The 69,851-nt window shown below is 51.9% G+C and overlaps 2 protein-coding genes across 6 annotated transcripts; one reads left to right on the plus strand and one right to left on the minus strand.

Annotated features, from left to right (window-relative positions):
- Window positions 1-7,145: 7,145 nt before the first annotated feature.
- On the plus strand, window positions 7,146-30,386 carry CYS1 (cystin 1). Its single transcript, XM_054474415.2, has 3 exons — window positions 7,146-7,650; window positions 21,365-21,417; window positions 28,366-30,386. The coding sequence occupies exons 1-3, from the start codon at window positions 7,333-7,335 to the stop codon at window positions 28,469-28,471; spliced, it is 477 nt and encodes a 158-aa protein (XP_054330390.1). The 5' UTR covers window positions 7,146-7,332; the 3' UTR covers window positions 28,472-30,386.
- A 2,107-nt stretch (window positions 30,387-32,493) lies between these two features.
- Window positions 32,494-56,866, minus strand: KLF11 (KLF transcription factor 11). Of its 5 annotated transcripts, none has more exons than XM_054474413.2 (4): window positions 56,662-56,866; window positions 40,904-41,173; window positions 38,716-39,661; window positions 32,494-35,096 (listed from the first exon to the last, which is right to left on the minus strand). In XM_054474413.2, the coding sequence occupies exons 2-4, from the start codon at window positions 41,162-41,164 to the stop codon at window positions 34,816-34,818; spliced, it is 1,488 nt and encodes a 495-aa protein (XP_054330388.1). In that variant the 5' UTR covers window positions 41,165-41,173; window positions 56,662-56,866; the 3' UTR covers window positions 32,494-34,815. The 5 variants fall into 5 exon arrangements, with proteins under 5 accessions (XP_054330388.1, XP_054330384.1, XP_054330389.1 ...); XM_054474409.2 differs by lacking the exon at window positions 56,662-56,866 and adding an exon at window positions 43,553-43,778; XM_054474414.2 differs by lacking the exon at window positions 56,662-56,866 and adding an exon at window positions 43,424-43,481.
- Between the last annotated feature and the right edge of the window lie 12,985 nt (window positions 56,867-69,851).

Genomic DNA, 69,851 nt, shown 5'->3' on the forward strand with positions numbered 1-69,851 from the left:
AGCTGCCACCATATCGAGCGGTACCAGTTGCTGCAGCCAAGAGAAGGAGAATTTGGATGGGATCTTTCACCAGGATTGAATGCTCCAGGCCAGAAGTGACACCTGATTACACGGGGAGCGGGGGAGTGCCTTCCTGCTGTGTATCCAGGAGGAGATGTTTGGAGAACAGCATTCAGGGCTATCAGGCATGGCATTTTGGATCTCTCCTATTTCTCCAGCCTCATTTCCCACGACTTGAACAGTTTATAAGAATGTGATTAGGAATGTGTGTGTGTGTTTAGGGGAGAGGGAGAAATTTCCTGGCAAGAGAGAGGTTGGTTTACAATGAGATCATTACCCAAATCACTGAGCTGCTCAAACTTCTGGGTTCATAGTGTCAGAGGGACTAGTAGGGCCTTAGCTAGCCCATATTGTACCTTCCTCTAGGGGGATACAGCCCTGCTCCATGAGGACAGCTTGGTGAATGCAACATGGCTGGCTTGCAGCCTCTATTTGCTTCTTGGTCAGGCACTCTTGTTTAGTGAACAACCTGTACAACCCTACATGTAGGGTGACCAACTAATCTGGTTGACCACCATGACCTGGGAATATTCTCAGTTCTGGGGAAACAGAAATAGGTGGTCACTGTATTAGTCTGTTCTCACATTGCTATAAAGAACTACCTGACTTTGGGAGGTGAAGGAAGGCAGATCATGAGGTCAAGAGATCGAGACCACCCTGGCTAACATGGTGAAACCCCATCTCTACTAAAAATACAAAAAAATTAGCCAGGCATGGTGGTGGGTGCCTGTAGTCCCAGCTACTCGGGAGGCTGAGGCAGGAGAATGGCGTGAATCTGGGGGGCGGAGCTTGCAGTGAGCTGAGATCGCACCACTGCACTCCAGCCTGGGGGACAGAGCGAGACGCCATCTCAAAAAGAAAAAAAAAAAAAGAACTACCAGAGACTGGGTAATTTATAAAGAAAAGAAGTTTAATTGGCTCACGGTCCTGCAGGCTGTACAGGAAGCATGGCTGCAGTGGCCTCAGGAAACTTAGAACCATGGCAGAAGGTAAAGCGGAAGCCAGCACATCCTACATGGCTAGAGCAGGAAGCAGTAGGCAGGGGGACACACTTTTAAACAACCAGATCTCACGAGAACTCACTCACTATCACGAGAACACCAAGGGGATGTCCACCTCCATGATCCAATCACCTCCCACCAGGTCTCTCCTCCAACACTGGGGGGAATACACTTCAACATGAGATTTGGGCAGGGACACAAATCCAAACCATATCAGTCACCTCACCTACATGGTGGCCCTGGGTAACGGTAATAGTTCCATATATTCAGAGCTTGGCTGGTCTATTCTGCTAGATTTGTCATTTATTTGGGTACAGATAGCATAATGAAAGAACCATGGGGTCTGGAGAGACAGTGGCTTGAGTCCCAGCTCTGGCTGTCACTGGCTTCGAGACCTTAGGCCAGCTCCCCACTCTTCGGAGCCTCAGTTTTGCCATCTGTAAAATAGAGGCAGAAAATATCTATCTTACAAGATTGCTGTGAGGCACATTTAACGAGCCACAGTCGGTAAAGGGTCAGGGCAGGGCCTCTCGAAGTGTCAGCTGTCCCCGTTGGGTGGAGGTTGACTGTGCGGTGAAGGAAAGTTGCACTCCAGAGGACAGGCGATCGTGCAGCCAGGGGGACTTGTACAAATGTGCACAGGCATTAATCAGTAATCGCCATGAGCAGGCTGGGACTTCAACTCCACTTACCAAGTTAAACAGCTACAAATTAAAGAGCTAAAAGACGCTTTTAATATTTAACCTGGGCCTTGACTACAGCACTCTAGTCCTTTGAGCTGATTAATTGACTGGTTGGTTCCCAGCTCTCTGATGAGAAGAAAGAACTTAAGCGTCTTCCCAGGTGTCTGGGACCATGGGATGCATATGTGCAGAGATGGCCACCCCCACAGGGCCGCTTCCACATTAGAGAAGTTGATATTCACAGTGCGGGGTTTGAGCTTTAAAGTTGGACGTTTTGTGTTTGTTGCACACTCTTTTTAGCCAACAGCATTTAAAGGTTAACCTCTGTAATAAATATTACATGTTAATGGCCAAATTTACACAGACTCAATTCTCTTTCCCAGCACTGCCCTCCCTCTCCCCTCACACCTTGTCCTCAGGATGATAAATGACCCCAACAAAGCCTAGGGTCCGAGTATGTTTTGAGTGGCCTCCAAATCTCACGCTCAAAACTGTGGGTTCATGGACAGGGGAGTCAGCCCACGGATCACTTTGTGTAGCAGATTTGCAAGGAGAAGGAAGCTTACGTTCACTGAGGCCAGCGGCTGTCGACACTGTACTGGACCTTTCTCAGCTGCTGTGTGCACAGCCCCTGGAAACAGGACAGTCCTGCCACACAAACATCATCCTACTCAGTGGGCCAGGGATGGGCACCTGAACCTCGAGTAGCTCCAGTTCAAGGCGGCCAGCTTCCTGCCTGCTCAGCTAATCAAAGCCTGTCCACCCCACCCCACCCCACAAACCCACCACCCCCCGCCTCCCGGTCTAAATTCCTAGTTGGAGTAAAAATCCAATGGGAAAAGAGTCTTACACACACGGCAGCAGAGTGAAACCACATCAGCTACCTGGTCATTTTTTTTTTTCTTAAATATAAGCAGGAGTCAGTGGGGGATGATGCCCTTGTCCCATGTAAAGATCTTAATCGCTCCTTAGGTCCGATGCCCACTTCTCACTCCCACCTCCTTTTATACCCGCTGACCGTGTCCCGGAGTCTCATCTGTCAGTCCGTTGACCCCGTTTCCTCTCCAGCGTCTGTCGTCATGGCATAGACTGCAATTGCTCAGCCTGTGTCATCTGGCAGCTCTCTACTGTCAGCTTTCCATCTTTCAGAAATGCATTGAAACCTCTCCTTTGTGATTTTCCCTCCTTCTTACAACTCCTCCTCTATCCCTTTTTCTTTTACCTTAATTCCAGCAAAGTCGCAAGTACCAAGAGAAGACAACTCTGCACCCAATCTGCTGTTTTGAGCCAGAAGCCATGAGATGCCTCTAAACGAGAACTGCTCTAGTCATGGAAAGTATGCATCATAAATTCCAGTGGAAAAGGTGGAAACCTTTTGTTTAGATGGGGTACAAGTCATTGTCATTTTACTGTCAGAATTTTTTACAGTGTTATAGAACGGGCCAAATCAGCCATGACCTGGACCTGCCAACCCTGAGGACCTCACATATCTTATTTCTGAGTAAATATTGAAAGGAGTTCTGTAACTCATTAATTGTCCTTAATGACCAATGGTGATTTGCCCTTATATTTTGTTTTCCCCTCTTGATGCCGAAACCATGAAACCAAATGCAAAAGCTTGGACACTTTGGTAAAAGACAATAGCAATTATGTGGGCTGCTGCTGTCCAAACATATCAGCATTAGTTAATAGCACTGTGGCTCTCTCAAGTTACCGACTAAGCATGAAAAATAGAAACATGGCTTGCTTATATTTCAAATGCCGTCTCATTTATCACCCAAATGCAAATACTATCTGTCTGCATATTCATAAGAACCAGCAACTGCACAACACATCTTTCTTACGTAACGGCTTGGGAGTGCCATGAACGGTGGGAAACTGCAGGATACCTGAGCAGGGAGAGTAGATCTGCGAGTCCTGAAGCAGGGGCCCTGGAGTGGGGTTTTGAAAGGTGGGTTGGTTTGGCAGGCCATTGTAATGACTGGTCCACAAGTCGTGGTGGGAGGAACTGGCTTCATCTGCAGACAGATGCCTGGCTACTCCTGAAGCCAAGGAAAACATCATTCAGGTGCCCGAGTCCTTCCGAAAAGTATCACCAACTGCAGTCCTCTTCCAAGGTTTAATTTGTTTAAGGAAAGGAAGTTCTATTTTCCCAGAGTTAAGCCGAGAGTTCTCAAACTGGGCTTTACCTCCCACCCACCATCACCAGCACCCACGAGCACTATCACCTCGTAAAAGAGTCCTTCAGCTGCAGGTTCGGCTGCCAGATATTTTCTTAAGAAGGATTACACCCCATTTCAGTTCTCCAATATTCCTGAGACGTTGCTAACTCTTTCAGACAAAAATTCTTATTTATTTCTAGAGACGATCTTAGGGGCATTAGTCATGTGGAAAGCTTTTAGGTTGTTTGCTTATTATGGGAAGCTTCTGATAAAATCAATCTGGGTTTTCAGCATATTTGATGGAAGCCAGGTCTACAAATGTAGCAGATTTTAAAATGTTCTCTCAAAGTGGAAAGAATGCTGGCTCTGGCATTCCTCCCGCTGAAGCGGAGCTAATGACAAGTTTTGGGAAACAGTGTTGGAATCAAGAGTGGCCAGAAAAATTGGTTGCCCTGGGAGGTGAACGCAGGGAGCTGTGGATGTATTTAAACGTGAGTCACATGACTAGCTTCTATTTAGGCAGAAGCAAAACATGTTTTCCTTTAAATGATTAAACTGAGTGAACTCAAGAAAAATCTTGTTTGCCTTTAAATGTTGTTGTTCTTTGGGGTTTAAAGAGTTTCAAGATGAGATTTGTTTTCTTAAAAACATATCAATAGCTTCCAAACGAGACACATCTGTGGACTTAGCGCACCCAAATGACATCTGTGTTTGGCCCCACGTCCTACACCTGGATGGTTAAGACGGCACATCAAAAAAAAAAAGGGGGGAGAGGCCAGGCACGGTAGCTTACGCCTGTAATCCCAGCACTTAGGGAGGCCAAGGCAGGTGGATTACCTGAGGTCAGGAGTTCAAAACCAGCCTGGCGAACATGGTGAAACCCTGTCTCTACTAAAAATACAAAAATTTGCTGGACGTGGTGGCGCGCACCTGTAATCCCAGCTGCTCAGGAGCCTGAAGCAGAAGAATCACTTGAACCCGGGAGGCAGAGGTTGCAGTGAGCAGAGATCGGGCCACTGCACTCCAGCCTGTGCAACAGAGCGAGACTCCGTCTCAAAAAAAAGGCAGGAGGGATCATAAATACTTTCTTTTTTAAATTTGTTTTTTCTTTTCTTTTCTTTTCGCTTTGTCTTTGTTTTTTTGTTGTTGTTGTTTTGTGTTTTTTTTTGTTTGTTTGTTTTGAGACGCAGTCTCTTTGGTTGCCAGGCTGGAGTACAGTGGTGCGATCTCGGCTCACTGCAACCTCCGCCTACCGGGTTCAAGTGACTCTCCTGCCTCAGGCTCCCGAGCAGCTAGGACTACAGGTGCCCTTCACCATGCCTGGCTAATTTTTGTATTTGTAGTAGAGACAGGGTTTCATCATATTGGCCAGGCTGGTCTCCAACTCCTGACCTGAAGTGATCCGCTCGTATCAACCTCCCAAAGTGCTGGGATTACAGCCTCATTTTTTTCTCTTCTTTTTCTTTTCTCTCTCTCTCTTTCCTCTCTTCTCTCTCTCTTTTTCTTTTCTTTTCTTTTTTTTCTTTTTTTTTTGAGACAGAGTCCAGCTCTGTTGCCCAGGCTGGAGTGCAGTGGCGTGACCTCGGCTCACTGCAGCCTCCACCTCCTGGGTTCAAGTGAGCATGCCCGGCTAATTTTTGTATTTTTAGTAGAGACAGTTTCACCATGTTGGCCAGGCTGGTCTCAAACGCCTCACCTAAAGTGATCTGCTTGCCTCAACCTCTCAAAGTGTTGGGATTACAGGCATGAGCCACCACGTCCAGCTAGATTATAAATACTTTCTTGTTCTTCTATTTTTTTTTTTTTTTTTTGGAGACGAGCCTCACTCTGTCACCCAGGCTGGAGTGCAGAGTGGCACGATCTCGGCTCACTGCAACCTCCACCTCCCGGGTTCATGCCATTCTCCTGCCTCAGCCTCCCGAATAGCTGGGACTACAGGCACCCGCCACCACGCCCGGCTAATTTTTTGTATTTTTAGTAGAGACAGTGTTTCACCATGTTAGCCAGGATGGTCTCGATCTCTTGACGTAGTGATCCACCTGCCTTCGCCTCCCAAAGTGCTGGGATTACGGGTGTGAGCCACCGCGCCCGGCCTCTTGTTCTCTCTTAATAATAAAAATAAATGGATGTGAATTTGAGTCCCATTTTTATTCCATTTTCTTAGGCATATGTTTTTTAATGTCTACTCCTGAAGTGATAAAATAGTAAAATTTCAAGTCTGTGGTTGGGAAAGTTTAGCTGAAATTCCATTTTCACAATTATTCTGGAATCCAATCAATCAGGATAAAAGTTAATGTCAAGTCAAGATAGGTGAGTTAATCCCAGGACTTTTGAATTGCCCTGTCTTGGAAAGGCTGGAATTTAAAGTTGCGGGAGGTTGGCAAGGGAAGGAAGTAATCACATCTAAGTAAAACACAGGACCAACCAACAGGAAGGCTCGCTGGGTTTGAATTCGGCAGCTTTGGAGCGTTTTCTACTCTGGGTTGTGGTTAGTTCACTTAAAAAGAAAAGCGGTTAAGGAAAAAAAAATCCAAGACCAAAAGCTAGATTTATGACCATCACCTAGGTTTTTCCTCTTCCTTCTTTCCTGGGGCGGGGGCGGGGTGGGGGTTGCTTTGCCTTTCTCCCTCATTTTTAAAGTTTTTCTTTCCCAAAAGTAGTGACTATTTGGGGGTTTTGATGAGGCTCAACCTTCACACATCCAGTCTCCGCTGGGGCAAAAGAGGGAAGGAGAAGGCCGGAGGAGGCTATTGGTGCCTGGAGGATCGCCCCTTCCCTCCCGGGGCGTCTTGGGCCTGGCGGACACTGAAAGGTCGGGGCGCACTGACGGCCGGACCTCGCGAACGCAGCGCGCGCAGCCCTCAGGGTCTTCCCCCGCCCGCCCGCCCCGCGCATCGCTAGGGGGCTGAGGCGCTGGGAAGTCTCCCCACGCTCCCTCCGCCTCCCACCGGCCCGGCTAGCGTCGTCTGGGGAGCGTTTCCATAAATGAACAAACCCAGCCGGGGCCCCCGCGTGTTCAGCAATTCCAGGCGGCCGGGACAGGGCTGACCCGACGGCGGGAAGCGAGGGGGCCCGTGGGCGGGAGTGGGGGGACTGTAGGGGGGTACCCGGGAGGGGAGGCCGCGCCCGCACCCGGTGCTCCTCGCCGGGGTCTCGGGCCCGCCCCTCCCTAGGGCCGGTGTGCGCCCCCTCGGGACGCCCATGCAGCCCCTGCCTCGCCCGCCCGTCCCCAGGCTCCAGCTCGCACCCCCGCCCTCGGGCCGCGACCCCAGCCCGGGCGCCGTAGCCCCGGGCCGCGGCCGCTTCCCGGGCCTCGCCCCGCGCCTCCCTCTGCAGCCCGCCCCGGCCGCACCCCCGAGTGTCCCCGCCCCCGGCCGCGCCCCTCACGGGGACCCGCTCGGCGGTCCCGGAGGCGGCGGGCGCGCCATGGGCAGTGGCAGCAGCCGGAGCGGCCGGACTCTGAGGCAGCGGCGCAGCCCCAAGAGCCTCCCCGCGGTGCCCGGAGCGGCAGCCCTGGAGGGCGGGACCGGGCGGCGGGTGCCGGTGGCGACGGCTGAGGCCCCGGGGACAGCCGCGGAGGAGGCGCCCGGCCGCGACCCCAGCCCCGTGGCGCCCCCCGACGGCAGGGACGAGACGCTGCGCCTGCTAGACGAGCTGCTGGCCGAGTCGGCGGCCTGGGGTCCCCCGGAGCCCGCCCCGCGCCGCCCAGCCCGGCCCCGACCCACCGCGGTCGCTGGGAGCGCGGTGAGTGTGGGAGCCGCAGGGCCTCGGGGGACGGCGGGGACCCCACTCACCGGCCGCGCGTCCCCCCCCCAACCCTGGGCGCCGGTCGCGCTGCGCCACCTTCCAGCCTCCGACCTGCGTGCTCCCCGCTGCCCTGGCCTTCCCGCCCCTGGGCCCCCGGGTTTCCTCCCTCTCTGCCCCGACTCCGGGTCTGTGTCCAGGCCTGGGGGCGATCGCGCTGGGAGCGGCCGAGGAAGGACACCCCTAGGTGGAGCGCGCCGGGCTCCCGGCTCCCCTCGGGCCCGCGCCCCCGCCTGGCCTTCCCGGGCCGCCCTGGAGCGGGGCGCCGGGGGTGGTGGCACAGCCGCCAGACGGTGGCTCAGAAGCGCCCTGCCGCGCCCACCGGTCGGGATCCTTGCTTTGCTGGGCAGGCAATTCTCATGTTACTGCTATTTTTTAAGATGCTGCGGAATCTCTTTTGCACTTCCTATTCTCTGTCCCTGAATACTCATAATAACAGTCCTGCTGTTCTAAAAAAACAATAAAACGAGCACTCTGGTTTGGCAACCGTCTTCGCTCCAGCAGAGCTGAATGAACAAGATCTTTAACATCCGCTCCCGGGCTCAGGGAGGATGCCTCTGGCCCTGGTTCCCTGCTACTCTCCCTTACGGTCTTTAAAAAGGAAAAGCGAGCTGCAGTGAGTAGGGCTGAATTATATAACAAGATTCCTTTAATACCACATCAGCCTGCAGTTATATAACACTGACTGGACAAATAGCTGAGAAATTTGGGAGGAATTCACACATAGCAAGGAGGCAGTTAATTTTAGTGTTCATTTTCAAGTGCTTTGGAAACTCGGAGGTGAAAATGAGAGGCAAATAGCAAGAGTGAATGTTGTGCCCTCTGATTTGCTGATTTTATTCATCATGGTGACTGCTCGCTCTTTAAGTCATTTTCCAGCTATCCTTTGAGCACCGGTCCCGCTGTGAGTGCTAGGGATGAGGCCACACGGCATAGCCCTTGCCCTAAAGAAGTCTGCAGCTCGATGGGGGAAAGTAGAAAGCAGGGCGATGAGAGATCCGTATCAAAAGGCCACAGGAGAAAGCGGCTAATCCCAAGGGTGGCAGGTAGACATTTCCGAAGAGATGAATTTGGAAGTTGTCCTGAATCTGGAGGGTCTGTGGACGTGATCCAGGCAGCAAGTTCTGTGCAGAGAGAACCTCATGCCTAAAGTCACTGGTGGCTGGGGCAGCTGGTGCCCAGGGCATGGGTCAGAGAGGTCTTAAGAGAGTATGCCAGGCTGCAGTGCGCCATGCCAAGGGTATTCCACGTTAGTGAGTTTGGATTACTATGAAAGCTCTGGGTATCTGAAAGGTAAGGATTGTGACAATTTGTATTTTAGGAAGGTCACACCGATAACTGTGGGGAGGATGAACTGGACAGAGTCAGACTAGGAATAACATGACCACCTGTGTGAGCGGGTGGGGGAGTCTGCAGTGGTCCAGGTGGCCGAGTCCTGAACCCAGGCAGTGGCGGTGAGAGGCTTGCAGAGGAGATGGTTTCAGGAATTGAGGAGGTCAGCCAGCTGCAGTTGCCCTTCTGGGTGTGAATTGTGTGTATCTTTTTTTTTTCTTTTTTTTTTTTTGAAATGGAGTTTCACTCTGTTGCCCAGGCTAGAGTCCAGTGGTGTGATCCCGGCTCACTGCAACCTGTACCTCCCAGGTTCAAGCAGTTCTCTTGCCTCAGCCTCCTGAGTATCTGGGATTACAGGTGCCCACCACCACGCCCAATTTTTATATTTTTAGAAGAGACGGGGTTTTGCCATGATGGCCAGGCTGGTTTCAAACTCCTGACCTCAGGTGACCCGCCCACCTTGGTCTCCGAAAGTGCTGAGATTATAGGCGTGAGCCACCTCACCCAGCCAACTGTATGTATTTTCTGCACCATAAATGTTTCTTGAATAAATGAATGAATCCTAGAATCACAGATTATTCGAGGTGTAAAGGAGCCCTTGGGTCCAATTCATTATTTTCAGATAATGCCTACATACTACAGATGTGCACCACCATGCCCAGCTAATTTTTGTATTTTTAGCAGAAACGGGGTTTTGTCATGTTGGCCAGGCTGGTCTTGAACTCCTGACCTCAGGTGATTCACCCGCCTTGGCCTCCCAAAGTGCTGGGATTACAGGTGTGAGCCACTGCACCCGGCCAATAACACTACTTTTAGTTTCTTTAGGAAGAAAGGAGGAAAGGAAACCTTTTATAGCTTCATAACTATCTAGCATTTTGGAGGAGAGACATATTCTTCATAAGAGAACATCAAACTTGAGTGAAAGTTATTCTTTTAAACACTCACATTTAAAAATTTTAACCACTGTTGACTGGGAATGTCTTAGAGACTGTCTGTTTATCCCTGAATCATCATTCTGAATATTATATTTTGTTTTTGTTTTTGTTTTTGTTTTGTGAGACAGAGTCTCACTGGAGTGAAGAAAGGGGCAGTGAGGTGGCAGGCACAGAAGCTGGGGTTGTGCTGGGGGAGGGGAGCTTCTGCAGTCATCCAAGTGAGATGTGGGGTCGTTTGGACCAGGTTGGCGGGCGGTGGTGAGGGGCGGTTGGCTTATGGACTCACTAGTGGGGTGACTGGGATGTGTGAGGAAGAAAGGAATCAAAGGTGAACCAGGAGTTCTTGGCCGGAGCAGCTGGAGGGATGCAGCTGCCATGAACAGACACAGAAAATGTGGAAGGGGCAGGTTTGGGGTGTCATTAACCAGGAAGTTGGTTTTCAGTATGTTAAATTTGAGATGCCTGTCAGACATCCAAACAGAACGTCAAGTGAGTAGATCTTTGTGAGAGTTCGGCATTCAGGCGAGAGGTCAGGTTTGGAGTTCGTTTAGGAACCATTAGAACATGGGAAGATTTAAACCCATGAGATTAGATGGAATCACCAGTGACGATGCTGCCAGCGTGTGCTTAGGAAGCATGGATGGGCACCGGGCTCTGTGCTGGGAGCTTCGTGTATGTGAACTAACATGGGACGAGGCCAGGGGTTGAGCACGCTGTTCAAAGGTGGAGGAGATAGGGGCATCCTAAAGAACAGCCAGGAAAAGGGAGAAAACCAAGAGAACATCTGGAAGCCAAGGGAGGAAGGTGCCTAGGAAGGAGGGCGTGCTCAGCTGCAGAAGTGCTGCTTGGTGGGATATATGCGGGAAGCCTGAGAGCTGGTGGTCGAATTGAGCCACTCGGAGGTCTCAAGGTCCTTGATGAGAGATGGGTCAGAGGGTGGTGGGAGGCGCTTTGGGCTGGAGTTCATGGAGAATAGGACACAAGGAGTGCGGGGCAGTCAGCTCTTGTAGGAAGGCTCTTTTTACAGCGCAGCGGTAGTGGATGGCGGTAGGGATGGTGCTGCTGGACATGGAATTCACCAGAAAATCTTAGTCCCAGAATGGGCTGGATAATAGGAGGTTTTGAGCATTAGATGCCCTTGTGAAATTTGAAGGAACCCTTGGAGAATAAATTTTGGTTTAATCAAGTAGACATAGATTCAGTATTTTAATTTTAATTTAATTTAATTTTTGAAATGGAGTCTTGCTCTGTCACCCAGGCTGGAGTGCAGTGGCACAATCTCAGCTCACTGCAACCTCTGCCTCCCGGGTTCAAGCAAGTCTCCTGTCTCAGCATCCCGAGTAGCTGGGACTACAGGAGCATGCCACCACGCCCGGCTAATTTTTTTGGTATTTTTAGTAGAGACGGGGTTTCACTATATTGGTCAGGCTGTTCTCGAACTCCTGACCTCAGGTGGTCCCCCTGCCTTGGCCTCCCAAAGTGCCGGGATTACAAGCGTGAGTCACTGTGCCTGGCCAGATTCAGTATTTTTACTAGCAGGTAGTAATTCGGACTGTTTTCCTCCCTCTGCCTATAAATCTGGGTCACTCAAGGTCAAGGGAAGTATGTTATCTGAGAATTTTTCTGTTTTGCAAGAAAGTCTCAGGCAATAGTGTCCTCTCCTTAGGCTGAGGGACTCTGTCATCCACCATTTTTGGAAAGGTTCCATTTGCTGTAGCCATGGAGCATCCGGATAATTCTTTCTTGCCTGTTACCCCAGCCAGGACTTTCCAGTAATCCTGGCATGCAGCTGCTATGGAGCTCACAGTGTAAAGAGAGCAGTCACAGTGAGTGCCTGGCGGGACAGCAGCTCCACAGAAGGACGTCAAGGTGACGGGTAACTTAATGGACTTGCAACAAAACAAAGTCACTGTCCTGAAGACGGTGACTCTCTGCCTGCGTCCAAGTCTGTAGCAAAGAACACAGATTTAAATGGCAATGAGTGATATTTCGATTGATCCAGGGGACAAGAAGAAAGGATGGTGCGGACCCCCAAAAAGCTCATAACCGTGTTGGGAAGGGGTGTGTAAATGAGTGTTTGCAAGTTCCCGTGGAAGCATGTTGTAAAGGCATGCTCCAGTGCGTCTGCACACGCGGAGGCGTGGGAATCCCACCCGAGGCAGAAGTCTTCCAGTGGATCTGGTGTCTGAGTTGGTTCTAAAGGATCACTAATGTGTTCCAGCAGTTGACAAAGGGTGGAGGTTTCCATAAAGAGGGAACAATGTGTAGAAAACTCCAGAGGTCCAGAAGCGATTTTTTTTTTTTTTGAGATGGAGTCTCACTCTGTCTTGCCCAGGCTGGAGTGCAGTGGCGCAGTCTCAGCTCACTGCGGCCTCCGCCTCCTGGGTTCAAGCAATTCTCCTGTCTCAGCCTCCTGAGTAACTGGGACTACAGGCGTGTGCCACCACGCCCGGGTAATTTTTGTATTTTTAGTAGAGACGGGGTTTCGCCATGTTGGCCAGGCTGGTCTTGAACTTCTGACCTCAAGTGATCCACCCGCCTCAGCCTCCCAAAGTGCTGGGATTACAGGCATGAGCGACCGCACCCGGCCCAGAAGCGCTTTTGAACAGCCTGGAGTTTATGTGCCATTCAGCCAGGCGATGTCAGAGAGCAGAAACCAATGAGACGGGTTTGGGTCACATTTTCACAGGATTCCAGGCTAAGAGGTTGAACTGTCCTGTAGGCAGTGGGGAGCTAGGTGAAGTTTTCTGTGTTTCATTATTTTTAAATGTTTATTTTAAAAATTAGAAGAGGTAATACACAGGCACACGAGTGGACATTGAAAACGTGCATTGCAAAGAAAATTTCCCTTCCTCCCAACTCTTTCCCCAGCTCCCCTCTCCAGAGATAAGCAGCTTCTCAGTTTCTTGTGTGTCTTCCCAGCCTGTGCAATGGAAGGATCCACAGTGGCTGGGGAGGTTGTATTGGGGGAGACTGCATGGGGGCAGGAGCCCAGGTAAGGGAGGAATCCAGGTAAGAGGTGGAGGAGGAGGTGAGGTGAGCCACTGAGTATGACAAGCAAGGGAGAGCAAGTTTCTAGAAAGACTCCAAGATTCCCTGCTTGTGTAGTTGAGAAGATCAGAATGTCATTAATGAGATGGGCCTAGTTTTATACAAGTTGAGTTTTGAGTCCTAGGTGGACAATTTCCGTGGGCTGTCCAAAATTCCTGTCAACTGCAAAAAGTGGTTGGAGCTGGAGCTGTCATTTCGCGGACATCAGCATTTGGAGAGTGGCTGATGCCATACCAGAGCACAGTTGCTGAAGGAGAGGGTGTGGATGGGTGGGGGAGGATGCCAAGCCTGGAACATGACCGTCAAAAACTGAGGGAAGAATTGTCCTCTCTGGAGTTCTATAAAAAGAGTAGGACTAAAAGATGTTAGAAGCCCAGTGCCTCGACCTGGGGGAGGAGCAGGCAGCCTCAGAGGCTGTCTCCCTTCATAGTCCCTGGCTGCTGGCTGCTGTAGGTGATTAGAAGCCTGGCTGCATCACGGTCAGGGGTACAGCCTCACGTTTCCTGCCCTGCTGAGAGGCCGTGGTGGCTGCTGCTGAGTACTGGGCACGGCAGGGTGTAGAAATGCCGTGGAAAGGACGATGCCGGCTCATGCACTCTTTGAGAGATGCTGACCAAGAGCTCTTAGCCTTGGAGCTTTGAGTCCCATAGGGCTGGGGCAGACCCTAACTAGACTCTGGGGAGGAGGGTCAGAGCAGTGATTTGTGCACAACAGAGGCCCTTCTGCCCCTAAATGTCGTGAGCCCATTACCCAGCAGGGGAAGCAGCCCCCTGCCCAAGGCCACCATTCCGATTCCCACCAAGCTCTGTTTCTTGATAGTAAACGGCCAGACCGCTGTCATTTCTTTATATTGCTGAAATCCGAGATGACTTGAGCTTAAGGGACCTCACAGATGGTTTAGTCCCACCTTCTTATTTACATCGGAGGACTTTGGGGCCCAGCAAGGAGTGGGAGGGTGCCTGTTTGGAGGTCAGGCCAACCGCAATCCACACCCTGCTAGCACGGACAAGTCTCTCAGACCCTGAGTCCAGTGACAGCCTCTCTGGGTCTCCCTTGCCTTTTTCCCTGTGGCTTTGGAAACACCTCCTTCAAGGCAAGGCCTTCCCAGTGGAGACGGGCCCAGGACTGGCAGCCCACAGCCAGGGGGTTTCCCAGAGCCCCTTGTCACGTCCTTGTCATGTTAGCCATGCAAGACAGGTGTCATCGCAGAGCCCACCTGCACCGCTGACCCCCAGAGCCCACCTGCACCACTCCCACACAGCCAGCCTGCAGCGCCCCCCCATGCAGAGCCCACCTGCACTGCTCGCACACATCTGCACCGCTCCCACACATCTGCACTGCTCCCCCGCGCAGACCCCACCTGCGCCATCCCCCCCTACGCAGAGCCCACCCGCACCACTCTCCCACTCACAGCCTGCCTGCACCGCTCCCCCACCTCTCCCCGACCGCTCCCCCACCGCTCCCCCACCGCTCCCCCACCGCTCTCCCACCGCTCCTCCACCTGCACTGCTCAGCTTCTGCTGCCTGCAAAGCCCTGCAGTGGAGCCTCCCGAGGGCACTGGGATCTTGGCCTCTGTGTGGGGAGAACAGTGCCCTCTGGTGGTGAGCAACGGAACGAGACTAGCAAAATTGTGAAAGCTGGGTCAGGTCCAGGAGAGCCGTTGTAGGAGTTTCTCTACTGTACATTTTCAAGTTTCCTTAAAAAAACAGAAAAGCCAAACAAACCAAACCTGGGCTTCAAAGAAGGATAATTCTTAAAGAGGAAGGGGGAAGTGTATCCATACGATGGAATAAAAGGAATGGAATTGTTCTGTCAATTACACATGTAACTGGTATGTGTACATACATACATAGTCAGCTGCTAAAAATTAAGAGTTAATGGAAGAACTCTTTCAGGAGAAGAAATACACTGCATATTTTATTTTTGGTAAATATGCAGTGGATTTTCTAAAAAGTAACCTTTGGGCCAGGTGCGGTGGCTTATGCCTGTAATCCCAGCACTTTGGGAGACGAGGCAGGCGGATCACCTGAGGTCAGGAGTTCAAGACGAACCTGGCCAACATGGTGAAACCCCAGCTCTACTAAAAATACAAAAATTCGCCAGGTGTGGTGGCGGATGCCTGTAATCCCAGCTACTCGGGAGGCTGAGGCAGGAGAATCACTTGAACCCAGGAGCAGAGGTTGCAGTGAGCTGAGATCGCACCATTGCCCTCCAGCCTGGGCGACAAGAGCGAAACTCCGTCTCAAAAAAAAAAGTAACCTTTGAAACTTTAATTTTCACAAAATCTTTGGTTTTAAGAGTCAAAAACTTTAAGAGATGATCTTATTCGGTTCATTCTCATATGTTTTCTGCTTCTTGTTTAGCTGTGGTTTGGTCTTTCCAAAGCCCCCCTAGAATCTCAAGGGATGACACACACCCCTCACATGCACACAAACGTACACATACAAACAGGTGCACACACACACTGGTCCTGAACTCAGCCCAGTTCCCAGGGCCCCAGCCCAGGCTCCGCCAGCTCCCCACATCCACGTGTCTCAGTGATCTGCAGGTGGAGGCAGCCCCCTAGAGGAGCCCCTGTCCGCAGGAGGCTGGAGCCACCACCTGGGGCTGCTGTGTCTTTGCTTTTCATACCAGCTCCCCCTCACTGCTTCAGCAAGCTTCTGTGTTCTGGGAGTCTCATGCTTTTTCCATCTGAGAAAGTAAGTTCAAGGCTTAAACAAATTGGCCAGATAAAGGGCCACACAATAAAATCTCAGGCACAGAGAAAAACACAGGTGAAAACAACAGAAACAGCAAGGCCGAGCCATCAGGGAAATTGCTTCCTCCTGCATCCGCTCTGGGGGGCCGTTCACGCCCTGGATGGCATTCCATCCTTAAGGCTGCCCTGAGGCTGCAGTGTCTTCTTGTTAGCGAGCAGTGCAAAGTCAGGTCCCTACGCCAGGCATTCCAAGCCCCCTGCTGCAAGGGTCCCGCTGCCCTTTCAGAAGGGCAGCAGCAGGCAGCTCAGTGTCCACCCTGACAGGCCCTGGGCTTGGCTGGATGTCCTGCCTTAGCTTTAAGAGGTTCTCAGAGCCAGGCACGGTGGCTCAGGCCTGTAATCCCAGCACTTTGGGAGGCCGAGGCAGGTGGATGGCCTGAGGTCAGGAGTTCGAGACTAGCCTGGCCAACATAGTGAAACCCCGTATCTAATAAAAATACAAAAAATTAGCTGGGCGTGGTGGTGGGCACCTGTAATCCCAGCTACTCGGGAGGCTGAGGCAGGAGAATCACTTGAACCCGGGAGGCAGAAGTTGCAGTGAGCCGAATCACGCCACTGCACTCCAGCCTGGATGATAGAGCGAGACTCCGTCTCAAAACAAAACAAACAAACAAACAAAAAAGGTTCTCAGGCTGGGCGTGGTGGCTCACCATGCCTGTAATCCCAGCACTTTTTAGGAGGCTGAGGTTGGGGGATCGCTTGAGCTCAGGAGTACAAGACCAGCCTGGGCAACATAGGGAGACTTCGTCTCTACAAGAAGTACAAGAATTAGCCTTGTGTGGTGGCATGTGCCTGTGGTTCCAGTTACTCAGGAGGCTGAGATGGGAGGATTGCTTGAGCCCAGGAGTTGAGGCTGCAGCGAGCTATGATCAGGCCACTGCACTCCAGCCTGGGCAACAGAACAAGACCCTGTCTCGAATAAATAAATAAATAGGCCAGGTGCAGTGGCTCACACCTGTAATCCCAGCACTTTGAGAGGCTGAAGCGAGTGGATCACTTGAGGTCAGGAGTTCAAGACCAGCCTGGCCAACATGGCAAAACCCCACCTCTACTAAAAATACAAAAATTAGCCAGGCGTGGTGGCACACACCTGTAATCCCAGGTACTCTGGAGGCTGAGACGAGATTGTGCCACTGCACTCGAGCCTGGATGACAGAGCAAGACTCCATCTCAAAAAAAGTAAAAAATAAAAATAAAACAGGTTCTCCATCTCAGCATGGGGACTGCGGCGATAGAGGTCAAGGCAAAGCCACACCCATCAGAAGGTACTGGGCGGGGCTGGGAGAGGAGGGAACCCTGGGGAGCTCCTTGGCATTGAACCAAGTACACCAAGGTCTGGAAGGTGAAGAGACGGGAGCGTGAAGACACTGTTGCCGCGATCCCTTCTCACCCTTGTCCTCCCCTCCTCACCTGCTGAGCATTCATAGTGACCCTAGAAATAGAAGTGCGTGACTTCAGGGTGTGTGTTTGGCCTTGATTTTGAATTCTAATGGGGGCATGAGCTGTTGGATCACCCAGCCTCTGTCTGGCTTCAGTGACAGGCATCTCACTGCCTCCTGGGGCAGCCTCTCCCTCACAGGCAGCTCTGACTTAGTCCTCTGTGTTGAACACAACCCACCTCCCTTTAGTGTGGACACACTGAGCCCCTGGGACAGGCAGAAGAAGTGTGGCCTATTGACACATGAGCTCTTCAGATATTTGGAGCAGCTACTCTGATCGCTCAATTTATGTCATGGGAACTGGACATTGACAGGTTGCTTTCTGGCCTTATTACACATTATCCGGAAGTTTCCACTGCCTTACATTCCTGGGTTAATTCCATTAGGCTCATGAAACCTCTATCTTCTATGACTTAAAAAACATTTTTTTTTTAAATATTTTTTTCGGCCAGGCGCAGTGGCTCACACCTGTTATCCCAGCACTTCGGGAGGCTGAGGCGGGTGGATCATGAGGTCAAGAGATCGAGTCCATCCTGGCCAACGTGGTGAAACCCTGTCTCTACTAAAAATACAAAAATTTGCTGGGCGTGGTGGCACGCGCCTGTAGTCCCAGTTACTCGGGAGGCTGAGACAGGAGAATCGCTTGAACTCTGGAGGCTGAGGTTGCAGTCAGCTGGTGACAGAGCAAGACTCCATCTCAAAAAACAAAAACAACAACAACAAAATAAAAATAAAATTTTTTTTTCTCCAGAAAGGGTAATAGGAGATTAAGTCTTTGTATGTCTGAAAATATCTTCATTTTCTTAATACCTGATTAATAGTTTATTTGGAATTAAAATTCTGAGTTCAAAACAGCTTTCCCTTATACCTTTGCAGCCATTATAACAGTGGCTTCCAGTGTCACTGATGAGCAGGTGAGGCCACCTGACTCTTGGTTTCTTGTAGGTGGCCTGTCTCCGCCTGCTCATCCCTTCCTGGAAACTTTAATTTTTTTAAATTTAATTTTTTTTTTTTTGAGACAGAGCCTCGCTCTGTCACCCAGGCTGGAGTGCAGTGGTGCAGTCTCAGCTCACTGCAACCTCTGCTTCCTGGGTTCAAGCAATTCTCCTGCCTCAGCCTCCCCAGTCGCTGGGATTAGAGGTGCCCACCACCACGCCCTGCTAATTTTTGTGTTTTTAGTGGAGACGGGGTTTCACCACATTGGCCAGGCTGGTCTGGAACTCCTGACCTCAGGCGATCCACCCGCCTCGGCCTCCCAAAGGGCTGGGATTACAGGTGTGAGCCACCACGCCTAGCTGGTTCATCTTGATTATTCTTTCATGCGCCCTCCCCCTTTAAATGTTTGTGAGTCCTTTTATGACCATTTATATTTATGAACCAAAAACTGGTTGACTAGCACATGCAGCTGAAGTGGGTTTCTTTGTAGTCGTGTATACCTATTTATCCAAAAGTTTTTTCCTTTGAACAGAAAGATCTTGCAAGCTCTAGGAAGTTGTAAGCTCAACCCAGGCACCTCTTATGTTTGCAGCCTAAATTCTCATCACCTGGGTGGTCCAAAATACTTCAAAGTATAGATTTAACTTAAAGTGGTTTCAGACCAGGGATGCCTGCTATGTGCCTGGCAAAAGCAAATGCATCCCCTCTCTGGAGGAAGGCCTCTTAGGCCTCAAAGAATACCCAGAAGGAATTTTTCAAGGATGACAAGCTGCCAATGACAAAAAATAACCAACTCCCCAAAGAACCAAGTGAAGACTTAGAAGAAACAATAAACAAAAATATACCAATGAAGATGTCAGTTACTAAGATCACCAGACACAGATTGTAATCAACTACGTTTATTATGTTTAAAGAAAACACCTGCAAAGGACAAGGACTATAGAAAGTGACCTAGAAGATTTGAAAAAGAACCAAATAGGACATCTGGAAATGGAAAATATAATAAGCAAAATGAAAGATATCAATGGTATAGGTTTAACAGATTAGACAGAGATGAAGAGAGGATCGGTGAGTTGGAGAGAGGGAGATAGAAATGACCCAGAACACAACATAGAGAGACAAGGACCTGATAAAAGATAGCCAGAGAAGAAACTACAGCAAATGTCATATTCAGTCATGATATGATGGAAACTTTTTCTTTCAATAAAGGATTAAGATGGAGATAACTGTCATCATCACTTCCTTTGACTGTACTACTGGAGGTCCCAGCCAGTGCAGAAAGGTTAGGGAAAAAATGTATAAGGACCAGAAAGGGAAAAATCAAATGGTCATTTTTCCTAGATCATGTGAATGGGAAATAAGAAAATCCAAAGGAATCCATAAATTACTAGAACTAATAAGAGAATTCAGTAAGACTGCTAAGCACAAGATAAATTCATACATCTCTGACCAGGCCCAGTGGCTCACGCCTGTAATCCCTACACTTTGGGAGGCTGAGATGGGAGGATTGTTTGAGTCCAGGAGTTTAAGACCAGCCAGGGAAACATAGTGAGACCCCATCTCTAAAAAAAATGAAAAAGTAGCTCTTCATGGTGGCATGAGCCTGTAGTCCCAGCTACACGAGAGGCTGACATGGGAGGGTTGCTTGAGCCTGGGAGGTGGAGGCTGCAGTGAACTATGATCAGGCCACTGCACTCCAGTCTGGGCGATAGAGCTAGACCCTGTCTCAAAAAAAAAAAAAAAAAAAGAAAAGAAAAGAATTTTTTTAACATGTATATATCTCAGTCATTTCTGAAGCATCAAGCAAGTAGAAAATTTTATTTTAAAAAGATAACATTTTTAGCTGGGCACGGTGGCTCACGCCTGTAATCCCAGCACTTTGGGATGCCGAGGTGGGCAGATCACCTGAGAGGTAAGGAGTTCAAGACCAGCCTGGCCAACCTGGGAAAACCCCATCTCTACTAAAAATACAAAAATTAGCTAGGCGTGGTGGCAGGCACCTGTAATCCCAGCTACTCGGGAGGCTGAGGCAGGAGAATGATGTGAACCTGGGAGGCAGAGGTTGCAGTGAGCTGAGATCGCACCATTGCACTCCAGCCTGGGCAACAAGAGCAAAACTCTGTCTCAAAAATAAGTAAATAAAATAAAAAGAGATATCCATGGTATCTCTATAGGGGAAATGATAATTTCTTAGAAGACACTAAAGGAGTCCTAAATGAATAGATATTCCCTATTAATAAATTTGAAGACTCCTTATTGTAAAGCTATAAGTCTCCCTAAAATGATCTATAGTTTAATACAACCCTAGAAAAATCCCCAAGGTTTTTTTCCCCCAAATATGACAAGCTGATTATAATACATGTATAGATGGTCCCTGATTTTGATGATTTAACATAGGATTTTTCCACTTTGCAATGTTTTCTTCGGGCCGTAACCCCGTTGTAAGCCAAGGAGCACCTGTACATGGAAGTGCCAACAGCCAAGAATCACCAAGACCCTCCTGGAAAAAGAAAGAAGCTGGGAAGACATGCTTTAGTGGACAGCCAGGCTTGCCTGATGCCAGGAACGAGACAGGGTGGTTCTGGCACTGCACGGGTAGGCGAGTGGACTGTCGGACCACAGAACCCACAGCAGCCACATGCTGTGTAGACACGGCCTTGCCTTATGAAGAGAAAGCACTTCAGTGGCGGAGGGAAAGGGTTCTGGGCAATGTTTAGAGTGGGGTCGGGGTCGCGTGGTTCCTGGAGGTGACACACGGGGTGTCCTCTTGCTAGGTGGCAGTGGGTCCCAAGACCCCTGGGGGTGACACACGGGGTGTCCTCGTGCTAGGTGGCAGTGGGTCCCAAGATCCCTGGAGGTGGCACACAGAGTGTGTCCTTGCTAGGTGGCAGTGGGTCACATGACCCCTGGGGGTGAGAGACAACCCTCACATGGGTGGCCGTCTGGGAGGCAGCGAGTCTGGCCCTGTCTCTGCCACTTGCTCTGTGCGTGAGCTTTCCAAGTCGCTCTCTTTTTGCAGCCTCCGTTTTCTTGCCTGTGCAATGAGTGGATGGAACTTGACAGCTCGAGAGCCTTTCCGCTCCGAGGCTTATGGATCCTGGGTTGAAAGTGGTGGCCATTGTCTGTCCACACAAAGCCAAAGCCTTAGGCAGACTGCACTGTTGACGATCTTTGAATGTCTCTTCATTTTATCTTTCTCAAGGTGTGCGCAGAGCAGAGCACAGAGGGCCACCCGGGGAGCGGCAGTGTCTCTGAGTAAGTACCGGGGAGGCACATCTCTCCTAGAAGCCACGGGTTCTTTTTGTTGACTCCAGCCAGCCTCAGAGCCCTCCTGTCCCCCACTTTCCTCCAGGTCCTCATGAGGTTTCCAGAGGCAGCTCTCTCTAAATACAAAGCCCTAGCCCTCAAGGGAAAGTCCTGCCAAGGAGATTGCAGAAGGCTCACCATCTCACCGCAGCTTTGCTCTTCCTCCTAAAAGAGGCCATGACCTGGATCAGACCAGGGCATACCCAAGCCATTTCCTATTTGCACCGTAACTCATTCAAAAATATTCAGGTGCCATGCTGTGCGCTGTGGCCAGATCTAGGAACAAGACACAGCCCTTAAGGAACTCGCAGCCCAGGGCCAGCAGCAGGCCCACCTGCAGCTCCACGGCGTGTTACCAGGGAACCACGCTGAACACCCTTGAAGGTAGCAGGCGAGGAGCCTGGTCTCATTTCCTCCTTTAAAATCCCCCAACCCCAGAACCCAGGCCTTGTCTGTCTGCTCCAGGGATGACTTTCCACCCCAGGCCGGTCACCCCCTTGGCTTGCTGACCTCCAGCTAATGTGGTAACGGGTCACTGGGAGTGGGTGATTGTCAGGTAAGATTGTGGGAGTGAAAAAGGTTGGAAATGTTAGCCATTGTCCTTAATTACAAATGATTTCAGGACAGGAACCCTGCTGGACTCGCTTATTTAACAGACACTGGGAGGTCTTACCCTGAGCCCCACAGCAGTGCTGAGGGCTGCAGTGCAGGGGCTGGGTCTGAGGCCCTGCCCAGGAGGGGCATGGTCTCGGAAATGCAGGCAGTGAGCTCCAGGGGAGGTCAGAACTGGTGTTTAAGATGGCTGGAAGGGGCCGGGCCCAGTGGCTCACACCTATAATCCCAGCAATTTGGGAGGCCCAGGCAGGCAGATCACTTGAGGTCAGGAGTTCAAGAGCAGCCTGGCCAACACGGTGAAGCCCTGTCTGTACTAAAAAAATACCAAAAAAAAAAAAAAGTAGCCGGTCGTGGTGGTGTGCACCTGTAATCCCAGCTACTCCGGGGGCTAAGGCAGGAGAATTGCTTGAACCCGGGAGGTGGAGGTTGCAGTTAGCCAAGATCGTGCCACTTCATTCCAGCCTGGGTGACAGAGGGAGACTCTGTCTCAGAAAAAAAAAATAAAAATAAAAATAAAAATAATATGGCTTGAAGGACGTACAGGAGTTCGCCGAGGAGAGAGGAAGGAAAGAGCCTCCTGGGATACTGTGTGGACAGGTGTGGGTGGTAGGAGGGAAAGGGGGAGGGAGGATTAAAGTGTTGGGAGGGCCTTGAATGCCGAGCGGAAACAGCTGGCCATTGCTTCCCAGTAGAATGCTGTGGCCGGCTCTGGGCAATGTTAGAAGCTGCTGCAGAGGGGGAGGTAGGGAGGAGTGAGGATGCCCACGCAGGTCTGCCCCTGCACTGTCAGCAGGAACTTTAGAGTTTCCATTGGCCCAAGGAATTTAGGATTAAATCCTACCATGAACTAATTAGCTATTATTTCTTCTGACTTTTACACATGCACATTCCGGGACACCCCTGACATTTCTGTTATTACCACTCAGCAGCGGTACTTCACTCATTCAGTATACTTTATTTATTTATTTATTTATTTTTATTTTGTTTTTTATTTTTTTGAGGTAGAGTTTTGCTCTTGTCATCCAGGCTGGAGTGCACTGGTACGATCTCGGCTCACCGCAGTCTCCACAACCCGGGTTCAAGCGATTCTCCTGCCTCAGCCTCCCAAGTAGCTGGGATTACAGGCACGAGCCACCCCGCCCGGCTAATTTTTGTATTTGTTGTAGAGACAGGGTTTCGCCAAGTTGGCCAGGCTGGTCTCAAACTCCTGGCCTCAGGTGATCCACCCCACCTTGGCCTCCCAAAGTGCTGGGATTATGGGCGTGAGCCACTGCACCCAGGCTTTTCATTCAGTACACTTTAATGGGAGCCTCCCTGAGTGCTGTGCTGGGCGTACGAGTGCCCAGGGCTCTGTCAGCCCCTCCAGCACCGTGCTCCCACCAGGAAGGAAGCCCCAGGTCCCAGCAGTCCTGCCCCAGGGTCAGGGCTGGCAGCATCTGCCCCGTACCCACTGTGCTACGCGCTGCCCACGGCACACACCCGGCTCCTGTGGCAGCCGTGGACCCTGTAGGCCAGTCTCAGCCCCGCTGCGTGCAGCTCTTGGGTACCAGTGCCTCACCCTATGGCTGCATCAGTGTCCCGCCCTTCAATCTCCTCCCTCCAGTGTCACCCTTGCCCTCCCAGGCAGGGTCCTTTCAACGGTGTTTCAGGGTGGAGGTGCTAATGTCTGTAGCTGACTCTGGGATGCATCAGATGAAGAAGTAAATAAGTATGTGATAAAGTAAATATAGCAAAGTTGAACTTAATTGTTGAATCTACAAATTTTAACTTTTCAGTATGTTTGAAATTTTTCATAACAAAATATCGAAGAAGAAACCCTTCAAAGCACAGTTTAAACATCTCCCCCTCATACTCTGTCCCCTTCCTGGTCAAACTAGTGTCCCTCATCCCGCATGGTGCAACTTCCCAGCCCCTCCACATGTGGCCTCTCCTGTAGTAGGTCCACGTGATGTGGTCCTGCCCTGTCCCCTCTCTTCTCTCCAGACTTCATCACAGAAGGAATCAGATTCGCCTCTGGTCCGTCATAGCTCCAGGCACATGGTAGCATTTCATAGATGCTTGTTAACAGGATTGTTTTATGTCAGCCTGGGGCGTGTGGGCCTTGACCCCAGTCCTGACCATCCTGACAATGCCAGGTCCTTCCCCTGGGAGGGCCCTGTGGAAACAGCAGAGGGGAGCAGCCGTGCTGGAGGAAGTCGCTGCTTCCCTGAGCTTTTGGCTGGGCCATCCTGACCTGAAGTCTGTAAGGAAGGGCTAGTGGAAGCCCAGGGGCCCATGGAGGGGAACGTAGGGGTTCTAGAAACTTCTGTCTGCAGCTGCTGCTGAAATTCACTTATTGTTCATTCTGCAAATGCTTGTTGAGTACCCACTGTAAGCCAGGCCTTGGGCCAGACACATTACGGTATTGGTGAGAGAGGTTACTCCTCCCCATTTTCCTAGTAAGTAAACTGAGATCCAAGGCAGGATTTCCCCACGTTGGGGAGGCAGCAGATTCTAGAAAATTCTAGACCTAACCAGGCACGGTGGCTCACACCTGTAATCCCAGCACTTTGGGAGGCGGAGGTGGGCGGATCACCTGAGGTCAGGAGTTCAACAGCAGCCTGGCCAACATGGTGAAACCCCATCTCTACTAAAAATATATAAAAATTAGTCGGGAGTGGTGGCACGTGCCTGTATTCCCAGGTACTTGGGAGGCTGAGATAGGAGAATCCCTTGAACCTGTGATGGGGAGGTTGCAGCGAGCCGAGATCGTGGCGCGCACCACTGCACTCCAGCCTGGGTGACAGAGCAAAATTCCATCTCAAAAAAAAAAAAAAAAAAAGAAAAAGAAAATTCTAGACCCAATAGAATAACACAAATGTTCTTGCCTCATTTAACATGTGGGTTTCTGAGGCCCGATTACAATGGATTTGTTCTCTCTGGAGAAGCGTATTGGTTTCTTTTCTTGGAGTGATTCTCCTTGGAAAGGTCTTTTTCTTTTTAAGAAATTTGTGACTTTCAGCCTGGGTAACATAGGGAGACCTCGTCTCCACAAAAATACCAAAATTAGCCAGGCGTGGTGGCACATGCCTGGGGTCCCAGCTGCTCAGGAGACCGGGGTGGGAGGATGGCTTGAGCCTGAGAAGTGGAGGCTATGGTGAGCCGTGATCCCACCACTGCATTTCAGCCTGGGTGACAAAGCAAGATCCTGCCTAAAAAAAAAGCATGGCTTTAGGAATCCCTGCTGATGGAAAACCTGACAGTGAATGAGGACTTAAATGAAGATTCATTTCTTGACTCCCTCAAGAGTGGGGAGACTTCCCAAGAATCCCTTTAGGATCAGTTTTTCCCTTTTATCTGTGTGCCCCCACCCAAGCAGGGGGAAGAAAGAGCTTATGGCCCCACCTGGCTCTCTAAGCCCCACCAGTTGCCTCACGGTGTTGGTGGAGTGTTGCCAGGCAGACAGGGCAGGGGTGGCTGTGGAGCCCAGTGGAGCCTGACCTCTCACAGACCCAGGACTGCCTACCGTCCTACCCACCCCAGCCCCAGGGCTGCCCATCAGCTTCCCATGCGCCAGTCCCTGCTCTCCTTTCTCCCCAAGATTCCACCTACAGGGTATGTCGGATGCTGAGTGAGACAGGATGAGTGAGGAGAATGGCTGTGTGACCCTGGACGGCCATCTCCCCCAGGGCTCAGCTTCACATCCACAGGCAAGCGGGCAGCTGCCTGATGAGCCCAGAAGGGCTTTTATTCCTGTGGGGGTCCCCAGGTCCAGAAGTGCTGCTTGGGATTCCTGCTGGCCAGGAGACCCTGTTGCCCTTGAGGGTGTCTGGGCGTCCCATGCCCATTTCTCTTCTTCCCAACAATCCTCGGGGGAGGTGAGTCCAGGAGGATGGTGGGGAACAGGAAGGGCAGTGGCCAGGTCTCTCCTCTGTACTGGGTGCTTTGCTGGGCCCTTACTCTGTTTTTGTTTGTTTGTTTGTTTTGTTTGTTTTTTCTTTTTTGAGATAGGGTCTTGCTCTGTCGCCCAGGCTGGAGTGCAGTGGCGCAATTTCAGCTCATTGCAAACTCCACTTCCCAGGCTCAAGTGATCCTCCAGCCTCAGCCTCCTAAGTAGCTGGGACTACAGGCGCGTGCCACCATGTCTGGCTAATTTTTGTACTGTTTGTAGACACGGGGTTTCACCATGTTGGTCAGGCTGGTCTCGAACTCCTGAGCGCAAAGCAATCCACCTGCCTCGGCCTCCCAAAGTGCTGGGGATTATAGACATGAGCCACTGCGCCGGGCCAGGCATGAGCCACTGCGAAACTAACAGCATCGCAGCGACTTCTGTTGAGTGCTTCCTTAGTGCCCAGCTCTGTGGTAGACACACCGCAGATGGCGCCTGGTCCAGCCCTCAGGTTGGCCTCGTGGAGTAGCTGCTGGGTTTTATCCACAGGGGCGTGAGGCCTGGTACATGCCTTGCCCACAGCCACACAACGACTGCATGGCAGAGCCAGGTGAGATCTGCCTGGCTCCAGAACGTCTGCGTTTCCACTGTGTCTCAGGGCTGCAAGGAACACGTATTGCCTTCAGTGCTTTCACGGACAGGCAGTGTGCCAGGAACCCTGCAGACGTCAACAGTGACCACGCAGCTGTTTCTGCGCACTGGCCACGGGCGGTGCTAATAAGTACGGTCCCTGGAGCCAGCTTGTCAATAGGGGCATGACGTCTCCGGGACATGGGAGGAGTGTGTGCCCTGGACGCCTGGAGGCCCTCTGCTAGATGCTGATCCTTCCTGGGGGATGAAGTCAAGTGGCTGTGCCAGGGGCCTAGCTCTTGCCCTGAGTTCCCAGAGAGCCAGACGGGGACCCGGAGGCTGTGCTCTGAGCATTAGTGGGAGTGCAACTGCAGTAGTCAGAGGGACATTTAAGTCCATCCAGCCCAGTCCCCCAAGCTCGTGGAGGGGGAACCAGGCCAGGAAATGGGGGGCGGCTCGCCCCAATGTCTGGCCAAGTGGCAGAGCAGTTGGCAGTGTTCCCATTGCCCAGAGTCCCTGGCTGGCCACTGGGAGGGCAGCGTCCAACACCTGGCCGTGGGCAGCTGGCCTGCCTCTCCTGGACCCTGTCAGCTGCAGACCTGCATATCCCCTTCCGAGGCAGCATCTCCAGGAGGCAGCACCTAGCCTGACTGAGGCTTCACGCCCTGCCCTGGGCTCCTGGGACTCCCTCCTGCAAAGGTCCGCACATTTCAACACAACCGTGGCAGGTCCGGGGGCAGTCAGCACCACCCAGGTGTCCACACAAAGTCCAGAAGGTCTGGGAGAGCAGGATGAGCCAGCAGGGTCCAGGCTGGCGCAGCCGCTTTCTGGAACCCAGGCAGCAGGAGCCCAGGCAGCAGGAGCAGGAGCTCTGGTCTTGGTCCCTCTCAGCTGGGCTGCCAGGTGGGCTGAGGGACTGGCGGGATCCTGAACATGTGGTTCCCCAAAATGAGCAGCTCCTGTGAGACCCCAGAGGGTACAAGTACGGACCGATGTCGGCAAGCAGCCAACATGACAGTAATTCCCTTTTATTTTTTATTTATTTTTTTGAGACAGAGTCTTACTTTGTCACTCAGGCTGGAGTGCAGAGGCTCATTCTCGGCTCACTGCAACCTCCACTTCCTGGGTTCAAGCCATTCTGCCTCAGCCTCCTGAGTAGCTGGGATTATAGGCACCCATCACCCCACCCGGATAATTTTTGTATCTTTAGTAAAGATGAGATTTCACCACGTCGGCCAGGCTGGTCTCGAATTCCTGACCTCAAGTGATCTGCCCACCTCGGCCTCCCAAAGTGCTAGGATTACAGGCATGAGCCACTGCGCCTGGCCTTGATTCCCACTGGTTAAGGCTGTGGTGTGCTCGATTCCACATCACATGCTGCCCGTGCATTATCTTATGCCTCAGAACGACTCATGAATAAAGTTGTGTGCTTGAGAAAAAACACGGAGGCTCGGAGACGCACTGGCCTTGCCTGAGGCGCACGGGTGAGCCGCAGAGCTGGGATTCAAGCTCGGTCTTCCCAGCCCAGAGCCCGTCCTCCCTCAAACAGGGCAGGTGCTGGCTTCCACTCTGCGAGGGCTCAGCGTTGTGGGAGATGAAGCGGACGCAGTAGAAGCCTGCTGGTGGATGTGTGCTGGGCGAGAGAGCCACAGGGTGTCCCAGGGCAAAGGCTTCAGTTTGGGTTTCAGGATGGGCCCACTAGGAGTCATTGTGGTGGCCCGGGGAAATGAGTGTGAAGGCACCGTCCTGCCTCCTGACAGCCCTGTCCCATTTCTGACCCACAGAGCCCCAGGCAGCAGTCGCAAGAAGCCCGAGAGGCCGGCAGTCATCTCCTACGACCACTCGGAAGAGGGGCTGATGGCGAGCATCGAGCGGGAGTACTGCCTCTGAGGACAGCATGCCCCGCCCCCGCCAGGCCTCGGAGGCACCTGCTGGCTGGGGCACCCCCTGCTCACCCAGAGCTCTAGCAGGAGCTGAACCACCTCCAAAACGTAGTCACTCCCGGATATTCAAAGCTGACCTTTCAAATCCACTTTCAGACCGTGCTGACCTGGGCCAGCCACTGGCGGTCATGGTTGCTGGTGGGGGCGATTAGCTGTGTAGACCCACAGGTGCGTGGGCCTGGGCCCCCGGCACCTCCTCCCCAACGCAGGGAGCCTGCCCAGTTCTTCTGGAGCCTGAAATGCGTGCCCCTCTTGGTTGCCCGCTCTCTACAGTGGGGTGGGCTCACGAGGACTAGGTGACACAAGCGAGCCCCTCCTGGCATCCGCGCCACAACACTTCTGGAAGGTTCCGCTGTGGAAGGTGCACCCGCGCTGCTCCCTCAGTCTGAGGCCCATCTCTCCAGGGGTGGCCAGGTCAGCTTAGCGCTTCTCAACTTTAACTCCCTAATGAGCAGCCTGGGGGTGCTGTTGACATGCAGGGCCTGAGGTTCTGTACGTCTAACCAGCTCCCAGCCCAGGCCCAAGCTCCGAAGCCCCGACTGCACTTTGAGGAGCGAGAACCCCAGCTCTGATCTGCCTTGCAGTGGGAGGTAGAGCTCGTCACTGCCTCTCTGGGTCTCAGTTTCCCTCTCTGAAAAATCAGCTCTGGCAGCTCTTGGAGGCCCTCCCCAGCTCTGACAATCTGGAACTGCTACCACTGCTCTTTCCCTGCCCCAGGCACAGCACTGCCTTCCCTGTGGGGAGCCAGCGCCCAGGTCCAACCTGGAGAGGGTCTGCCTGACACTGGCTTTCCAGTTCTCCCTCTCACAGGCAGCCTGGCCAGTGCCTGCGGGGTTTTTAAATTCTCTTCCCGCCTGGATGGAAGGTGGGAAACCACAGCAGTCAGGCAGGAAGAGCCTTGGAATGTTCCTGGTTGACAGATGGGAAAACTGACCTGCCCAGGATGCCCTGGGAACAGGGGGCGGAGCTCCAGCTAGAGGGGACTCCTGTGTGGGCGGGCAGATCTGGAGCCTGGGCCCAGGTGTGTGTGGCCTGCTGGGGGACAGCTCCGGGGGAGAACTGTGGGGAGAACAGTGGTCTAGGGAGGCGGGAGGCAGGCAGCAGGCTCCTCCCAGCAGCCTGGAGGGCATCAGGACAGAGGGGAAAGGAGGAGACAGAAGGGAAAGGAGACAGAGGGGGAAGGAGGAAACAGCGCGGCTTCTGCTGAAGCCAGTACAAGCTTGGTTATCTGGCTTGACCCGCCAACACGGAGGCCTCCCCAGCGTTTTCTTTTTCCGGAGAAGAGCTCCAGCTTGCATGTCCTTAGAACACGGCAGAGCAGGAGCATCTCAGGAACCAATGGCCAGCTCCTTGGTGCTGTCCCCAGACCCACAGGCCTGCTGCGGCCATCCGCAAACGGGCATTTCCTTGAACTTTTGAGAGTGCCTTTGACCAGCTGTTCGCAGCTGGGAAACTCCAACTTTTGAAGTCGGAGCTTGGAGCAGCCCCCGCAAGGGCATGGCTCAAACCCTCCCCAGAGCTGGGAACCATTGCTCATGCAAGCCCAACCGTTTCTTTTGATGTAAAGATGGAAGTCGTTACTATATTTTAATAATGCAAATACATCTTTTAAAATAAGTTAACATTTAATTTCTTACCACCAGATGGATCAGGCTTTGAATTTAATCATGTAAATGTTTGTAATTTTATGTCATTTTGTTAAAATGGGACGCTTTCAATTGGTTTCCAAGCAAAAGATGATACCTCTGCATTTTCTGGTGGAAAAGGCATAATATCCTTAATGAGATCAAAGTGTTAGGGGAAAAAAATTCCAAAAGTAGTTACAAGCTATATCAATGTCAAAGTAAATGTACTTCATCAAAGCTAAGAAGTCACAGGAATTTTTCTCAGGTCTTTTAAAAAATTTTTCCTGAATTCAGGAAAAGTGTTTTCTGAATAGCAGCTAGCCAGACAAAGCAGTGTGTGTGTACTGCAGCTGTAGGTGAACTTAAAAATAATAACAAAAAGAACAAAGCAGTGTGTAGCAGCCGCTGAGCCGGCCCTGTCTGTCCTGTGAGACGGAGGGGCTGTGCCTGCAAGTGGAGGGGTGGGCGCTGCTGCAGCCTGCAGCCTGGCCCGAGTCTGTCCCAGTTCCTCCTGTGTGCCTGGCACCTCCTCAGGCATCTTCCTGGCTGCCCCCTGTTGCAGCTGAGCCTCAGCGTCCTGCTCAGAACTGCGTGTGGGATTTGGTCACTGCCAGGATAGGACTGTGGCTGGAATGGAGGCAGAAAGAAACACACCTCAAAGGCAAAAACGACGCATGTTGTTGTCTGGAAAAATCTTAAGTGACCACAAACGTGTCTCCCGGTTTTTTTGTTTTCTTGAGACAGAGTCTCACTCTATTGCCCAGGCTGGAGTACAGTGGCGCGATCTCGGCTCACTGCACCCTCCGCCTCCCAGGTTCAAGCAATTCTCCTGCCTCAGCCTCCCGAGTAGCTGGGATTACAGGCATGCACCACCACACCTGGCTAATTTTTTTGTATTTTTAGTGGAGACGGGGGTTTCACCATATTGGCCAGGCTGGTCTCGAACTCATAACCTTGTGATCCGCCCGCCTCTGCCTCCCAAAGTGCTGGGAATACAGGAGTGAGCCACGGCGCCCAGCCGTGTGTCTCTGGTTTCTGTAGTATGAGAGTTCCTCGAAGATGCTACAAAGCCGCAGGAACTGAGAAAACACTGTCCACCCCTGGATCTGAGAAATGCTGGGTGTTTTCTTAGGGAAGGAGCAGAGTCCTGCTGTTGCCCTCCTCCTGACATGTGTATTCCCAAGTCTCTCCTCGCGAGCCCGTGGGCTCCTAGCCTCACCCAGGCAGGGACCTCCTCCCTCGGCTGCTGTTGGCTCAGGCTCCCTGCGCCTCCCTGAGACAGCCCTTTCTAAGACACTTTCCTCTGCTGTTCCAAAGACCTAGGGCCAGTTGTCCCCAGTCACACACGTTGCCTGGACACCTGCTGCTGACATCGATTGGTGGATCCGTGAGAGCATTCTCTGTTCCCAGGAGTGGGGCACGCTCGTGCACGTGTGAGCACATGGGAGAGCATAAGGCTGTCAAAGAAGTGTAGCCAAGCGCCTCACAGAAGAGAGAATCCGTGTGTTTTTTGTTTTTTTTTTTTCCTTTTTCCTTTCTGGCAATAATGAGGCAGGAGAAAAGTCTTGTCAGTTGCCACGAGAGGGATAATCACAATTGCGGCTCTAATACTCCACTCTAGAAGGAGGCTCCGTAATCAGGCCTTTTGTGTGGTGAGGGTCTGGACCCCCTGGGGACAAATCAGACTTTCTGAGGTGGGCAGGGGCTGTGTTTTCTGAGGATATATGGCAGCGTTTAGTTTCAAGAGTTAGGAAGGAAAAGAAGGAAGAAGAGTGAAGCCTGTGGCTCCATGATGTACTTTGTAACCCTGGGCCGGGGGTTGAAGGAAATAATGGAAGAGACTTCCAAGCACTTCCTCCAGAGTAGCTGGAAAACCACTTTCAATTCTGCCTCTTTGCAGCCACCCCCTGGCACAGGAAGGGCACGAGCACTGACGGCCACAGGGTCACCCGGCACACGACTGGGTCTGTCTGGACCAGACCCACTGCCAGAGTGGCCACTTCACGTTGGCTTTTTGAGACAGGGTCTTGCTCTGTTGCCCAGGCTAGGGTGCAGTGGTGTGATCATAGCTCACAGCCGCCTCGAATTCCTGGGCTCAAGGGATCATCCTGCCTCAACTCCCCAAAGTGCTGGGATTACAGGTGTGAGCCACCATACCCGGCTCGCTTCACATTTTTTTCAGAAAGAACCCTCCAAAGAACCTAAAGAAACAGAATAAAACTCCAGAAAACAAAGAGGAGAGTTTAGTTTGAGCCAATACACAATGAATTTTATAGACTCTTCCAAAAAGTCTCTAGGTATACTTAGGCCGCCAGGCACAGTTAAATGACACAGGACACACATCCAGTTTAAAATCAAGTTTTATATGATTCAGAGAAAAGTTACATTATACATACTCATTTAAATAATATCAAAGTCTGTTACATAAAACATAATTATGAAACATTTTAAGTCTTATCATTCAAACTACTTAAAAGGCTCAAAGTCACAAAAGATCAAGCAAAACTGCCCAGGCAATAAAGTGCACGAGGGGAGCCCACCTCTCCAGCGGCCATCAGCACCCAGAGCCGCCAGCTGAGGGCTCCATGCCGAATCCATACACAAGGTTTGTGGTTCTCAGAAGAGTTTTCAGACAGGAACTGTTTCCAACTTAAAATCTTTCAACAGACAAATGGAGGTGGAAGGGGAATGGTTTACACAAAGTATTTCCAAATGTAATCAAGAAATGGAAGTGTAAATTAAAACCATTTCCAACATGTATCTCTTCTTTAGAAATATCACTACTTGGAGAATGTTGTGACAAGCAACCAAATACTCAAAAGACCTTACCCACCAGAATACTGGCAGGACTAACATTACTCTGCATGTCATAATTAAGAAAAATATCCAAATTTGATGCCATTTATAGTGTGTACAGTCAAAAATGTGTATGCTGATTTTGATGAGCGGGAGAAAGGACTGGGTGGTGAGGAAACATGAACTATGCACAACATGAGACAACAACTGTGCTGTCTCACGACGACAGGGCACTCACCTATGGAGTGTCCACACTGAAAACCTCCGAAACACACACACATTTGTGTCAAGTAACAGCTGATACTAAGGGGCAAGTTAATGGGTATCAAGTCACACACAATGAATGACCAGGTGGAGATTTTATCAGACTACAAAGAACAAAACACAAAACCTAATTTTATTCAATATTCCACCTTACCATCATTTAAATAAAGGTAAATGCCGGTAATTAACACAGACAAAATTTAAATACATACTGCACAATAAAAAAAATTCCCAGGCTACCAAATTAGTGCAACATTCTGTATGTTCCTACATTTATTCCATTGCCTGAACTTCCAATGTTTAACAAAAACCAGTGTCAGTGGCTTCTTGAACACAGGCGGCCACTCTCGTTTATCTATGTGCTCATACAGTTGAAAAATATTGTCCATCTATTTTCTAGGCAGACTGTAAAACACACCATACCAAGTAATTTTCTGTTTGGTCAAAACAATTTCCTTCAAACAAAACCAACAGAAAGGCAGCTGGGTAGTATTACTGCCATTTAGCGTAACTTGCATCTCCTCGCGTTTCTAGTATTTGGCAAACAAAGGAAGCAGAATCTTGGCACTGCCTGCCTTCACATGCATCTCACCCCAGTTAAGCTGTGCTCTGGTGGAGTTTCATCCAACCAATACAGACATTTCCTTTTTTTCTGAGAAGTTACTCTACCCACAATATAGTACGGATAAGGCCACAGCAAAAGGAGTCAGAACTGACAACTGACAAAGCGGCTGGATTTGAGTGTTTATCTTTTTTGGTGTTTTAGGTACAAACAAGAACTGAATGGCTTGCTTTCAGCAGAGCCATGGCCAAGACTATTACAGACTAGATCCTGCAGCAAGTACTGGTCCCTGGGATCTGCCCAGTGGCTCATGTTCCTCTCTGCAGTACATCCTTCATGACACACCATGGACACAGCTCACTAGTTCCAGTCAACCAAAATTCTAGTTCTTGGGTGACGGGAATGATTGCCTAGAATTTCCTTGAAAACGTTATGAAGAAGCTGACTGCAAAATTTATTTTTCCCTTTTAAGAGGTCCTTATTCAACCAGGTCCGATTTCAAAAAGATCTAAAAGGCCAGATAACTTGTGATTTTTGTGGTGGAATAACATGTCGAGTTTACTAAAAGAAGGGCCATTAGAAAAAACTTTGTTATTAAACACTGAAAAGAAGGCTGCAAAATGATCTAGCTAGAAATTGGTGATCTGAGCACCAACAATATAAATATTTTTATAAAAACCAGTATAAAAATTAGTACCCTGTCTTATTTCTACAAAACATCAATAGAAAGGTTGTAAAAATCCAGATTTTGTAAACTTTATTGCCGAAATATTTGTTTGAATGCTGGTGATTCAGATTATCAAATTTTCTACCATTTCTTTAAAAAAACCCAAACAAAAAAACTTCTGAAACTACAAAAGATACTGAACAGGGTCCCAAGTGGAAAAGAAAAGTTAACATACTTTCATCAAAACCAGCTCCCCGATCTTCCCCTAGCCCCCAAGACCGTTTTTTTTGGGTGAGGCAGTGGGAGAGGAATCCATCAGTTCCATTCCTTAAAAGAGGCTTTTTAAAAACCCCATGAGGGATGTCCTAGTGGACCTTTCAGGCAGAGGCTGGCATGCTCACCAGTGGGCTCCCCGGGCTCTCTGCAGAGGCGATTCTGTTCAGCTTGCCAACCTCTGCCTGCCAGCCTGGGATCTTTTTGGTCGTCATGTGGCGCCGGGCATGCTTTGTCAGGTGGTCACTGCGCATGAAACGTCGGTCACACACCGGGCACACAAACTTCTTCTCCCCTGTGTGAGTTCTGCGGTGGCGAGACAGCTCATCGGAACGAGCAAACTTTTTATCACAGCCATCCCAGCTGCAGGTGAAAGGCTTCTCCCCTGTGAGGTGAGAAAACACACATTAAAGAGAAAAGAAATGCTAAGCACCTTATTCAAGGGGTTAATTCATGTCGTTTTAAAATCGTGTTCATCAAACTCAGAAGAAAGTGATATCTTATTATTCTGGATTTGGATGATTTGGGTCAAGAAATCCTCCAAAAGGCATTTATTCCTCCCACACTTAAGATGCAATATGTTAGTACCCAAAGATTTCAAGCTAATCTTTCAAAATATATTTAAAAATAAATCAGGTGAAGTATAAGTACAGGGGCTCAAACCTATAATCGCAGCACTTTCGGAGGCTGGGGAAGATCAGTTGAGCACAGGAGGAGTTCCAGACTAGCCTGGGCAACAAAGTACAAAACCCAATCTTTACCAAAAAACAAAAATAAATTAATTAAAAATGTAGCATCCGGCCAGGTGCAGTGGCTCACGCCTGTAATCCCAGCACTCTGGGAGGCCGAGGCGGGCGGATCACAAGGTCAGAAGACCGAGACCATCCTGGCTAACACGGTGAAACCCCGTCTCTACTAAAAATACAAAAAAATTAGCCGGGTGTGGTGGTGGGCACCTGTAGTCCCAGCTACTTGGGAGGCTGAGGCAGGAGAATGGCGTGAACCCGGGAGGCAGAGCTTGCAGCGAGCCGAGATTGCGCCACTGCACTCCAGCCTGGGCGACACAGGGAGACTCTGTCTCAAAAAAATAAAAATAAAAAATGTAGCATGCAGCTGGGCACGGTGGCTCACACCTGTAATCCCAGCGTTTTGGGAAGCCAAGGTGGGCGGACCACCTGAGGTCAGAAGTTCGAGACCAGCCTGACCAACATGGCAAAACCCCGTCTCTACTAAAAATACAAAAATTAGCTGGGTGTGGTGGTGGGTGCCTGTAATCTCAATTATTCTGGAGGCTAAGGCCAGGAGAATCGCTTGAACCTGGGAGGCGGAGGTTGCAATGAGCGGAGGTCACACCATTGCACTCCAGCCTGGGCGAGAGTAAGACTCCGCCTAAACAAGAAAAAAAAAGTAGCACCAGCTGGGCGCGGTGGCTCACACCTGTAATCTCAGCACTTTGGGAGGCTGAGGCAGGCGGATCATGAGGTCAGGAGATGGAGACCATCCTGACTAACATAGTGAAACCCCGCCTCTACTAAAAATACCAAAAAAATTAGCCAGGCATGGTGGCTGGCGCCTGTAATCCCAGCTACTCGGGAGGCTGAGGCAGGAGAGGAGAATGGCGTGAACCCGGGAGGCAGAGCTTGCAGTGAGCCGAGATCGCGCCACTGCACTCCAGCCTGGGCAACAGAGCAAGACTCCATCTCAAAAAAAAAAAAGGTAGCATCCATTCACTCTACCTTACTCCAATTTAAATATTTTTCAGGTTGGTAAATATATATAAAAAGCAATCTTATCCAAGGTAAACTTGCCCAGTCTCTACTTCTCATGAAAACTCGAAGTTTACAAAATGGTACAAGGAGATTCTTCAGAACTCTTACAGTTATTTATTTTTATTTTTATTTTTTGAGACGGAGTCTCACTCTGTCATCAGGCTGGAGTGCAGTGGCGTAATCTCGGCTCACTGCAACCTCCGTCTCCCAGGCTCAAGCGATTCTCCTGCCTCAGCCTCCCAAGTAGCTGGGACTACAGGAGCATGCCACCAAGCCCAACTAATTTTTGTATTTTTAGTAGAGATGGGGTTTCACCATGTTGGCCAGGATGGTCTCAATTTCTTGACCTCGTGATCTGCCTGCCTTGGCCTCCGAAAGTGCTGGGAATACAGGTGTGAGCCAGAGTGCCTGGCCAATTTTTTTTTTTTTTTTGAGATACAGTCTCGCTCTGTCGCCCAGGTTGGAGTGTAATGGCGCAATCTCCATTCACTGCAACCTCCATCTCCCAGGTTCAAGTGATTCTCCTGCTGCAGCCTCCGAAGCAGCTAGGATTATAGGCATGCGCCAGCAGGCCCAGCTAATTTTTGTATTTTTAGTAGAGACAGGGTTTCACCATGTTGGCCAGGCTGGTCTCAAACTCCTGACCTCGTGATCCACCCACCTCGGCCTCCCAAAATGCTGGGATGACAAGCGTGAGCCCCTGTGCAAGGCCTGTTATTGAATTGGAAGTACTTTAGGGAACACGGAAGCAACTTGTTTCAATCACTGCAGGTCATTCTGTCAGTATTTCCACAAGGTAAACTGAATAAACAGTAAAACCTCATTCAGTCACCTCCAGAACGTGGAAGCTGTGCTCTGGTGTAATGCAAAGTTCCCCTGGAGAGTCCCAGTGAAATGCAGAGCTCACCAAGTCAACAAGCCCATTAAAAGAGGCAGGCAGGTCAATTCCCCTCAGAAACACCATTCCCTGACACAGCCCCACGTCCATCTGCCATGCAAACAACCAACCCTCATTTACTGACTAGTGTCAGGCCCTTGTATCAAGCACCAGGAATATATCCAGGTGAGATAAATATATAACTAACTAAAAAACAAAGGGAGAATATGGTAAGACCTACAATAAACCACTAGGATCAAAGAAGGAAGGAAGATAAACAATCTAATAACTAATCCTAGGAAGGCCCTGGGAGGGTTTCAGTAAGTAGAGATGGGCAGAGGGCCAAGGGGGAAGGGTGGAAATACGGAACCAGACACAGAACATTGGGGAGGCTGTTTCTGAATGGGCAGAGGCGAGTACTTCACGGGCCAAGTTTGGCCTTATCCTCAAGGCAAGCAGCCACTCAGTAGAATGGAGTAGTAGAGTTCCTCTTATAATATCTGAACACCAGACTGTACTTTATTCTACATGCGGAGGCTACCATGATCAGAGCAACAGAACACAAACTCACAGAACACCTGAGAAATGGTGCCCTCACCTACTGAAGCGATTGTCTATCCAGCAACACTCAGACCACTGCTGGGCAGCAGGGCAGCCACAGGTCCCATGGAGCTATTTAAACTTCAAGTATTAAAAAACGTAAAATTCAGTTCCTCAGGCACACTAGCCACACACTTCAGGTGGGAGCAGCCAGTGGCTACCCTAATGGACAGACAGCAAACATTTCCACTGTCGCAGAAAATTATGTTGGACAGAGCTGGTTAGACAAAAGACAGATCATTAGGTCAGCACAGTTTCTTGTGTGACTTACTTTAAATTAAAAACTACTCTCAGAAATAAGAAAACTATACTCTTTTAAAAAATATTTTAGAATTTGAACTTTTCTATAGTTTGGCCAGACCTTTTCCCACATAAACGTAAGTCACACTGGTAAGATACATTTACTAAATGTGAATGAATGCATGTTTTGTTCAAAAAAAAAAAAAAGCATGAAACGTCTACTGCAATGTGAACAGAAGGGGACACTGTGAGTCACTCTAAAAGCTATCAAAAGACAATCACAGAACTATACTATATTTTATCTTCCAGGGCGAGCGCTCTGTATGCAAACTCCTGATGGCTGTGCTAACAACCCCACCCTTACAAGGTTGTGCGGGCTTTTCAGAACCAAAGAAAAAGCCACACTTCCACCTTCACCAGGGGTTCTCATGATCCCCTCCCAGCCAAAGGCGGCTCAAGGTGTGCTTCCTAACCACAGGGTCTGGTGTGCCTGATGCCCTACCTGCCCCGGCGCTTACCTGTGTGAGTGCGAAGATGGGCCTTAAGGTGGGAACTTTTGAAGTAGGTCTTCCGGCAACCTGGGAAGCTGCAAACATAGTTCCTCCTTCGGGAAAAGTCTACCTGAGGGACACAGTTTTGGCTAGAGGCGATGAACACTGGAGCAGGGGCAAGGGGCAACAACTTGGTATTCCCAGCAGCCATGACATTGGCTGCACAGGGGGCAGGCGGAGGGAGGGCTCCCTGGGGCAGGACCAACATCACAGCTCCCTGAGGCACAGGAGGTCCCACGAACACAGGTTGAGGTGCTGGAGCAGCCTGAGCTAGGATGGGTCTCACAGTCCCCACAGACAACTGGGGAGGGGGCTTCAAAAAAGCTGGTAACATGCTACTTTGTCCAGTCACAGGGATCATCTGGCAAAGGACAGGGGGAGCAGGGACAGAGACAGAAATCAGAGAGGTGGTTTTCCTGGGCAGGTCATTTTCATAATTCTTTGGTGAGCAAGTCTGAACTGCAACAGGCCACCCTGCCTGCTGGCCTTTGTCAGTGAGCAGCAGGCCACTAGACTTGTGCAAGCAGGGCTGACAGGACACCAAGTTAGTGTTGAGTAAACTGTCTGTGAGGTGTGTGTCCTGCAAAGTTTCAAAGTGTCCCAGAAGCTGCTCTTCTCCTTCTCTGCTGTCAGAAAGCTGGCAATCTGGAGTCTGGGTGGTGGGAAAGCAGGCAGCAGGGCTCTCCCCAGTGTGTCGGATCACGCTGGTCCCCTTGGCCCTGCAGGGAGAGCTGGGCACTGGCTCCAAACTCAGCAAGCCCCTCTCCGCGCCCCTGCTCAGAGCTCTGGCCACTACAGCAGAGGACTGGAGGACATCCGTGGCTGTGCATGCTTTGGAATCTGTTACTTGGGGAGAAACAGGTGTCCTTGTCGATGGCTCCACGAGATCAGGGCTCTGAGGAGGAGTTATGCACTTGAAAAAAAAAAGTACCATGTGAAAAGGTTGCTTTAAAATTTAAAAGGGATTTAATTCATCACAATGCTCCCAATATCTTTACACGGAATCATCTAGACACTCAGCTAACCCTGTTTGCAACATCCCAGTGGGTTTCAAGGCTGCATGGGGCACTTTGCTTTCTCAGCTTATTCCCACAGCGTTTACCTCTCCCAAACCTACACAAGAGCCCAATGCAGGGAACTCTGAGAGGAGCTCCTGGCCGCCAGGCCCACCACTTCTGCAACCCTCCCGACAACCCACAGGCCCTTCCCATCCCTCTCCAAATCTACTTTCTACACTCTTCTTTCAGAGCAAGCTTCCAGCCCAGGACAATCACAATTTCCACTTCTGTTAGCAACCTACAGTTCTCAACTTCTCCAAGCTGAGATGCAATTTTTCCAAGTACTTTCACAGATGCAGCAAATTAAAAAACCAAAAAACAGGAGTGACTTACTGCACCCAACTCACACAACTCACATTAAGGAGTCGGCTGCCACAGGAGGGCAGAGGTGCCACCCAACGAAGGCAATCTGATGTCAAAGTACATGCTTTCTCCAGCTGCTACCGATATATCCTGATACTAGAGGCTGGGTCACCAGGAGAATCTAAGCTCCACCCCGAGATTCCCCTGGGGAGGTAAATTTCACTTTCTCACATTAATCTGTAGGTTTCATCCCACGGACATTAACCATGTAGCTAGCAAGGTATCATCCATCCACAGAAAGAGCATATTTTTCAGATATGAAGGAAGAATTTCTTTTTTTTGTTCTTTTTTTTTTTTTGGAGATGGGGGTCTTGCTCTGTCGCCCAGGCTGGAGTGCAGTGGCGCGATCTCAGCTTACCGCAACCTCCACCTCCCAGGTTCAAGAGATTCTCCTACCTCAGACTCCTGAATAGCTGGGACTACAGGCGCCCGCCACCACACCCAGATAAATTTTGTATTTTAATAGAGATGAGGTTTCACCATGTTGGTCAGGCTGGTCTCGAACTCCTGACCTCGTGATCCGCCTGCCTGGCCCTCCCAAAGTGCTGGGATTACAGGCTTGAGCCACCATGCCCAGCTGAAGGAAGAGTTTCTACTCCTTCAGACCCACACAGAGAGGGTATGCAACTTATTTGCCAGCGTCCCAGGGAATCTTCTCACAAGTTCTTCAAACCACTGAGTTCAGCTACCCTAGTCATTTCACAAAAATGCTCCTCCCTCCCACCTCCTCTTACCAGAGTCGATAAAGAATGGAAGTCTTTTGGTAGTTCAGGTGTGGCTGCATCCATATGCACAGTGGTGGTGACATCCCCAGAGTCAGAGACAGGCGTGAGGGGTCTCACCCGCAACAGGTCACCTTTCTGGGATCTCTGACCCCAGGAGCTCATACAAACAAGAGCCTCGACAGCTTCCATGTCTGTTTGCTCCAAGATGCTGCAAGTAGACCTTTCGCTGTCATGCCGCTTCCTCTCCAGGATGGACTCACATATGTCCATGATGTCAACCTAAAGGCGACACAACACAACGGCTTCTCAGTGCAGGGGAAATACAGAGGCCACCCATGATGGGCATGTGGATATGCATACCAGAAGCCTACAGTAAGCATGTAATGCACATGCAATACTCTACAGCAACAAACACCGAGCTGTAGTAAAAGACATTCAAGGAATGCTCATGACAATTCGGCTTTTAAGCCAACATTTCAAAGACAGAACTAAGCTGGCAAGCGTTGCCGCCAAAAATCCTGACTCTTAAAAAAGGCTACTAAGTTCACATTTTTCTTGGGTAAATGATTAATAAAATTAACTCCTGAGGTTCAAGCCAAACAGTGGCTGGGGTAAAGCAGCTGCCCAACACTGAGGCCATCTAGTCGGTCTGCCAGTGGCCGTGGTGCCCAGATGGCTCTCTGAGGCGGCAAAGCCGCCAAAGCAGTGTCCCTACAGATGCTCTCAGGGACTCTGGGGCCTTTCCCCTAGGCCTCCAGGACTCCAAGCAGATAGGGCCCATGGCAATTCCATCAGTTCCCTCCACAGATTCGGGAGTGGAAGTCATCTGTTACTGTCCCAAGGCTAGCAGGTGGTGACAGGAAGCCAACCTGCCGCGATCCTGGAAAGGATCTCTTGGCAGTTTTTTTTTTTTGAGATGGGAGTCTCAGTTGCCCAGGCTGGCGTGCAGTGGCACAATCTCGGCTCACTGCAGTGCCCGCCACCACACTTGGGTAATTTTTGTATTTTTAGTAGAAAGAGAGTTTTGCTATGTTGGTCAAGCTGGTCTCGAACTCCTGACCTCCCGAGTTCAAGCAATTCTCCTGCCTCAGCCTCCAGAGTAGCTGGGAGGCATCCGCCACCACGCCCAGAAAATTTTGTATTTTTAGTAGAGACGAGGTTTCACCATGTTGGCCAGGCTGGTCTCCAACCCCTGACCTCAGGCGATCCACCCGCCTTGACCTCCCAAAGTGCTGGGATTACAGGCGCCCGGCCTTGTTTTTTTGAGACAGCGTCTTGCTCTGTTGCCCAGGCTGGAGTGCAGTGGCACCATCTCGGCTCACCACAACCTCTGCCTCTCAGGTTCAAGCGACTCTCCTGCCTCAGCCTCCCCAGTAGCTGGGATTACAGGCGCCCACCACCATGCTCAGCTGATTTTTGTATTTTTAGTAAAGAGCGGTTTTCGCCATGTTTGTAAAGCTGGTCTCGAACCCCCGACCTCAGGTGATCCGCCCACCTCGGTCTCCCAAAGTGCTGGGATTACAGACGTGAGCCACCGCACCCGACCCTCACCATCTCTTTAATCTGGAGGGGAGGAGGAGGGAACAGGCTGGAATGAGCTGATCTCTTCCAAAAGAAAACTAATCCGGGGGTGAGAGGGTGATATTACTCTGAGAAGAGTAATATACCTCCCTCCCAGGGAGGTTACAGTGGGCTGAGATCGCGGGCCCACTGCACTCCGGCCTGGGCGATAGAGTGAGACTCCGTATTAAAAAAAAACAAAAACGGAAAAGAAACTTTAAATGTACGAAGATACACGTTTCCTCTCAATCTGCCATGCACCAAAGCATCAAAGCTTTCCGTCTGCCCGGGTTCCCCGAGATCAAACAAGACGAGGCCACCTCAAATCCCCCGCCTCTGTCTCGCAGGCTGCGCCACGAAACCCCCCTGTGAAGTCACAGAACCGGACGCCGAGGCCCGCTCACCACACGGGCGGGAAGGGGCTCGCCCAGCCCATAGTGCCCGCAAACCACGAGGCCCGCGCTCGGCCCACGTCCACGGCTACCTCCCCGAAGCCCCCGGGTCGCGACGCTTAGGGCCCCCAACGCTCGCGTGCCGCGTTCCCGCCTCCAGGCGTTGCCCCGCCCCCAGGGCCGGGCGGCGCTCCCGACTCCCGTCGTTGCCCCGGCCCCCAAACCTTGCCCCGCCCCCAGGGCCGAGCGGCACTACCGCCAGCCGCTCTTACCCCGCCCCACGGCCACGTGCCCCGCCCCCAGAACCGTGCCGCGTTCCCGCCAGCAGCTCTTGCCCCGCCCCCACGGCCGCGTGCCGCGTTCCCGCCAGCCGCTCCCCCGCCCAACGGCCGTCCAGCTCAAAGGACCGGGGTGACGTCATGGCTGGAAATAGCCGCAAGGCCAGCGGGGCGGGGCCGCCCCGGAAGCCCAAGACAAAGCTGCGCGGGGCACACGCCCCCTCCTCGCCCCCGCCGACCCGGGCGCGCCCCGCGCGGCCACCGCCCCGCCCGACTCCGGAGCCCGCCCAGGCCCCTACCGGCGCGGCCGCAGCGAAGCGCCGCACGCCCCATCTCCCGCATTCACAGGCGCGCAAGCCCCACACCGCGTCCCCCGCCTCGCCCCTGGCTCAGACGAGTAGTGCCGCCGCGGCAGCCCCACCACTCACTGCGCGCGCGTCGTCTGGGCCCGCGAAGTCCGGCGTGTGCATCGTGCCGGCCGGCCGGGAGCAACAAAGCGGCCACGGGGCGTGAGCTCGGGCGCAGCAGCGGCCGCACGTGGGCTGCGGGCGGCGGCGGCGGCTACCTGGAGCTCCTGCGGCCGGCACGCGCCTCGCCCGCCCGCGCGGCACTGCCCCGGCGCGGCCCTCGCGGCGCGGGAGGGGCGGGGTTGCCGCGGAGGGAGCGGCCGGCGGGGCGGGGCGCGGAGGCGAACCAAAATACACCGCGCCCCTAACGGGGCGGGGCCAGCCGCCACCCGCCAATTCGTGCCCGGCCCGTACCCGGCCGGCCAATGAGCGCCGCGGGGGGCCGCGTGATCGGAGCCTGGCCGAGGCGTGATCGGGCTGGGCGGGACGCGGCACGTGTTTTGGTCGGAGCGAGGGGCGGGGCCTGAGGCCCTGGAAAGTAAGGGAAAGGTCGCAGAGGCGCCGGGGGCGCGCGGGGCGGAGGGGGCGGCGCGGGGGCGGTGGCGGCGGCTGGGGAAATCCCAGGGCCGGAGCCGGACTCGGTGCGGGGAGAGGGGACCGCGCTTATAGGAAGCTCCTGCAGCCCCACCGGCTGAATCCATCGGTAGCGGAGACCCACCTAGAGGCCTCAACCCGGCTTTTGTTTGCTTGTTTTTAACTTCTGTCAGTCTCCCTTCGTCTCTTAGGAATGCGTCCTTGACCGGAGAGGTCGGAAAGCTGGCCAGTTCTAGGTGACATTCCTGCATCCGGTCATTTTTGCAGACACCGGGAGTCAGAGCTTCTCGGCCTGAGTGTCCGCTGACGCCCCTCCTCTGGCGTCTCTGGGCCTCTTCCGCTCTGTTAACGGGGTCAGGGGAAGCCGAAACGGGCAGTCACCCAGAAGGCGCCCGCTGAAACCCGCCCATTCTTCCCAGGCCCCGAGAAAACGCCGCCCCCTCCGGGAAGTCCTCGAGCCTGCTGGAGACATCTGGCCCGCTGTCCAGGGCACCTTTTTTTTTTCTCCCTATATTTCGGTTGCTCGCGTCTCTTGGTGTGGTTTGCCCACGTCTGCAGCGCCAGGTTCGTGGAGAGCAGAAACCATGCTGTTTGTCTGCGTCGCCGCAGCCTTCAGCTCAGCGAGGAGCCACCCCTCCGTCCGTCCACTGCGCGCGCCTTTGCTGAGCTGTGATGCGGGTTGGTGCTCAGTGCAAGGGGCAGAGGCCGCAGTGAGGAATCCTCCTTTTTTAAAAGCTCACATCCAGGGAGCGGGAGCAGAGAGAGAATCCCGGCACCCTGGGGCTTTGCTCTGAGCGAGAGAAGCCTGGTCTCGGGAACAGGCCGGGCCCCACCACTCAAATGAGCAGGACTCTGGTCCCCACTTGCTCCTTCGGGGCCCACTCGGGTTGGGCAGAGGAGTTGAGGAGAGGGTGTTTGCTGAAATAGTAAGAGGGTTTAAGACGAATGAACTGTGATAAACTGCTCGCATGAAGACCCCGGAGGCTCTGAGAGGGGCGCAGGGTGTTGTGTGTATAAAAAGTTAAGTCTTAGATACACACTGGAATATTCTCTTGCCTGGACTCCTGCATTCGCCTTATAACTGGTCTCCCTGTGTCCACTCCAGCTCCCAGAGCCCTTTCCCACTCAGCACCCCCAGGGGTCTTTAACCCTTTCAGTGGCTCCCACTGTACTCAGTGTAATGCTTCTGCTCCCCACTGTGGCTTGTGAGGGACCCAGCAGGGACCCAGCCCCTCCTTCTCCAGCCCCATGCCTCTCCTCACGCCCCCGAGTGACAGCCTGGGCCTCCTCTTGGACACCTGTCCCACCAGCACCTCTGCCGGCTCCAGGTCCTTGCACTTGCTGTTCCCTAGAATGCTTTTCCCCCAGATGCCGCCTTTACTGTCACCCGCAGTCCGCCTAGACAGGCCTCCTCTAGGGGACACACCCTCGGGGCCGACCTCCAGTCCCCTTCTGGCGGGCCTTCTTGTTTTCTTCCTCCGAAACACTTTTCTTGAACTGTCCCTTTTCCATTACTTCAGTTATTTTTTTATTATCTGTCTCCCCACCAGAAGGACTCTCCCAAGGCCAGGGAGCCTGGCTGTCTGATTAGTCCACGTAGGTGAATGAGCGAATCGAAGGTATCTACCAGCCTCCCTGCTTGAACATCCCGTGAGCACCTCTAATTGTGTCCTTAAAAAAACTCAACTCAGGGCCGGGCGCGGTGGCTCACGCTTGTAATCCCAGCACTTTGGGAGGCCGAGGCGGGCGGATCACCTGAGGTCAGGGGTTCAAGACCAGCCTGGCCAACATGATGAAACCCCGTCTCTTCTAAAAATACAAAAATTAGCCTGGCACGGTGGCAGGTGCCTGTAATCCCAGCTACTCAGGAGGCTAAGGCAGGAGAATCGCTTGAACCCAGGAGGCAGAGATTGCAGTGAGCCGAGATCGCACCACTGCACTCCAGCCTGGGCCTCAGAGACTCAGTCTCAAAAAACAAACAAAAAACTGAAGTCGGATTCCAGCCAAATCTGGATTTCTCACCTCCGTGAAGGGTACAGCTGGAGACCCTGTTCCTTGATCTAGAAACCTGAGCGTCACCTTTACCACCTCCCTTTCCCACAGTTGCTTTCTTCTGCCCATTACGCCATGCACTTCTTCCTTCTCAGTTCCTCTCAAACTCTTATGTCACCCACGCCAGCCCTTGTCCTGGCCACCACCTGCTTGCCTGAATTGTTGCCACTGCCTCCCAACAGGTTTCCGTCTCTCCAGCCAGACGCCCTACAATTTGCCCTCACCTCACTGCCAGAATGATCTTCTGGAAGCAGAGATGGAGCTGAACCTGTATTCAAGCCGTCAGTTGGAATCCAAACAGTTATAGGACTGACTTCAGGCTCCATGGCCAGGAACCCATGAGTCTTTGTAGCTAGGCTCCAGCCAGCACTTCCTGCATCATTTCTGACCAGTTTCCCAAATTGCTTTCCCAGCTGTCTTCCTGCCCCCACTGACCCAATACAGAACCCTGTACTCTCAAGGTCACGCCACTCTCTTCTGTTTCTAGACAGCATTCCTTCTGCGTGGAACATGCCAACCCTTGTCTGCTTTGACTTTGTAAAACTGCATGAGACGGCCGGGCACGGTGGCTCACACCTGTAATCCCAGCACTTTGGGAGGCCGAGGCAGACAGATCACCTGAGGTCAGGAGTTTGAGGCCAGCCTGGCCAGCATGGTGAAACCCTGTCTCTACTAAAAATACAAAAAATTAGCCAGGTGTGGTGGCGGGTGCCTGTAATCCTAGCTATTCGGGAGGCTGAGGTAGGAGAATCGCCTGAACCCAGGAAGCAGAGGTTGCAGTGAGCCGAGGTCATGCCATTGCACTCCAACCTGGGCTACAAGAGTGAAACTCCGTCTCAAAAAGAAAAAGAAAAGAAAATGACTGCATATGACTCCCCAGTGAAGCCCTCCCTGATTGGCGTCTGCTGAGGCCAATGCCTCAGCAGAAGGCAGCATGCCTGGGCTTTGGAGTCGGACCTGGATACAAATCCTTGTTTTGCCGGTATGACCTTGCCAAGTCTTCTTTCCTGCAGGGCAGAAGGCGGCAGCAGCTCTCCCTGAAATGGCAGTCTGGCTTCTCTTGCCCCAGGGTCTGTTTCTGCTCCTTGGACGGCAGGCACATGTGGGAACTGTGCCCTCTTCAGCCATGAGCCCCTGTTCTGCCCACATCTAGCCCATCTTCCAGATGGACAGACAGGCTGTGGTCGTTGCCAAACCCCTGATTCTGGCCCTGTCCGCAGTCAGAGGGATGGCAATTTGTAAGCTACAGACTATTGCGAATCATTCACTTGGAGACTTCGCCAAGACCACTGGCACCAGGCTCCGTAGACCCTCGGGAAGAGCATGGTCTGGCAGGCAGACTGGATGTGGCCACAGATAACATCCCCTAAGGGGAGAGCGTGAGCCTGTAGGCCAGGATGCCACCACTTTCTCCTGTGTCCTTCCAGAGAGAGCCTGTGGCTATGCACGCTTGCTGCTACAGAGGGTAGTGCTCTATACCTCCTGGGCTCACTTACTGACTTCAGTCTTAGGGCTTATTGCAACTGGTACATAACGATCAACCTCATAGTTTGTAATGGTTAAGTAATATTCCATCATATGGATGTGTCATTTATTTACCATTCTGGTTAAATAACCAAGATGTTTAGTTTCCAGTTTTTCCAGGAACATCGTGCCCCTCCATCATTTGCCCACCTGGAAGGATAACTACAGGATAAGCAGCTCTTAGAACTGGAATTGCTGAGTTAACTGCTCTGTGCATTTCCTTGCTTTTTCTTGCCTTTCTTTTCTTTCTTCTTCTTTTATTTATTTATTTTTTTGGGTAAATTTTTATTGAAGTATAGCATAGCGTAGATACAGGAAAGTGGAAAAACTTAAATGTACAATTCAATGAATTTTCACTAGGCAAACACACTGTGTCACCAGCACCCAGATTTAGAAACAGAATATTACCAGAATCTCAAAAGCCCCTGGGCTGCCTTGCAGTCACTATTTACCCTTTCCCTGATCCCCTGCATAGGATAATACTTATCATGGCCTCTGACGCCGTCGGTTGGTTTTGGATGTATTGACACTATTTTTGTGTGTGACACTTTTATAATACAAAGAAAATCATACAGTATGTTCAGTTTGGGGTCTGGCTTCTTTTACTCAATGTGTTGTTGTGGGCAGTTGGAGTTTGTTTATTCTCATTCTTCTGTTCTCTTTCTCTTTGGTTGAGCTTACTGGGCTGGAAGCAGTACAAGGACCAGAACATGCTGTGAGCTGACCAGCCGCTGGGCTGGCTGTCTGGTTGACAAATGACCTAACAAATGGTTGACAAAATGAATGGATGAATGAATCACAGATCCACTAATCCACTGACCTGTTCAATGCCTGACTCGAAGTTGAGTGTCCATTCCTCCCAACACCCCAGGGCCCCCGTCTCCCTTTGCTAGGAGCACTCACGATGGTGAGCAGAGAGGTCTGTAGGGGTAGCTGAGGCACAGATCATCCAGGTCAACCTGCGTATTTTACAGATGGGGAAACTCAGGCCTAGCAACTTCACACAAAGCCACTTTGCTCAGGGGAGAAATCATCATGACACTGTGTCTGATGTGGTTAAGGTACGAAGGAGGACCAGGTCAGAAGACGTTTATTAAATACCAAAAGTAGGCCAAGTATCGTGCTAGGGGCTAGCTCTTCATGCCTTTGGATCCCCTGATTTCAGCCCCATCTATAGATGAAGCCACTGAGGGACGAGAGGTAAAGCCACTTGCCTGTCATTGCTGGCCAGTGAGCGGAGGGCCCAGGATCCATCCCTCCAGCTCGGGTGCGGTGCTGCTTTCTCCCAACTGCCTGCCCCTGGAAAAGGGGCTGCTAAGAGCACGTGCTGAGTCCTTATAAGCTGGCCCAGAGTCAGGGGCTGTGGGCAGCTCCCACCAGGCACAAAAGGGGGTGCTCAGTCCCATCACTCCAGGGAGGGTGAGGAAGCTGGTGTGCTTTGTTCCTGCTGTGGCTGCCATACCCCTCCCCGCATTGGACACACCTCCTGCTGCGTGGCTCTGGCTGCCTCAGTGGCTGCACTCGGCCTTCTTTCTGTGTCTCCGGGCTGGGCTATGACCTCACTGTGTGATAAGTCTTCAAACCTCCCAAGAGGGAGGACCAGGTTGGCTTAGGCTTTTAGGCTCAGAGTAGAGGGGCCACATGGCCCAAGGAAACTTTTGCCAAAGGAATTTTTGCCAAAGGAAAGCCCCAGAATGGGGCTATGGGTGTAGTGGGCCCTGAAAGCTTCTTTGAGGACATGGGCACTTGGCAGGGGCCTTGCAGAGGCTGGGCTAGTACAGCCTATGGTGGGGAACGGGACCCCTTGGTGCTCAGGGCTGTGGGACTGTGGAGGAACAGGAACCACCCTCGGCCCTTCCCATCCCTACTGTTCAGCAGGAAACTGACTCAAACAATGGTACATCCTATATACCAAGAGCCGTGCTGGCACAGGCGTTGGGGGAAGAGGTGGGACCCAACTACTCGTGTCTGAGGAACTGGTGGGAGGGCTGGTCTGGGACAGTGCCCAAAGAAGACATCATTTGAGCTGGGAGTTAAGGACAGATAGGAGGTAGCCACCCAGGAAACAGAGGTGCCCTTTTGGTACTAGCTTCATACCTCGTCCACCTTTGCATTCTCCAGCTCTTAGCACAAGACCCTCCTATGCGGTGGGTGCCCAGTGAATTGAAATAAGCCTAGGAAGAAACTTAGGCCATTGTCCAGGCCAGTGGTTTTCCAGCATGAGCCCAGAAGGCGTGTTAAAACACAGATTGCTGGGCCTCCCCGCTGGCCGGTGACTGAGCAGGTCTCCGTGGGGTCTGTGAATCTGCACGTCTTTTTTTTTTTTTGAGACGGAGTCTTGCTCTGTTACCCAAGCTGGAATGCAATGGCATCATCTCAGTTCACTGCAACCTCAACCTCCTGGACTCAAGCAATTTTCTCGCCTCAGCCTCCCGAGTAGCTGAGATTACAAATGCCCACCACCATGCCTGGCTAATTTTTGTATTTTTAGTAGAGATGGGATTTCGCCATGTTGGCCAGGCTGGTCTCAAACTCCTGACCTCAGGTGATCTGCTGGCCTCGGCTTCCCTAAGTGCTGAGATTACAGGCGTGAGCCACTGTGCCCGGCCAAATATGCATGTCTAATAAGTTCCCAGATGTTGTTGACACCACTGGTCCAGGAATCGCGACAGTGAGAACCACTGATTTAGTCCAATCTCTGCATCTTACAGAAAGGGAAATGGAGACACAGAGAACAGAAGCAGCCTGTCCCAGTTACTCAAAGTGTGGACAGAGGAATGACTAGACGCCCTGCCTCCAGACTCACGCTGAGTCCCGCCCCGAACTACACTGCAGTGCCACCCTGCCACCTCTTGGACAGAGTGCCCCAGGAGCAGCCCCAGAGGAAAGCCTCAGGAGCCCAGCATGTCGCTGGGCAACAGCACAAACCGCCGAGTGGCCTGGGAGGGCAGCCTTCCAGGGGTCCTCGTGGCTACCCAGCCCATCTGCTCAGCCAACTGCTTGCATCTGGGTGTGTTGCCAGCCTGACTTCCCCAGTGACCCAGCGTAGTGCTGGCACCAGCACAGACAGGGCAGCAGGGCCAGCCAGGCCAGGAGCTCAAGGCACTGGCAGAGTGACCAGTGGAGAAACATCTCACAGGGTGACTTGGTGTGGATCCCTGCGGGGCCTGAGCAGGAATCTGTTGGGATGCTGCTGTCATTCCTGTCCCCTGGGCAGAGCCAGGGGGCACTTACCCAGGTCTCTGCTCAGGCTGATGACTGGTACTGTGTGCCACTCAGCGTTGGGGGTGGGGAGGCCCAAGCCGGCTAGCTTCCTGACTCAGCACAAAAACGAATTTTAACCACTTGAAGGAAATGCCCCGTCTGAGGCAGGCCAGCCTCTGGCTCAGAGCTGAACACATTGGAACCAGGAGTCACCAGCCTCCCCCAGACAGGCCAGGCCCTCTGCCAGGGGCTTTCCTGGCACCAGGGCACTCATCACCACTGGCTCCTCCTGCTGGCCTGTTCCGTAGCCACAGCAGCTCCCCCTCTGCCCAGGAGCCGCCACCCAGGCTGCAGTCAGTGCCCCTCCCAGGAGTCCTCATGTGGGCATCTCTTCTATTGCTTGGTCAGTTTATACTTGTCTCTGCCCTAAACTGGGGGCTCCAAATCCAAAGACCATGGAAACCTTTACTGAGTAGGCCCAGTGCAGGCTGAGGCTGATCCTCACCGAGAAACTGGCAAAGCACTTAACCAGGGTGGGCTTATAAAGAGGCCTCATGCCCAGGTTGGTCTGCAGCCCCTCCCTGGACACCTTCCTGGCTCAGTGTCACTCATAGATCCATGCTGGGTCTCCTTGGGTCACTCTGGGCCACTCTGCGTGGCATGGGGAGCTGAGAGAAGCACAGTCTGCCTGTCTGCAATCATCTGGCACTCACAGTTTGGACGGAATCGTCATTCCTTTCACTAACCCTAGCTGCCCTCTCCCCAGTTTACCACTGCTGTATGGGAACTTGAAAAAGTGGGTAAAATTAGCCAAGCGTGGTAGTGTGCACTTGTAATCCTAGCTACTTGGGAGGCTGAGGTGGGAGAATCACTTGAACCCAGGAGGTGGAGGCTGCAGTGAGCCGAGATCATGCCACCGCACTCCAGCCTGGACAACAGAGTGAGACTCCATCTTTAAAAAAAAAAAAAAAAAAAGAAAAGAAAAAGTGGGAGCCGTCACTCTACTACAAGAAGGACCCCTCTTACTGTTTGATGGTGTTGGGCTTTGGCAGGAGGGGGCGAGACCCTAGACTGAACTCACTGAACTCCCTGACTATAGGCTCAACTCCCAGAGGCAGTGATGGACAACCACCTGGGAGTTTGCTGTTTTGCTTTTTTATGCCCATTCACGTGTGGGCTGCTCTTCAGTAAGCAAGTTCCTGTTGAAGCTGGATATGCTGCCAGCCACTGGGCTGGGCACTGGGGAGAGAGGGGTGTAACAGTTCCTGTGTGACCTTGGGCCAGTAGCTTAACCTCTCTGAGCCTGTTTTCTCATCTGTAAAATGGGGATGGAAACTATAAGCACAGGATGTCATGGGAGTAAAATGAGATCATGCTCAGAAAAATACTTGACAAAGGTGCCTGCCAATGACTACTTAATAAATGACTTTTTAAAAACTGTCCCTTGGTAAGGAAGCTCACAAGGAAAGTAATGATTATGGTATAGTTCACGAAATGCAAGGAGAAAGCACAGGGATGGAGCTCTCCCTTAGCACATGCCCCAGGGGAGGGGCTCACCTAGCTTAGAGGGAGGGGACAGGAGATAACGAAAATGCATTGTAAATAAGCAAATGGAAGCAAAGGTACAGTTCTGTACAGAAGAATTGCAAATAATATATGGAGAGAACTCCCCTCCAGGAAATGGAGCTTAATTTTCCTCCCCTTGAGTGTGGGCTGGACTTAGTGACACATTTCTAACAAATAAAGTATGGAAAGGGAGATAGCAGCTTTGCAGTGAGAAACCTTGCAGTCATCATTTCAATCAAGAAACAAAGGTTAATGTCACCAGTGATAAATTGTGTTGAAATTACCTACTCCTGATATGACGTGATGGGAAGGGCCCTTCATCGCCATTGTTATTCTTTCCAAAAATGCAGAACTCCAGTTTAATCATGAAAAAAACATCTGACAAACCCAAATGGAGGAACACCCACAAAATGCCTCGTCACTGCTTTTCAAAAGGGTCGAGGTCGTGAAAACCGAGAAAGAACTGAGAAACCATTTCACATCGGAGGAGGCACGATGGCTAAATGCACCCTGGTCGCCCTGGACTGGATCTGGAAACAGTAAAAGTGCATTAGTGGAAAACTGGTGAAATCCAACGAAAGTCTGCAGTTGGTGATAGTATTGAATCAATGTTAATTTCATAGTTTTGACAAATGTACCATGGTTACGAGAGATGTTAACATTAGGGGGAACTGGGTGGAGGGTACATGGTACTGTGTACTATTTTTGCAATTTTTGTTTGTTTGTTTTTGAGACGGAGTTTTGCTTTTGTTGCCCAGGCTGGAGTGCAATGGCGCGATCTTGGCTCACCACAACCTCCGCCTCCCGGGTTCAAGCGATTCTCCTGCCTCAGCCTCCCGAGTAGCTGGGATTACAGGCATGTGCCACCACGCCCAGCTAATTTTGTATTTTTAGTAGAGACGGGGTTTCACCCTGTTGGTCAGGCTGGTCTTGAACTTCCAACCTCAGGTGATCCGCCCACCTCAGCCTCCCAAAGTGCTGGGATTACAGGCATGAGCCGCCGAGTCCCGCCTGTTTGTTTTTTGAGACGCGGTCTCACTCTGTCGCCCAGACTAGAGTGCAATGGTGCAGTCTCAGCTCACTGCAGCCTCCACCTCCTGGGTTCAAGCAATTCTCCTTGAGAATCAGTGCCACCCGACTGGAACACATCACCTGGCAGCCCATTCTAGTACAGAGCAACAGCCCCCATGTCCAGGAAGTCCCTCTTTACTTCTTGCCAAAGTTGCCTGTGTTATCTGCCCCAAGCCATGCCACAGAAGTCCTCAAGCTAGGGCTCAGGCCCGGCTTGCTATCTCCCTTTCAGCACATAGATCAGCTCATTGAGCATGTGGCGCCTGCCAGGGAGTCGTGCTGAAGCTCATGCCCCCACACCAAGGGTCTGTGAGATGGCAGCCCCAGAGACTGGCCCAGGGTCCGGGGAGAGGGCCTCTAAGCCCCTTCTTCCTCAGGAAGTGCCCCTCACCTTGTCCTGCCCACAGGCAGCAGCAGTGTTGGCCCTGATGAGCGCTGGCATTGGGAAGGGGCAGCAGGAAACAGCTCCTCTGTGCAGCCTCCCCAGGGGCTGCCCCACAGCCCCACTCCCCGCCTGTGTGCTGCACACTGGCCACCTTGTTTGCTCTGGGAGCTCCTTTACCAGGGGCTTCCTGAGGCCTCCGGCCCTGCTGGTACCTGGAGGCCCCAGCCTCTTGGCTCAGGAGGAGGCCTGGGGCTGGGCGTGGTGACTTGCGCTTGTAATCCCAGCGCTTTGGGAGGCCAAGGCTGAAGGATCACTTGAGCCCAGGAGTTCAAGAGCAGCCTGGACAATATAGCAAGACCCTGTCTCTACGAAAAATTTAAAAATCATACAATTTTTTAAAAAAGTAAAAAGGAGGAGGCCTGAGGGGCTACAGTGGCTGCAGAGTAGCATGACCACTGGGGCTGCGGAAGCATTTGCCCTGCGGGAGAAAGCGCTTTCGAGGGGGAAGGTGGGGTGTCTCTGACCCGGGCAGTGAACATGGGGCACCAGAGGGCAGCTTGACCCTGCTCCCAGGTGGAATCTCTGAACCCTTGTTTCATCTGCTCTCAGAGCCTGGCCTCCCCTGTCTAAGGCTGCCTGGGTTAGGAGCCTGGCACACACTGGGCTGCTATGCCAGTCTTTTACACACACATTTACCAGGCACTTTCTCTTTCGCCATCCCCTCATGATCAGCCGGCAGGGATCATTATCTGTAGGTGAGTGCAGGCTTAAGAGAGGCTGAGCGGCTTGGCCAGTCCCACAGGCAATGGTGGCTGAGGCCTCCCCAGGACCCAGGTATTCTGAGAGAGCCTCACATCGTGGGGCTGGGGGCCAGCATCTGTCCCAGCCATGCTATCCACGCACATGCAGGGGGTGGGAAGAGCTCTGGGGCTGCACACATCTGGGCTGCCAGTGTGTCTTCACCACTGTCTGGCTCTGCACCCCAGGATTTTGGGGTCGGCACATGGCGTAGGGGGTAGAAGGGTGCATCCTGAAGGGTGGACCTCTAATGCACCTGGCCAGACACAAAAAGGCAGCCGGGGGTGAGTCTGTGAGGAGTGGGCAGCAGGACCAGCACAGTGTGGAGAGGGCGGAGAGAGTGGGGAGGGCAGTGTGGGGCCAAGGGCAGGAGGTTCTGGGCGCATGTCAGGCTGCTCCTGTCTCACTGAGTATAAACAGCTCCTTAAAAGTGAGCTCCAAAACCCAGCTTACTGGGCCATTGATGGCAGGCTAACCTTCGGGGCGTGCCCAGTGTGTCCCAGAGGGGCCCAGGATGGGAGAGCCCTGTGGCCAGTCTGCAGCTGGTGCCTGCACAAACCTAGGCCCTGTGCTCCCTCTGGCACCTGGGTGAGGCCCCCTCAGGTGGAACAACTGCTAACTGCTCGTTAAAATACAAGAGTGGTGGGTCTGGGCGTGGTGGCTCATGGCTGTAATCCCAGCACTTTGGGAGGCCAAGGCAGGCCAGATCACTTGAGATCAGGAGTTTGAGACCAGCCTGGCCAACATGGTGAAACCCCGTCTCTACCAAAAATACAAAAATTAGCTTGGCATGGTGGCGGGCACCTGTAATCCTAGCCGAGGCAGGAGAATTGCTTGAACCTGGGAGGTGGAGGTTTCAGTGAGCCGAGATCGTGCCACTGCACTCCACCCTGGATGATAGAGCGAGACTCCGTCTCAAAAAACAAAAACAAAAACAAGAGCTGGGGCGAGGGGCAGCAAGGCGATAAACATCACTTGGAAATTTGGGGCTTAAAAAACTGTGTAAAGGATCAATCTGCTTGTGAAGGCTAACAAAGCTTGGGGCTTGATTAACAAAATGCTCCTAATTTATCATTCTTAGTATTAGGACCAGGAGCAATATTAAGAATATTCACATAATGTGAACACACAGTTAATCATGTTAGCCACTATTTATCAAACACGGTGTGCCAGACACTGTTGCATACACACATACCCAGTCTCTCATTTAATTTTCACACAGACTTGTAGGTATCCTCAGCCTATTTTACAGAGGGGGTTGAGTGTGGGGGGGGGTGGGGCTAAAGGGCTTGCCCAAGTCTCGCTCACACAGCTGGCCCAGATGAAGCCCTCTCTGCCCGCTGCCCCTGCCGCCCCTGCCCCAAGCCTTGCCCTCCCAGTGAGTGTGTGGCCTGCATCGTCATGTGTTTGTGGACTGTGGTGGGGGGAGGAGGGAATCCCCTATTTAAATGTTTTTTTTTTTTTTTGAGACAGAGTCTCACTCTGTCACCCAGGCTGGAGTACAATGGCACCATCTCAGCTTACTGCAACCTCTGCCTCTCATATTCAAGCGATTCTCCTGCCTCAGCCTCCTGAGCAGCTGGGATTACAGGTGCGTGCCACCATGCCTGGGTAATTTTTGTATTTTTAGTAGAGATGGGGTTTCACCATGTTGGCCGGCTTGTCTCAAACTCCTGACCTCTGGTGATCCACACAACTTGGCCTCCCAAAGTGCTGGGATTACAGGCGTGAGCCACTGCGCCTGGCGTCCCTATTTAGATCTTTAACTAATGCTTTTGTGACTGGCAGAGTGGAAAGATTTGTTTAATATTTTTATGTGGTGCTTTACATAAATTGTAGTATTATTATTGCAAAAGCAGCTCATCCTTATTACAGAAAGCAGAAATACAGAAAAGTACATAAAAAGAAAGTCCATTTTTCTCCTCTCCTTTGCCCTGTCCGTCTCCACCTCCCCCTTTTCCCTCCTTCCCCTTCTTCTTTCCCTCCACCTGCTCACCTCTTTAATCCTGTGAAGAAGCAAGTGAGTCCTCCCCTCTTTCCTTCTGCCTTAGTCCAGTCGGCTGTCTCAAAACACCATAAACTGGGTGCTTCTCAACAACCGACGTTGATTTCTCACAGTTCCGGAGGCTGGAAATCCAAGATCAGGCGCCAGCATGTTTGGATTCAGGCAGGGGCTGTCTTCCGGCTTGCAGATGGCTGCCTCCTCATCACGTGCTCACGTGACAGCGGGGAGGCACCGGCCCTCTGGCCTCTGGTAAGGGCACTGATTCCATCATGAGGGCTCTCCCCGCATAACCTAATTACCTCCCAAAGGCCCCACCTCCTAATACCATAACGCTGGGATGAGGGTTTCAACATATGCATCTAGGGGGACACGGAAACTCAGTCCCTCGCATCCTCCTACCTCTTAAGGCAGGCGATCAGGGCTGGGCTTTCTTGGGTGTGGAAAGTACACACACATGCACGAACACTCTCTCTGGTTTGAGTTTGGAATGTTTTCTGCTCACGAGTGTATTCCGTGGCAAACCTATTCCACTGCGCCTGGCTTTTTGCATCCTGGGAGTCAACACCCAGCCCACACTTGAAGCCCTAGCCCATTGGGTTTATGAGCTCTCCAGGAGCCACGCAACATTGTGAAGCCTCAGTTTCTTTAACTATAAAATGGGAGTAATAATTACAAGGCTAGGAGAAATGGAAAAAAAAAAGATAAAATGGGAATAATAATAATAAAACACTCCAGGCTGAGTTGTTTCAAGAATTAGAGATTATGCTCCACAAACGTGGCACTTAAAGTCAGTCAACAATCCCCACCCAGAGCAGGGGAGTTTTTGGCTTGACGGGGACAAAAGCAGAAACAGCTTGTGTGTGTGTGTGTGTGTGTGGCGGGGGTGGGGGTTGTTTTATGCCTATAGGAGAACGGGACAGCTGGGGTACTTCATTCTTGGGGGACTGCCTCTGTCACCCCAGCATGGGGGGACCCTGGAAAGCTTGGCAGGGACAGGGGCTGGGGTCTCCGGGGGCAGGTGAGGCACCGCAGGAACCCTGGGGTGGGCAGCCTCTGCCAGGACAGCAAACTGTCCACCGTCCTACAACAAGGCCTTGGGGCTGCTTGTGGACACACGTGGTTTCCTGCTCAGCGGTGTCACAGCAGGGGCTACAGACCTTTCAAGTTCCCCACACTCCGGCTTCCTGGCTCCAGCTTACAAAGTTCCAGCGGCGGGGCAGGAAGGGAGGGGATGAGGGTGTCTCAGTCCCTGTGTCTTCCTCTGGGTGGAGACAGGTGGAAAGGGACTGCCAGGCGCCCCTTGTTTCACGGGGGCTCACGGAGGGCTTTGTCTAGTATCCAGGGAGCAAGAAGCTCCCGCCCTGGGGAAAACCCCTCCCTGGCCCTCAGGGTGGGCCGGGCCACCACTTCCCCTGCAGAGGGACACACCCAGGCCGATTGTCTCGGCAGCCAGTGTGTGTGTGGGGGCAGGCCCCAGCCTTGGTTCCCTCTCTGGAATGACAGGATGTTGTCAGTATGCTGGCAAGGGGGTGGCAAGCAGAGATAAAACAGCCCATGTGGGTGTCAACGCACCTCCCTGGGTTCCAGCAAATGGCAGCTGGGTTCCAGGTGCCCAGGTGGTCCAGACCAGGGGGCTGGGGAGCATCTGTTCCCAAGACTGCCCTGCGTATGTTCCACGCTCGCTCCTCATTCAGAGGACAGGAAAGGGTGAAATGACCCCTACCCCCTACGCTTTTCACGATTTCATTTCAACAGACCCTCACTGAGGGCCCAGGCCGAGCTGGTCCTGGGAGATGCTGAGGTTTTGCTGCCACCCCCAGTATACCTTCCGAGGGTGGGCAGTCATGTGACCAGGCAATGGGGCCAGGCCAGAGGAACTAGGGCCGGAACCCTGCCTCCTGGCCACATTTGAGCTGAGCATTAAAGAGGAAGGGGAAAGGGAGGGGAGAAGGGGTGTGTTTGCACGTGTGTTGGAGGGGAGGAGGGAACAGAGATCCAGAGGAAAAATGCATGGATCAGGAGGGCCTGGAGCATGAGGGGCCTGGGGGGAGATGACCTCTCCCACCCCAGCCCTACACAGACAGCGAGTAGGGCAAAGGCCCATTCCTATGGCCTTGCTAAAGAGCTTGCATTTTATTCAGAGAACCAAGAGGAGGCACTCGTGGGCTTTAGCTAGAGAACCGAGGCAATCCCTTTGCATTTTAGGACACTACTTCTGAAGTGGACCGTGGCGAGGGGCTGAGCAGGCGCCACACTGGGGCTGGGGGCCAGTTTGGGGCTATGGCAGCTATTCCACAAGGAAAAATGGAGGTACACTGGTTTTCTATGCTGTGTAACAAATTGTCATAAACTCAGTGGCTTAAAACAACACCCATTTCTGATCTCACAGCTTCTGTGGGGCAGGAGCCTGTGCCTGGCCTAGAGCCTGCTGCTGGAAGCCTCATAGCCGGCTGTGGATCCATTCGCTGCCTGTGTTCTCATCTGGAAGCTCCCCTGGGAGGAATCTGTCCTTTCCCTGTGGCTGTGGGCTGGAGGCCACCCCTAGGTCTGCCACATTTCCCTCTCCGTGGGCAGTGCAACCTCAGCTCACTTCTTCCAGGCTACAGGAGACACGCTCCAGCTAAGCAGTGTGGCCACCGAGTGACATCCCTGTGGCATATCTTGTTGGCTAGAAGCAAGGCACAAGTCCCACCCACCCATGCTCAAGTGGAGGGGCTTACACAGGGTCCAAGATCATGAGATTATCTTGGAATTCTGCCTACGACAGGGGCCTCCTCCTGTTTATTTGTGTACACAGCCCTTCATATCCACGGAGACCTGAGAAGATGTTATACACAGACCCATACACAAGGCTGGCTCTCTTGGCTGGGAAGGGTCTGGAGCTCTCCTCCTTTCCCCACGGGTCCTCGGGGTTTGCAGGCTGCAGGGAAGTTGCACGGAGCTCTTCCGCTCACGTATCTGTTTCTATCCACGAATTCATCTGAGGGCTGAAAGGCCTCATGGGAAAAATGGAACTGAGCTCTGACCACTCCTGTCTCCCACCAGTGGCCCAAGTGGGTCAGTCCTAATTCTGCATTCCTCAGGACACAGTGTGGCTGAAGGGTGGGTATGGGATATAGCCAGACCCACAGGGACTCTCCCAGGACTGCTGCTAGGGCTGCCAGGAGTCACAGCCTCTTCCTTCCCAGGCTGCAAGATGTCCCTGGGCCTGCCAGGGCTGTAGGTCTAGCAGACGTGGTGAGCGTCTCTCAGCAGCAGGAGAGATTGAAGCCAAAACCACGGGAGAAGCACAGACAGAGACCTAAGGGCTCGCCTGAGCCCCTGGATACGGCCAGGTCTGGAACCCGCAGCGGACCCCCTCACTGGGCTTCCCCAAAGGCAGCATCAGGCAGGTGACAATGAGGGTGGCTCATGGGCCCATGGGGGGTTAGAGGAACCCCTGCTTACCAGGCCCCTGGTTTAATAAAACATGACTATAGTGACTCCATCTTGAAATGAGTAGCTAGGCACTCACAAGAATATTCAAGGTCTAAAAATAGCCACATTCTAAGCCGACCACCAATTAAAACAACAAAATATCATCTCCCACCACGCCTGCAGAATGCCCACATGTCTGGAGAATACAGTTCTCTTTACTTCGAGATAACATCGATGAGCAAGCTTAGGTTGAAGGATTAATGGTCATCAACAACACCAATAGCCCCGCCTTTAGTGAGCACATCTGCACATTCCAAGTTTCATTACCAGTCCTTAGAGTTTCTTTTTCTTCTTTTTTTTTTTTTTTTTTTTTTTGAGACAGAGTTTCGCTCTTGTCGCCCAGGCTGGAGTACAGTGGTACAATCTTGGCTCACCGCAACCTCCACCTCGGGGGTTCAAGCGATTCTCCCGCCTCAGCCTCACGAGTAGCTGGGATTACAGGCACATGCCACAATGCCCGGCTAATTTTTTTTTTTTTTTTGTATTTTTAGTAGAGAGGGAGTTTCACCATGTTGGTCAGGCTGGTCTGGAACTCCTGACCTCAGGTTATCCGCCCGCCTCGGCCTCCCAGAGTGTTGGGATTACAGGCGTGAGCCACCACGCCCAGCCTCCTTAGAGTTTCTTATAAGCAGTGACACTAACACAGGACAGTGCATTCCTCCTCCTTCTTCCCGAGGATGCCCCACTCTGTTAACAGAGTCGTTTCCAGTAAACTCGCTTCTTTCACTGTGCTCTGTGATTTGCCTTGAATTCTTTCCTATACAAGATCCAAGAATCCTCTCTTGGGGTCTGTATCGGGAACCTCTTTTCCGGCAACAGGAGCACCCCCCTGGGAAACAATAAGCACATCTTGGGAAAGGCTATGGTTCCCACTGGGAAAGGGAGTGGAGGCTGGCACCATCCTTTCAGCTATCATGCTTAGAAAACCAGCTTTACGAAGATATAACTTATGCTCAAGAGGCTACATTCAATTAGAGTGAACAATTCGATGAGTGTTGACAGCTATCCACACCTGTGACACTGCCACCGTATTCATGGCCCAGAACATTTTCCTTTTTCTTTTTTTTGAGACGGGATCTGGCTCTGTCGCCCAGGCTGGAGTGCAGTGGCGCAATCTCGGCTCACTGCAAGCTCCGCCTCCCAGGTTCACGCCATTCTCCTGCCTTAGCCTCCCGGGTAGCTGGGACTACAGGCGCCCGCCACCATGCCTGGCTAATTTTGTTTTTGTATTTTTAGTAGAGACGGGGTTTCACCGTGTTAGCCAGGATGGATTCGATCTCCCGACCTTGTGATCCGCCCGCTCGGCCTCCCAAAGTGCTGGGATTACAGGCGTGAGCCACCACGCCCAACGTGGCCCAGAACATTTTCATCCTGTTTCTTGTGCCCCTTTGCAGTGAATTCTCCCCTGGAATTACTGGCAACCACAAATCTGCTCTTTTGTCATTGTAGAAGGTCATAGAAATGGAATTATACAATTTGTACTCTTCTGTGTCTGTTTATTTTTTTGGGGGGGGCAGCGTTGCTCAGCATCATGTTTTTGAGATGAATCCATGTTGATGGATGTACCAGTAATTCTGTCTTTCTTGTTTTATGTTTATGTTGTTTTGCTGAATAGTACTGCAGGGATGTACCACAATTGTTTTTTTGTTTTTTGGGTTTTTTTGAATCGGGGTCTTGCTCTGTTGCCCAGGCTTGATTGCAGTGGCAGACAGCGTCCAGGCTCAAGTGATCCTCCCACCTCAGCCTCTCAAGTAGCTGGGACTACAGGTGCACGCCACCATGCCCGGCTAATTTTTGTGTGTGCATAGAGATGGGGTCTCACTATGTTTTCAGGGCTGGTCTCAAACTCCTGGGCTCAAGCAATCCTCCTGCCTCGGCCTCCCAATGTGCTGGGGTTACAGGCATCACCCACTGCGCCCAGTGCATTCACTCTAGTGCTGTTTTGTTAAACCAGGGGCCTGGTAAGCAGGGGCTCCACTAACACTCCCATGGACCCATGAGCCACCCTCATTGTCACCTGCCTGATGCTGCCTTTGTTTATCCATTCATCTGTTTGTGCACACTTGGGTTGCTTCCAGTTTTTTATGTTTAGGAATAAAGCTGCCATGAAGATTCATGTTCAAGTCTTTGTGTGGACATGTGCTTTCATTTCTGTTGGGTAAAACATAGGTGCGGAATTGCTAGGCTATTCTTAATTTTAGAAGAAGCCACCACACTGTTGTTTCAGAGCAGCTCCACCATCTTGCACTCCCGATGGCGGCGTGCAAGAACCTCGGCTGCCCCACTCCTCTCCAGCACGTGACGTTGCTGCACCAGGGTGTCATTTTCACTGTCCTAGGGGGGCTGAAGTGGCTTATGATTGTGGGTTTCATTTGTATTTCCCTGACGACTAATGAAGTGGAACGCTTTTCGCATGCTGATTTGGCCTTCTGTATACAGTATCTTCCTCTGTGAAGTGTCTGATGGATTCTTTCGCCAATTTGTTTTTGTTGGGTTGTTCATCAGGATCATGTTTTTAATGGCAAATGTCAAAGCCAGCCCATATGTGTTCCCATGACACACCTGTCATGTTTATGCGTGCACTCAAGCGCACGTGTGTGCACACACATACCAATTCTTTTTTTTGTTTATTATTTTTTTTGAAGACAGAGTCTTGCTCTGTCACCCAATCTAGAGTGCAGTGGCTCATTCTCAGCTCACTGCAACCTCCGCCTCCCGGGTTCAAGGGATTCTCCTGCCTCAGCCTCTGAATAGCTGAGATTACAGGCATGCACCATCACATCCGACTAATTTTTTATTTGTGGTAGAGACAGGGTTTCACCACATTGGCCAGACTGTTCTCGAACTCCTGACCTCAAGTGATCTGCCCACCTCGGCCTCCCAAAGTGCTAGGATTATAGCTGTGAGCCACCGCGTCTAGCCCAATTCTCTTTAATAATCTAAGGTCGGAGGACAACAGGATGCTGACTTTCATTTCACCTGTGTTTGAACTGTCCCATGAAAGCTCCGTGCCTGGGTGGCATTTACAGTGCTTTCACCTGCCTCATCCCATTAATCTAAACATCAGTGCTGTGAAGGGTGAGATGGCAAATGAGGAAACTGAGGCCCAAGGGGAAGAAGTGACTTGCTAAAGGCCACACAGCTTGAGAGGCAGATTGGACTTGAACCCAGGTTTGCCCGACTCTGAATCCAATGCCATTTGTTCACTGCCCAACAGCAGCCTGGGATCAGAACTACAATAAAATAAATGTTTAAGAATAGAGCAACAGCAGCAGAATCCCCACCCTGTGACTACACTGAGTGCCTGGCTCTGAGGTCCTCGCCCAGACCCTGTCTCGATACCCAGGGACAGAGCCGGGCCCGGAAGAGTCCTCCCTTTCACGGTTGGGGACCCTGGAACCAGGCAACCAAGGTCCCAAAGTCTGTAGAAGCCTGAGTGTCTAAGCCTTAGAACCCCGATCCCAATGAGACCTTTGCTGGGGTCTCACCATCAGGGCTCTTGAAATTCAAAGCCACATCCTCTCAGCATCCGCCGAGATGTCAGGGTGGAAAGAGGTACCCCTTGCTGCCACTTCACCCCTATGTCCCGTCTACTGCCCCCAAACCAGCCAGTTGGTGTCCCCATAACTCTGCTTCAGGACCGCTCCAGCCCTCACGAGCCCTCTGCCCTTCCTCCCGGGCCACAGCCCACAAGCCCCAAAAGCTGGTTTTGGGGGCACACGCTCTCCCAGCTCCCAGCATCTCCCCTCTCCTCCCCAAGTCTCAAGCCTCCCTGCCCCAACTCAGGATGGAGGTCCTGGACCCACAGCCAGGGAGAGCCAGGTGGGGCAGCCTGCACAGGAGGTCCGGGCACTTTCCGACTCTGGGTTCCAGAAGCCAAGGCCTCCCTCAAGGAAACAGAAAGGACTGGGGGCACAGGTCATATGTTTGTGAAGATAAGGGTTCCCACAGCACACCCCATAGGAACCATGGCGCTGGCCTTTACACCCCCGAGGTCCTACTTCACCCCTGGAGCCACGGCTGAGGGCAGGGCGCTGAGGGGCTGTGCCTGGGGACTTGTGCTGCTGAGATCTCCACTGGTGACACAGGGGCTCAGCAGCCCTGGTGGAGCAAGCAGGGTTGCTTGCTCCCAGCAGAGAAAGGAACCTGCAGGATAGAGGTGTGGTGTGTGTGCATGTGTGTGGTGTGTGTCTATGTGTGTGTGTGCACGTTTACACGTGGATATGCATGTACGTGTGTTGTATAGCCAATTCCTTGCAATAAATCTCTCTCTCTTTGAGACACATAAGAGATATTACATATACATGGAGGGGATGAGACAGAAAAAGGAACAGACGGAGGGAGAGATTTATTGTTAAAAATTGGCTCAGACAAGGTGGGGGCTGGCTGAGCAAGGTGGAAATCCATAGGGCAGGCGGCACCTGGGCCTCTCGGGCAGTAGGCGATGCTATAGTCCACAGGTAAAATCTCTTTGTCCTCAGGGAAACCCCAGCTCTGCTCGTAAGGCATTTCACTGGTTGCACAAGGCTTCCCACCCCCACCCCCACCACGATTGCGAGTAACGGGCTTTCACTCAGGTCAGCTGCCTGCAGATGTGACACACCACACAACACCTCCACAGCAACCCCTACATGACCATTTGGTTGACCCAATAAACTAACTATCATGCCTAGGGGCTGAGAGCTGCTGAAGTCCTGGCAGGGAGGGGTGAGGACCGGTGCTGCTGTCCTGGTGACCGGCGTTTCCAGGAGCCACCAGCCTCACCCACCATTTCCCGAGTTGGTCCTTCATCCCCTTGGCTTCCCGGGGCGGCCGAGGTGGGGTCCGGGGCTGCTGAGGTAGGCTCCAGGGCTGCTGAGCAGGGCTACCTGGTCCCCAGGGCTTCACCTGGAAGGCCTGCCCCTAAGGCCCAGGACTGAGGCATCCTCAGGGCCTGTTCCACCGCCTCTGATGGAGCCTGGGGCTGAGCTGATGGGTGCTCAGACTCCCTCTACCTGACACCGCTCTTGTGCAGTGGCCGTCAGGGCTACCTGGACACAGCCTGGCTGCTGCCTCCACAGACCGCTCATGCCCAGACATGAGAGAGAGCCGCCTGCAGCTCTTCAGCCACGAGCTCTGCCTCCACCACTTCAAGGGAAGGGAATAGGCCCAGGGAATAGGACGTGGGCTTGGCGCATGACTTGAAGTCCTTTCCACCCTACCAGATGCCCTGAAGATAAGAGCCAGCCCAGAACTCTGTGTCTCTGTGACAAAATGCTTCTGATAACCTAATCTGAGCTGCTGATCTCAAATCTCTGCAGGGTTGTCACGTGTCAGGAGAGGAGAACCCAGATGTGCTGGATCCAGCTTGCCCGCTCCTGGACGGATGGTGCACATTTCTTCTCAATCTCGTGTTCAGCCATGTCATGTTGGTAGCTTGAAATCAGCCATGATGAGAATATTTACACCACAGATGTTGACAAACACTTCACATGAGCTCCCCTCAATCCCCTGCAGAGAGCTGCTTGTTAAACATTTACCAGCACACCACAGGAGAAGACCCGGAGGATAAAGCTGGGATGGGGAGGAGGGAGGTTCAGGTATCTTTTTTTTTTTTGAGACAGAGTCTCGCTCTGTCCCCAGGCTGGACTGCAGTGGCACGATCTCGGCTCACTACAAGCTCTGCCTCCTGGGTTCACACCATTCTCCTGCCTCAGCCTCACAAGTAGCTGGGACTACAGGCATCCGCCACCATGCCCAGCTAATTTTCTGTATTTTTAGTAGAGACGGGGTTTCACCACGTTAGCCAGGATGGTCTTGATCTCCCGACCTCGTGATCCGCCTGCCTCGGCCTCCCAAAGTGCTGGGATTACAGGTGTGAACCACCACACCCAGCCATGTTCAGGTATCCATTACTAAGTAACAGCCCACCTCAAAACTTAGTGGCTTAGCCGGGTGCAGTGGCTCACACCTATAATCCCAGAACTTTGGGAAGCTGATGCGGGCGGATGGCCTGAGGTCAGGAGTTTGAGACTAGCCTGGCCAACATGGTAAAACCCCATCTCTACCAAAAATACAAAAATTACCCAGGCGTGTGGTGGTGGGTGCCTGTAATCCCAGCTGCCTGGGAGGCTGAGGCAGAAGAATGGTTTGAACCCAGGAGGCCGAGGTTGCAGTGAGCCGAGATCGCACCACTGCACTCCAGCCTGGGTGACAGAGCGAGACTCCGTCTCGAAAAAAAAAAAAACTTAGTGGCTTAAGATGACAGTGATTGATTCCTCCTCACGAGTGTGCGTGTCACTGGGGTGGTTCTTCTGCTTCATGTGGTACAGAGGAAGGTCACTCTTGCAGCTATGTGCATGGCTTTTCCCTCCAGTAGGATGGCCTGACCTCCCCACAGCGTGGCAGCTTCCCAGAGACCAGGATGCTGCCAGGCCTCCCCCACATTCTATCCGCCAAATGGGTCTCAAGGCCTGTCCAGATCTGGTGTGGGAGGGAACTACAGAAGATCATCAATAGTGGGAGATTCACTGGGGCCCATCAAGGCAGCAGTCTTCCAGCTGGGTGGGGTGGCTCATCCCTGGAATCCCAGGATTTAAGGAGGCCAAGGTTGGAGGACCACTTGAGGCCAGGAGTTTGAGACCAGCCTGGGCAACATAGCGATGACAGCCTGTCTCTACCAAAAAATTAAAAAATTAGCCAAGCATGGTGGTGCATGCCTGCAGTCCCAGCTACTCGGGAGGTGGGAGGATTGCTTGAGCCCAGGAGGTTGGGGCTGTAGTGAGCTATGATTGCACCGCTGCACGCCAGCTTGAGTGACAGAGTGAGAACCTGTCCCCCAACGCCCCCGCGCCCCCCAAAAATAGGCCTCACAGTGTGGCCTGGTGAACTTGGCCTCCTTGAATGTGTCCTATATAAAGGTGTATGTTGAGCTCCCCCCTGGGGCAAGGCACAAGCCCCTCGCCCACCCACGTGGTCTAACTGGATGGTAACAGCAGCCTCGAGAGGCCATCCTGCCAGTCCCAGTTTCCAGGTGGAGCAGCTGAGGAAAGCCCGAGACGCTTGCCCCATGTCTCCCGGCTTCTCAGCGGCCACCTGTTGTCCTGGGAGGCTGAGAATTCCTGTTCTAGGTGCCCCTTTGCTGGGAGAGACAGCCATCTTGAGGTCCTCCCTGTATTATGAGAAGAGGAAACTCTCACTGAAGAAAGGGAAGGCAAATCCTTCCTCCCCCAAGTCCACATCGTTTTCCTTCCTCTTAGGAGGACTGGCCTCCAGCTCTTATCTCCCACTCCCCACGTGCACAGAGTCGCAGGGTGAGGGCTGAGCTGTGACGCCAGTGAGGCCAAGATGTCAACCTAGGGTTGAGGACCCTGGCTGGGTGGGTCCTGCTGGGAGCTGAGGCTGCAAGACCCTGGCTTGGCCGTACCCCGAGAAGCAGGCACTGCACTGACATGGACAAACTGTGCCATGTGGAACCCACTTGCCCCACCTAGATCTCAGCTTCCCTGCCGCCAAGCGAGAAAACAGAACTGACAGGTCTCTGACGGCCATCTCATCTGCATGCCAGGTGTTCTAGAAAGAGTCCAGAGACCCATGTGTCCATCCACACTTGTCCACATCTTGGTTCCTGGAGTGTCTGTCAGGGATGTTCCCCCTGACCCTGGATATTCCTTCTCCTCTGTGAAAGTACAGTCATGCATGGTGCAAGTATGGGCATGTGTGATGCAAGGGACGCCGCTGGGCAGCTGCCTGTGCAGGCACCGGGGACAGGAAGGTGGATAGGGCATAATTTGTGGGGAAAAAGGCATGTAAACATGTATTACAACATAAGAGAGTACGTGTAGTGGGAGTGTAAATTTGTACGACCTTCTAGAAAAGTCATTTGGCAATACAGATCAGGAACTTCCCAGATGTTCCCAATTATCTTTGGAAACAATTATCCCATTTCTGGGAATCTAACTTAAGAGAGTCACCAGAACAAGGGAGAACAAGATGCTTATTGCAGGATTAGTTAGAACTTGAAAATAACCTAAATGCCCAACAACAGAGAATCAGTTAATTGGGTTATGTCACAGATAGTTAATATTTCACAGCTGTTAAAAATAGCTGCCACAAAGAATTTTCAGAAAATGCTTTTTGAAATAACATTAACTGAAAAATGCAAAACAGAATTCAGGAGATGGAACTCCACTTGGGAAAAAATAAGATAATTCAGAGAGAAGGAATTTACCAGAATACCAACAGCGATCACATTTGGGTAATAAATGACTTTAGAGGTGATTTTAAAATTATTTTCTTTGTTTCTCAATCATCTTTAAAAGCCCAGTGCAAAAGAAATTTGCTGGCCAGGCGCAGTGGCTCATGCCTGTAATCCCAGCACTTTGGGAGGTTGAGGTGGGCAGATCATCTGAGGTCAGGAGTTTGAGACCAGCCTGGCCAACATGGTAAAACCCTGTCTCTACCAAAAATACAAAAATTAGTCAGGTGTGATGGCACATGCCTTTAGTCCCAACTACTTGGGAGGCTAAGGCAGGAGAATTGCTTGAACCTGGGAGGTGGAGGTTGCAGTGAGCCAAGATCACACCACTGCACTCCAGCCTGAGTGACAGAGTGAGACTGTCTCAAAAAAATTTTTCCTTCATGAAGTCTTTTACAGTTCCTCTAGGCAGAAGTGATCTGTCACTCTTTGATGCCTGGGACATTTGTTCCTCTCTTGTGGCATCTACCCTCTGTGCTGTGCTCATATGTCTGTGTCTTCACCCAGCTGAACCCCTTTGTGATATGGCTGTGCATATGTCTGGGTCCTAGTGTTTAATTCCAGGCCTGCCCCCATTGTGCATCTATTGGCCATCGAGTTGTGCACTTGGGTTCTGGCTGACTCCTGTACCCGTGGTTCTCTTTTGCTTTTGAAGACTCCTTTTAATGTATACCATCTATCAGTGGAAAATACTCAATGACAAAAGACACCTTGTCCTTGTCCCATGAATTCAACAGGGCTTCTTTTTTTGAGGAGAGTCAGTCTGTCACCCAGGCTGGAGGGCAGTGGCGCAATCTCAGCTCACTGCAACCTCCGCCTCCCTGGTTCAAGCATTCTCGTGCCTCAGCCTCCCGAGTACCTGGGATTATAGGCACACACCACCATGCCCGGGTAATTTTTGTATTTTTAGTAGAGATGGGGTTTTACCATGTTGGCCAGGCTGTTCTTGAACTCCTAACATCAGGTGATCCATCCACCTTGGTCTCCCAAAGTGCTGGGATTACAAGGGTGAGCCACCATGCCCGGCTTCAACAGGGTTTCTTATGGGCTAGTTTTTCTCCAGTTATGACTCAAATTTTCTTGCTTTATTACATGTCTAATAATTTTTGATTGGATGCTGGACATTATGATACGACATTGTTGGGAATCTGAATTTTGTTGTTTTCTTTCAAAGATTAGTGAATTTTGTTTTGGCAACTAGTTAAATTATTGGTAGATGTTTTGCTCCTCAAGGCTTGTTTGTGGGCTTGTTAGGACAGATCTAGAGCAGCCGTTACCCCAGGGTTAGTGTAGTACACCTAAGGCATGTGCTTTTCAAAAGGACGGAGATCAGGGCAGTGGTTACCAGGGGCTGGAGTGGAGGGAGGAAAGGATGACCAAAGGGCACAGGGAACATTGGGCAGTAGAAATGTTTTCTATCTTGATTGCGGTGGTGATTACGTGACTGTATGCATGTGTCATAGAGTTG

This window comes from Pongo pygmaeus, chromosome 12 (assembly GCF_028885625.2).
Source record: "Pongo pygmaeus isolate AG05252 chromosome 12, NHGRI_mPonPyg2-v2.0_pri, whole genome shotgun sequence".
NCBI classification, from domain to species: domain Eukaryota; kingdom Metazoa; phylum Chordata; class Mammalia; order Primates; family Hominidae; genus Pongo; species Pongo pygmaeus.

What these genes read in the sequence shown, in the direction of transcription:
- KLF11 (XM_054474409.2), bottom strand. Translation starts at nt 43,594, where the DNA reads ATGCACACGCCGGACTTCGCGGGCCCAGACGACGCGCGCGCA. An exon ending in TCCATTCTTTATCGACTCTG is followed by an intron (nt 39,662 to 40,903) that starts GTAAGAGGAGGT and finishes TTTTTTTTCAAG; the next exon opens with TGCATAACTCCTCCTCAGAG. An exon ending in CCATCTTCGCACTCACACAG is followed by an intron (nt 35,097 to 38,715) that starts GTAAGCGCCGGG and finishes CTCACCTCACAG; the next exon opens with GGGAGAAGCCTTTCACCTGC.
- CYS1 (XM_054474415.2), top strand. Translation starts at nt 7,333, where the DNA reads ATGGGCAGTGGCAGCAGCCGGAGCGGCCGGACTCTGAGGCAGCGGCGC. An exon ending in CCGCGGTCGCTGGGAGCGCG is followed by an intron (nt 7,651 to 21,364) that starts GTGAGTGTGGGA and finishes ATCTTTCTCAAG; the next exon opens with GTGTGCGCAGAGCAGAGCAC. An exon ending in GGGAGCGGCAGTGTCTCTGA is followed by an intron (nt 21,418 to 28,365) that starts GTAAGTACCGGG and finishes TCTGACCCACAG; the next exon opens with AGCCCCAGGCAGCAGTCGCA.